Here is a 60,873-nt window from a genome sequence, read left to right on the forward strand (position 1 = left end):
AGGCACGACGGGGTCCAAAGCTCCAGTGGCCGCCCTTTCCCAGGCAGCCACCAGCTCTTCAGTCGAGTCGTATGTTAGAGTCTCAGGAAACGGCCCAAGCTCCGTCAGGAACCTTTCAGGATCCATCAGGCGCCTGGGACGGAACCATATGTCTTGCACCCTGCTGTCTTTCTGTAATACACACATGTATACCTTCCAAATTATCAAAGAACACGTATCAAGGGCTGTGCTTACTGATTGGGCTCGTTTCCTGACAGATGTCTCATTGCCGGACTACGTAACATCATCAGTGCTGTGAAGGAGGATTTGTTCCCTGTTTGTTTTCTGGGGTCTTTCCCGCCCAGAATTGATGAGGATGGTGTTGGTGGTTCTTTGGTTGGTTCTTTGGTTGGGCTGGAATAATTATCCAGTGTATGAAAGGATTCCTGAATGATTAGAGTTGAAAGGATTAGAGCATACACAGAGTGTAACCTAATTCAGCTTTTGTTAATTGCTGCTGAGCAGAACTCCATTGTAACCTAACGTGCCAACTGCATAGATAAAACTTCTAGGTGAATTGCCAAGCTTAGCCTAGCAAAGTAACTTCTTGTGAAAAGCAAAATGTGGATTCTGCCAAGTAGCCTTGCTTGTAACTTAAAATGTGTGTTCAGCATTCCCTAACAAAGCTCTAACTTATACAGCAGAAAATGTATTTCTTTCCCCTTCTAAAGTCCTTTGTTTTCAAAGTGCTGAGAAAAATGGTGAGGTTTGCATGATGTGAAATTATGTTTCTATAGCAATGACATTCTGTACAAGCTGTGTGAGTTATAAGATGTTTGGGGAAAAAAATTTTTGTGTGTGTGTGCATGCATGCTTTTCTCTCTGCCTGCTGTTAAGGTGGGAGACTAAAAAGGGTTACCCAGTTTTTCCTTTCTAGCTAGAAATAAAAGCTGATTATCAGTACCCTAGTGTTCAGAGTTTCATTGGAATTATCAGATTCTGAACTGCATTCAAAAACCTTACAATCCAGGACTTCCGATGGCACCGCAGGCATTTGGAAGACATTCCCTTGGGAGCGCCAGCCCCGTGATCACATTAAAACCGTCAGGACAGCGCAAATCAGCTTTCTAGTGGTTTGGATACTTTCCCCTCGGAAAAAGGGGGGAAGGTGAGCAGCTGGGTGAAGGTAGAGTTCCCCAAGACCCCCAGGAATAATTCTGGGGCTCGAAGGGTGAGAGCTCCCTGGAAGCCTGACAGGGCTCCGGATCCAGGACGCTTCTGCTTTAGGCAGAACAAGACGCCGCGACCACCCCTGCAAACAACTTTTTAAAAAACATCGGATCCAAAAGCAGGCAGAGCAAAGGCAGGAGTGATTATTATTGCAAGTACTAAACTTTAACTCTGATTGAGCATTACTTCCTTCTGAGATCATTAAGAGGGGGAAAAAAGGGAAAGGAAGATGGTGCCAGAACTTTAAAGGGGTGTGGAAAAGTGAAAGTTAAGAGGAAAGTGCTTGTTAGCGTTGACAGCCCCGTTCAAAATTAATGGACCTTATTTTAAAAGAATTAAGATTTCAAGACTAAAGAATATGGTATTGATTTTTAACAAATCATAATATTTACTAAGGATTGGGAATTTATTGGACTTACTAATTTGGCTGTTGAAAAAGTGCAATTTGAAAATCAGAAAATGGCCTCAAAACAAATAAAAATTGGTGTTTCTAAAAGTGCTGGGGGATCACCAGCTCAATCATCTAAAATGCAGTCTTTGTCAGCCCCGGTGGATACACAAATACTGACACTCGAAGCCCTTCAGGAGGCTTTAAAGGTGCAAGCTTCTGTTTTAGAAGGAAAAATCACATCCGTTTTTGAGGAAAAAATTAAAGACGTGTCTGAGGAGATGGCTGAAATTAAGGAAGTAATTCAAATTCGAAATAAATAAGAGAAGACATTGTTTTGGCGCTTCAGCATCTGGCAGGCCATATCGAATCGTTGGAGGGAAGGGTGGAAGAAATCAATCAGTCCAATGTGAATTTGGAGAATAAAATGGGCGAGGTTCAAACTAAGATGAAAAAGGCAGACGCAGAAGTCACAATGATACAATATAGAGTGATGGAGTTTGCCCTGACAGTAAGAGGTCTGAGAGAAAACAATCAAGAGAACTTGAGAGAAATTTTTGCAGAGGCTTTTGCACAGCTAACTGGAGATTCAAAGGCAGAGTTTGAATGGCAAATAGATAAAATTTATCGTGTTAACTCATGGGTTGCCAAACAGAGACAACTACCAAGAGATATTGTAATCTACTTTACTACAAGGAGGACACGAAATGAAATTATACAAGCTTCTTATAAAAATAAACTCCAAGTGGCAGGACAGGAGGTTTTTTTTTTTTTTTTTTTTTTTTTTTTATTGAAAAGGTTTTCAAATACAAATTTTTCCCCCTTTCCCCCCCCCTCCCCCCCCTCCCTAACCCCCCCTCCCCACCCTTCCCCCCCTGTGACTTCTTCGTAACAAAAAAAAACCCTAATTCATAACAGATTACTTACTCCCTCCTCAAAATACTGACCTTTACTTACTAAAAGTATTATAAATCCCCCTTTATCCATACATTTCAGAAAAGAAGAAGAGAAAAAAAAAACAAAAAAAACAAACACATTATACTATAACTATTATAAAATAACTTCTAATTTAGCATAATAGTGTTTTATATCTATGCATTATTGCAACAATTCAAAACCACCTTCCACTTTAAAACTATACAATAAGTCCTACTTTAATAACATTTCAAAGCGGGCTCCCCATAAAATCTAATTTAACATTTATTCCACTCTATCCATTTCCTCCACTCCCCTAAATGTATCACTTAAAAATCCCTTTTCTTAAACTAATCAGTCTGTAGCTAGCTTATTCACCCACTGTCTTACAAATTTACCATACACAACAATTCTTGATATCTTTAATTCACTGCCCACACTACTTAAATATATATATATATATATATTCCATTATATCTAAATAAAAAAAGAAAAGACAATAACTTTAAATTTATAGTCCATATAATATCTTCTTGAAGTCTTTCCACTGGATTGTTAAAACCAACATCCATAATAGGGTGACATAGCTTGCAGATGCAACAGTTTATTCAAGATCTCCAATCATATCTGCCCCCATCAGTAGTAAACATCTTCTTATATATATAAAAGTAAAAACAACCACCCGAGTGACATTATAATTGTATTCCATATAATAATAATTGTGGGTTTCATCAGGATTATTAATTTCCATCATCGTATTGGGTAACAACCCGATCTTCTGCATGTCCCAATGTGATTCTCTTGCCTTATAATTCAAGATAATTATAATATATTTATCAACACAAAAAGAAGTTTCAAAGTAGATAATTCAAAACCATCAATTTGAGGCTCTTTCCATGTCCCAAAATTACGGCAATGCAGAGATCTGCCACTATCCTCAGGATGATATTGACCAATATGTCGCCTCCTCTATGTTTTCACATAATCATTCATATTTTAAAATCACTGGCTTCACTGTTGCTTGGGTTAGAAATTTCTATTTTTGTACAACCTATTTCTTTTTTTGTTTTCTTTTTGTGGGTTTGACCTCCATCCTAATTTTTTGTGTCTCGCATTTCTTTTTTATCCCTTGTATATCCTCTAATTGGTTTCCATGCTTGTCCTTGCCTTGATAAGTCATCACATTAAAATCAGATGGCACTTCTCTCAAATTTGTAGATAATCCAGCTGGGGTATCCGATAAATCCAAAGGCAATTTATCTGGTACAGTCTCTGTCTTTAGTTCCAGCTCCTTCTGCTTATCCTGTATTATATCTGAAGACGTTAAATTCATTTTCAACCTATTTTGATAAAATTCTTCCGCTCTTTCAACAGTATTTAACTGGTATCTTTCTCCTTGATATCTCAATATAATACCAACTGGGACGTCCCACCGGAATTGAATATTTCTCCTTTTTAACTCAGACACCAGAAAGCCAAATTTCTTCCTTTCCATTAATATCTTAGGTGGGAGTTCCTTGTAAATCCAAATCTTTCTTCCATACAATTGCAAATTAGAATTGAAGGAATTTTGCACAATTTTATTCCTAATTTCTTTATCTGAAAAATAGATTACCACATCTCTAGGCAATTGCCTTTGCTTGGCAGTCCAGGAGTTTATTCGATAAGCTCTGTCAATCCTACAAAACACTTCCTCAGGTTGAATCTTTAAAATCCCAGCTAGAAATTCAGAAGATATTTTCCTTAAGTCATCTCTGTTATTTTCCTGCAAACCTCTAAGTCTTATTGCATATTCTGTGAAATTATATTGTATCTTTAGAACCTCTTTTTGAATCCTCTGTTGCAGATATTCTACATTACCAGACTTTTGGTCAACATCCATTTTAAATTTTTCTTCTGAACTATAATCCTGAATATTTAACAAATCATTTTCAATTTTTTGAATTCTATTGTCCAATTTATCTTGAATTTCATCCATTTTTGACTCTAGTAAATTAGTATTTGTATCCAACCGAATCATGAATTCTGACAATTTTAAAATTTTTTGCTGCAAAAAGTCAAACTTGGATTTCACCAATTCCTTAGTTTCCTGCTTAAATTTTTCAAGTTGCTGATTCACAATCTCATCCCTTCTTTCAATCTCCTCTAAGAGAAATTCTATTATATTAAAATCAGGTTTCTGGGACTGAAGAGTTAAAACTTGTTCCTTTAAATTCTTGGTGGGGGAATCCCCCCCACCTATTTGTTTGTCTGACTTCACAAGCCTCAGTGCCATGTTTCCGCCTAAGCAGGCTTTGTTAGAAGAAGAAGAAAAAAAAAAACAAGACAAAAGACTTCCAGCCAGCAACACTCAAGCCTCCAGGGAAAAAAGAGAAAAACAAAAACAGGAGCGGAGTTTTGTCTACAAATGTAGCCAGTGGTATTTATTCCGCTACATTGTAATAATAAAAAACGGAAGAACTTTCCCTCTCAAACTCTTCTCCAGCCGCGGCAGACGCCATTTTAAAAAGAAACTTTTTTCCTCTTTCTCTTCCTCTATTCTCTTAAGTAATTTTTAAAAGATAAGTAAAATACTTGCGCTTCAGTATTACAGGTCCAGCTCACATTTTCTTTGAGTAATCTGTCAAATTCGCAGGCTTGCTTTTGACGCCTGGCTCTGCATTAGCAGAGGTCTCCCAAAGCCCGGAGCAGCGGCTGGGGATATGGGGCATCTCATCCGCTCCATCCCAAAAGTAAAAGAAAAACTTTTGGGACTCTGCAGAGAGTTCTACCCACCCCTGCCGGCTCTATCTCCGTTTCCTCATGGGAACGGAGTTTTTTCGAGCCGCCGTTCCGTTGTGAAGGCGGCTCTGACAGGCAGTGGAAGCTGACGATCCCAAAGGAACGTCTGGCGGCGGCCAGCAGCAAACAGGAAGTCCGGGAGGTTTTAGTACTGAAAGAAATTCCCCCAAAAATGTTGAGAACTAGAAAGGATTATGTATTTCTGGTTGAAGAACTCAGAAATCGCCACATGCAGTACAGATGGGAGGTTCCAGCTGGACTAGTGGTGAACTACTTAGGAGAAATATATCGTCTCAATACAGTTTGGAAGGCAAGAGATTTTTACATCAATGTACTAAAGGCTGGATGCCCACCATCTCCAGAAGCCAGAAGAAGAAAAGAAGCAGAGGAGGCAAGAAAGGGGGAGAAACAGTTTAAAAATGATGTAATTTGTTTGCAAGAAACACATATCAGAACAAGAGACCAAAAATATTTGATAAATGCAAGATTGGGAACACACTTTGTTGCATCTGCTCCAGAGAAGAAAAATGGTATAGTTACATACTTAAAGAAAGACTTAATGGCTAAATTAATTGAAGTAGATGTTCAAGGAAGATATATAGCAATCGAACTTTTAATAGAAGGGAAGAAAATACTTTTAATTGGAGTATATGCACCTAATCAACAACAAGAAAAATTTTATAAGCTTTTGCATACCAAATTAATACAATGGGATTATAAATCGTGTATATTATTGGGTGACTGGAATGGAGTATTGAATACCCAAAAAGACAAAAAAGGGCTCTTGCAAAACATCCAAACGCGTGCTAGGCTGCCTAAATCCTTTTTTGACATGATGGATGATATGGAACTGAGAGATATCTGGCGAGAATGGAATGTTGAAGAACAAGATTTTACATTTTTCTCTGACAGGCACCAATCCTTTTCTAGAATTGATTTCATATTAATTACTAATGATTTTCTTTCTAGGGTGAAGAAGACGAAGATATGCCCAAGAATTTTAACAGATCATAGCCTGGTTTGGATGGAATTGGAATATGGAAAGGGTCTCAGGAGGTCTTGGCGATTAAATGAAAATCTATTTAGAAATGAAGAAATGTGAAAGAATGTAAAAAATTAATGAAAGAATTTTTTTTTATGAATATGCATAAGGGCACATCCATGGAAATGGTTTGGGATGCAAGCAAAGCATACATGAGAGGTGTTTTAATATATTTGAACAATACATATAGACGCAGACAGGGAAAAAAATGGATGGAATTAGAAGAGGAAATAAAAAAGAAAGAGCAGGCATTAATATTGAATTCAGCAGATAAGAAAATAAAAGAAGCAATTATTTTATTGCGAGGGCAGTTTAATATGTTGATGGCAGATCAGGTTGCAACTAATTTGCAATATGCTAAACATAATACCTTTTGCAATGCGAACAAACCAGGTAGATGGTTAGCATATTTGTTAAGGAAAAAACAAAAGTTTCGTACTATAGAGAAAATAAAATATAAAGATAAAGAGGTGTATCAACAAAATATGATTAAAAAAGCATTTCTAAAATTTTATACGTTGTATGCTAGTGATAAAATTCAAGGTATAGATATAGATAGATACCTACAGAAGGAGAATATCCCTATAGTTACAGATGAGCAAAGGGAAAGATTGAATCAACCGATAACTTCTGAGAAAATTTTCTCGGCAATTAAGCAGTTAAAAGTTGGTAAGGCTCCCAGAACAGATGGATTGACAGCCGTTTATTATAAAAATTTGCAGTTAGAAATGGTGGAACCACTTAAGGAATTATTTAGTAAAATACAATTTGGAGGAGATGTACCCCCATCTTGGAGAACAGCCTTTATTTCTTTGATCCCGAAGGAGGACCAAGACCATAGTCAGCCAAAAAACTATAGGCCTATATTGCTACTTAACACAGACTATAAGATTTTTGCTAAAATATTAGCAAATAGGTTAATGTTAGTTATGCAACAAATGATTCATAATGATCAATCTGGATTTATGGGAGACAAATGAAAAGCAATGTAAGGCAAATTGTTAATATATTGGAGTATTTGGGGAGGAATAACCAAGTCCCTGCATGTTGTGGCCCCGCCCTCCAAGCCTATTTCATCGGAGGAAGAAGGCTCCGAACATGAAGAAGAGGAGTCAGCCAGGCCTCCCTCTCCAGGCCCCTCCCCTCTGGCACTGCCTCAAGTGCCGGCCGAGGAAGAGGTGATTAGCCAGGAGCCAGGTGTCTCCGATGAGAGCGAGGGAGGTGATCTGTCGTTCCTGGATCCACGCCAACGAAGGCATGATAAACGGTTGCAGCAGTTAAGGAGGCGTGCCAGGGATTATAACTGACTCACTGGACCACACCTCAGAGACTATATAAGAGAGTGTGGTGGCCATTTAAGACTCTGTGATGAACAAAAACTAACTCTGGCTAGTCACTTGAACAACGCCTAAATCTGCCGAAGATTCCTTGTTTTGAACTGGACTAATTGCAATTTGTATGTATTTTCTGTTTATCTCATGAAGTAAAGCCCTTGGCAGTCGATGCTCGTATAGCTGCCAACTTTTAGATAACAACCTGTGTGCGTGCCAAGTGCTTCCTTAACCCTTGGCTGGCTGTGTTTGTGTGTGTGTGGAGACGGGGACAGAACACCTGCAGTGCTTATATTTTTGGATGCGGAGAAAGCATTTGATCGATTGAATTGGCATTTTTTACTGAAAATAATACAAAAGATGCAGTTTGGAGAGTATTTCAGACAATCTATGAAGGCAATATACCAGAAACAAACAGCACAAATAATAATTAATGGTAGCTTAACAGAAACCTTTAAAATTGAAAAAGGAACAAGACAAGGGTGTCCCCTGTCCCCCTTACTGTTTATTTTGACTTCGGAATTTTTGCTGAAAAAAATACGTGAGTCAGATAAAATAAAGGGAATTAAAATCAGGCATTATGATTACAGATTACGAGCATTTGCAGATGACCTGGTTGTAACTTTAACCCAACCAGTGCAATTAGCTATAGGTTTAATGGATATAATTAATCAATATGGACAAGTATCTGGATTCAAAATAAATACATGGAAAACAAAGATAATAACTAAAATATGACTATAAATAAAAAAGAAGAACTAGAAAGAGTAACAGGATTTGAAATAGTAAAAAAGGTTAAATACTTAGGGGTTTATATTACAACTTCAAATGTGAAATTATATAAGTATAATTATGAACCATTATGGCAAAAAATACAGAAAGAGATGGACAACTGGAAAAAATTACAATTGTCTTTGTTGGGAAGAATAGCAGTAGTAAAAATGAATGTTTTGCCTAAGTTTTTATTTCTTTTTCAAATGATACCAATACTCAAAAAGGATGCAAATTTGGGGGAATGGCAGAAGGGTATTAATAATTTTGTTCGGGCAGGGAAAAGACCGAGAATAAAATTAAAAATAATGCAAGATATACGTGAAAGAGGAGGTCTCAAAATGCCCAATTTAAGACTATATTATGAAGCAGCTGCCCTATCAGCAATCAGTGATTGGATCAATTTAACAGAAGAAAGAATATTGAATATTGAGGGATATGACTTGATATATGGTTGGCATGCCTACTTATTATATGACAAGAAGGTGGACAAGACTTTTAAAAGTCATATATTAAGGAATGCTTTATTCCGTGTCTGGAAAAAGTATCTATATAAATTAAACGATGAGATACCTATATGGGCAGTACCCAGACATGTGATAGAGAATATAAGTGTAGAACAAAAACATGATGTGATTTCATATAAAGAGCTTGTTAATATGGAAAGAGGTACATTACAGTTAAAGTCTTTGAATGTATTAAAAGAAGAAAGGATAATTCAAACTTGGTTTCAGTACGGACAGCTACAAGCTAGATGGAAAGAGGATCAGAAAATTGGTATCACACAAAATGAGGAAAACTTGGTAAAACAAATCAGAGACCAGAGTCAAATGCATATAAAAAGGTTCTATAATACATTGATAGAAATAGATTCAGAAACGGAGTTAGTTAAAGACTGTATGATAAAATGGACACAAAATATTGAGGAACCAATAATGATGGAAACGTGGGAAAAAATATGGGTTAGAAATGTAAAATTTACGCAAGGCCAAAATTTGAGAGAAAATCTTTATAAAATGTTTTATATCTAGATCCTAAAAAGTTAGCTGGTATGTATCCAAGTTTGCAACTCAAGTGTTGGAGATGTGAGAGTGATGATGCCACATATTATCATATATGGTGGACATGCAAAAAAATAAAGCATTTTGGATAAAAATATGGTGGATCATGCAAAATATTCTTAAAAAGAAGATAAAGTTTACTCCGCAGCTGTTCTTGCTGGGTATAATTACAGTGTCAGGATTTGGTGTCGTCTCAAATAAACCGCATTTCAAACAAATTGTATGGTTATAGAGACTAATCTGATTTTAAATTTAATAACCGCAGCAAGACTTTTGGTGGCGTAGTATTGGAAGAAGGAAGACTTGCCTACTATTGAAGAATGGACACTAAAAGTAGCAAATTTAGCAGAGATGGCCAAAATTTCAGCATATTTGAAGGACCACTCAAATGAAAGATATATTTTGGAATGGAGAAGATGGATTGATTATATTCAAAGCAAATATCGGATTAAAAAGTTCCAAATAGCTTACGAATGAATAGAGATTTTAGAAAAGTATTTAAATTTAGTCATGTAAAAGGGGAGTTAAAGTACAAGAGGGAGATAGGAGTCTATAGATAGTTAGCACATGTTAGCATATGATTGTTAAATGCTATACCCTGTATTTTGCTCTAGGAAGTAGGGGAAGGGGAGGGTTGGGGAGGGAGGGGGGAGGGGGGATGGGAAAACATTTATAAAACTTTCTAAAACTTTTTAATAATAATAAAAAAAACCTTACAATCCAGTGGAACAACTTGCCTCCAGAAATTGTGGATGCTCCAGCACTGGAGGTTTTCAACAAGAGATTGGACAACTGTTTGTCTGAAAAGGTATAGAGTTTCCTGCTTGTTCAGGGGGTTGGACTGGAGGACCTGCAAGGTCCCTTCTGACCCTGTTATTTTGTTATTCTGCTTCTAAATCTCTGAAAAGGAAGTTAAAAGCCTTACATCTATTATTGAAATCTAGCCTGATTGTGAGTTAGGCAGCCATATAAGTCGATTAACTAAATAAATTAGGTCAAGCTTTTCTTTTCTCTAAAAAATGCAAGTACGTGTTGACACTAGTCATCTTTTTCTATTTAGTTTTAAATTCATTATAACTCTGAGTTATTCCCACAATATTTAATTAAAGTTACAACATTTCATGTGTTTAAAAATGTTTCTGATTTGGCCCACAGTCAAATTAGATGATTTTCAAATTGGGTCCCTGTCAAATTGTTGGAATACGTTTTTGGAATGTATAATTTGCAACAACTACAACAGTATTCAACCAGTAGATGGCAGTGTTTTTAAATTTGCTAGGTATAATCTAGGCTATATACTCTATGGTCTTTTTGTTCTAAGGATAGTTTTCTGTTACAGTTAAACAGTTAAGCAGCAAGGACCATGGGGACAAGCAAGGCACTTCTTTGTTCTTGTAGGGCTATATAAACAGAATTTTGAACACAAATCAAATTAATTTCTATATCACAAACTAAGACCCAAGACAAATATTGTTCATCAGTGAACATCTTTATAAACATAATTGTTCTTCACAGGGGCTGTTTTAAAAATGATGGTATATTCCCAATCTTAACCAATATATACAGTTGTATAATTCTGTGGAACAAAGAGACAACAGTGTGATCCAAAATGTTTGCTTTCTTCATTTTCCATCTTTTCCTCCCTTATCTCGACAGGGACCTCGCACGAATAACGTCCTGATTGTATGCAGCCTTTCCAGGGGCTCACATGGAGGCCGGTCAGAAAAGTCCAGAAGGAATGTTACAGATGGACATCCTGATGTGGCTGTTTTGAAAATGATGGTATTTTGCCAATGGCTGCTCCTCATCTTGACCAATATTTATCCATTTATCAACCCTTTAACCTGCTTTCATATACCATTCATATCCATAAACAACAACTGAACACTACCGGTAGGACAAGAATTTGAAGGAAACTGTTGGAGTTGGAAATTTCATATTTAATAGCCAAGCGATGGAAGCTGGGCCCCATTACCCAAGAGCAGGTTCTATGTGCACGCAGAAAGGAACCAGCAGGCCAATCAAGTGTCCCTTGTGTGAGATTGACAGCTTCGCCTGCGGCATAAGACAGGCACATGGTGAATGCAATGCTGTAATTTTGGAATGCAATATATAGCCTATCTCATCAATGTGTAAAAAAAAAGGTGCTTCCTGTTAGGCAATCAACCTACTAACCTCAGAAGTGATCTGCATTTTAAACATTTGAAGCAGCTGAGTCAGGCAACAGGTTTTTCTCTCACGCAAAGCAATGTAAGCCAATTCTCTAAAGCCTAGGAAAACCAGAGACAATTATCTTTTTTATATAGATGTTATGGGTAATTATCTTGTTATTTTTTCACTTTCTTTTTTAAAAAAAATACTTATAATTAAGGAAAATTATAATCCTTATAATTAAAATATTATTTTTATTTCATGAAGGATTTTTTATTTGTATTTTATTTCTTATTCACAGGCTGCAATAATTTTGTTCTTGTTGCTTTTCTTTTTGAAAGCGCAAAATTTACTTCTTTCAAAATTTCAAGTTGTTGTTATGTAAAATCTGCCCAGCAACTAGTGAGAAACAAAAGAAGGATTTCTAATGGATATAATAGGATAGAAATAAAAAGGAAAGCAGATTGAAATAAACTGAGATATTGTGCAAAATTCTGGCTTTAGCTTCACATATTATATGAATGCAACTATTATACTGCATAAACCACGATTTATGATTTGGCAGGATAATGCAGACTTTTTTACATTTTATATGCCAGTATATTGTATTCTTTGATTTATTTGAAAACGTCTATGAATACTTAATCATATATCAATAATAGAAAAATTACATTGATCTTATCAGTAATTTAGAATTGTTACTCTAGAAAGAAGCCAGTTCTCTAAGCTTTTTAAATTTAAATTTATTTTTTAAATTTTCTCTAGTATGTTTTCAAAATAACCACAACTAGAATAATGCTGATTAACATAGGAACAGTGGATTATAAGTGTTTATATGTTATTACAAACTGTTCATTCATGCCGTGATTATTCTGTTCAGGCGGTGCCTCATCCATCTGCCACTCTCAAAGATTCCTGAGAATTTGAGAATTTGCCTTGCAAGTGATGGAGCAACACCTCTGTAACAAAGGAGTATGGAAGCAAAAAAAAGGTAGTTACATAAAAAGAAATAGGAAATTAGTTGATTATGTTTCAGGACCAAATTCCTTAGAGTGTTAGAAACATCAAAGAAAAGGGGAATACAAATAGTCTATAAATGATTTATCCAAACTGGGGAAATGGAGATATTTAAGTGGTAAATTCACTGTTGGGTAGCATAAAGCAATACGTATTTGGAACAAAAAATCCACTGTGGGCTGTCAGTTGATGGTAACTGATCAAGAAAGAAATCTGGGTTGCATTGGACAACCCAAACAAACCTTTACAGCAGACAGTGAACTGGAAAAAGCAAAGGGGTGTTGGTCCTACCTGAACGCCTTTTCTCAGTGGCTGTGGAATAGTCCAGGAATGGCTTGCTACAGTCAGATCTGCCTAGAGACTGAGTCATAGTTTTTTGGCCACGCCTCCCCGCCTCTCTCTCAGGCCCAGTTTTTGGCGATGTCACAGCTGAAAGAGAAGCTCTGCCAGAAGATTAGTGCAAGTCCGGCTCCAGGCCCACGAGTACAAGGGTGGGACTGAACTATTTTCCAGCCACTGAGAAAAGGCATTCAGTTAGGACCAACACCCCTTCTCCAGTGTAGCTGCGGAATAGTCCAGGAATGGGACATACCAAAGCCTGGCTGCCCTAAGGGCAGGTAGCCATTGGGTCTGGAGCCCTCAAGGCCAAATGCACCTGTTGTAAGACCCTCCTTCCAAAGGAAGCCTCTGTGGATGCGAAGACATCCACCTTATAATACCTGATGAAAGGTGAAGGAGGAGTCCAGGTAGCCGCCAAGCAAATCTCAAGGGAGGTTTGTGTGGCCAACGCAGCAGTGGTGGCTGCACTTCTTGTGGAGTGCGCAGTGATGCGCATGGGTACAGGCAATGATTGTGTCTCATAAGTCCTGGCAATACACACTTTTATCCAATGACCAATAGTCGAGGAAGACACCTTGGTGCCCAAAGATGTTGGCTGAAAGGAGACAAAGAGAGCCTCCGGTTTCCTGGTGGGCACTGTCCTCTTAATGTAGATCCTGAGGGCCCTCCTTACATCCAAGATATGTCACTTCTTCTCCATGGCATGGGATGGCCTTGGACAGAAGTTTGGCAATATAACCTTCTGGGCCCCGTGGAACCAGGAGTTGACCTTGGGATGAAGGAGGAGTCGAGCCTCAGGATCACCTTATCCAGAATGCAGAGGTCTGCTCTGAGGGATAGGGCTGCCATCTTGGATATGCACCATGCTGAAGTAACAGCAACCAGAAAGACTACTTTAAGAGTCAAATATCTGAGGCTCGTTGTCTGCAGGGGCTCAGAGGGTGTCTCAGTCAGAGACCGCAGCACCTTTGGCAAATCCCAGGTGGGATAGCGGTAAATAGTCGGAGGCTGCAGATTACTTGCGCCACACAGAAACCTGCGGATGATGGGGTGGTGCGCTAAAGGCTCACTTTCGGTACCTGATAAAACAGTAGACAAGGCTGCCATGTGTTGTCGAATAGTGCTGTGAGCCAACCCCTTGTCCAGGCCCTCCTGCAGGAAATCGAGCACCTGTGGAATAGAAGCTGAGAAAGGGTCAATATGGCACGTGGCACACCATCTGGTAAATATCACCCATGTGGTGTTATAAATCCTGATGGTAGATTGTTTTCTGGCTGCCTGGATAGTCCGAATGACTTTTTCAGAGTAATTATCCAGTGGTGGGATTCAATTTTTTTAACAACTGGTTCTGTGGGTTATTTGGGTGGATGTGGCTTATTTGGGTGGATGTGGCTTGATGGTCATGTGACCGGGTGGGCATGGCTATGTGTATAGGGACTATTCAGAGGGCTGAAAAAAGTCATTTCTGACCAATCCTCCCACTTATGACCATCCTCACATTTATGCCCATTGCAGTATTCTTAACAACCATGTCACTCAATTCAGAACTGCTTCTCTTCACCATGGTGACAAGATAGGGCACAAAACGTAAAATGTGAGGACAGTCATAAGCGCGAAGATTGGTCAAAAATAACTTTTTCAGCCCTCTGAGTAGTCCATATGCACATGGGAATACCCAGAGGGCTGAAAAAAGTGGTTTCTGACCGGTCCTCACACTTTTGACCGGTCCTCACACTTATGACTGCTCATCATTTATGCCCGTTACAGCATTCTTAACAACCATGTCACTCATTTCACAACTGCAGTGCTTCATGTGACCGGGTGTGGCCAGGTGGTCATGGGGCATCGCTTCTTTGCCCTAATGACAATTTGCTGCAATGGTCATAAGTGTGAAAAACGGTCGTAAGTCACTTTTCCAGTGCCATTGTAACTGTTGTAAATCAAGGATTATCTGTACAAAAATACAAAAAGTTTCTTTGCTTGCAAAAAGCTGCCCTAAATACCAATCGTTAGATTAGAAATACCTGCAAACTGGAGTTACAAATCAGGGAGGGTGCCAGAGGACCTTGAGGAATTAAAATAGTTAAAACGCAATGATAACTATCAGCAGCCAAGTGAAACCCTTTAGCAGAGAGGTCATTTAAGCTCTCCAGAATGAAGCAAAGGAGCAAACAGAGTATCTGTTGCTTGTTAAACCAATTACCAGAACAAATAGACACAGAACTAGTCAGATTTCTGAAGCTGCTTCTTTTTAGGAACAGAGATTAACATTTTTCCTTCCAAACAAAGCTGAATAGGAAAAATTATCTCATCACTAAACACAGGATTAAACATCACCAAGCACAGAATTAAACTTCACCAAAAACCAGTTTTAGACCAAAAGTCAGAAAGGGTATGTAAACTCATGTTTGAATGTCAATCTTTCTAGCTAGCCAAGAAGTCTTGCTGAATGTCACTCATCTTAGTTCCTTGTCATTAAAAGCTTCTGCTTCGTTATTCAATTATTTCTTAAAAGTGCTGATCATTGCATCCTGGCTGAAAGAACTCCAACAGGGGAGTATTTTCTCCCAACAGCGGTGTAAAAAGCTTAAAACAACTCTTCCCCTTTAAGAAAGTCAAGCAAAAAAAAAAGAAAAAAAGAAAAACCTCCGAGAACCTCTGGAACTGGAAGCGACTGTAAGTCTAGGCATACTGCTGGAGAGGCAGTTTCTGTAAGCAGGGCAATAAAGATTAGGCTAGGAAACAACACCAAATGTTGTAATTCCTTACAGGATTAATCCTGTAAAGTGGGAAAAAACAAAAGATTTCTTTTAACAACCGGTTCTCCGAACTGCTTAACTACTTAACAATCGGTTCTACCAAACCGGTGCAAACCGGTAGAATCCCATCACTGTAATTATCCCTCCTCAGGAGGACTCCTTCAAGTGCCAGGCATTCAGTTGGGACCACTGAGGCTCCAGATGTACCAGGACTCCCTGGCTGAGAGAGATCCTCTCTGGGGGAATTCTCCAAGGTCTCGATGTGGACAGGCTGACCAAGTCCGTGAGTCACAGTCGTCGGGGACAGTGAGGAGCCACCAGGAGAACCTCTGCGTCCTCTGAAATGACCTTCCGGATTACCCCCGGTATCAGGAGAAGAGGTGGAAACACATAGAGAAGACCAGGAGGCCAGGCAAAGCAGAGATTGATCCCCTCCGCTCCCTGGGTTGGAAACTTCGTGAAGTAACAAAGTTGAGTGTTTAGGCGAGAGGCAAACAGTCCACTATCGGCTTTCCAAACCTGTCGCATATGTCCTGAAAGATGTCTGGGTGGAGACGCTATTCGGCGTTGTCCACCATAGTCCTGCTCAGGTAGTCTGCCTGAGTGTTCAATATCCCAGCAATGTGCCCCGCCTTGAGGGAGGGGATGTTCTTTTCCACCCACCTTCCTAGCCGCAAGGATTCCTCCATGAGGCGTTTGGAGCAGGTCCCTCCCTGGCAGTTAATATGAGCTTTTGCTGCTACATTGTCAGTTAATATTAGGACATGATGCCCTTGCAGTGATTGTTGAAAATGTTGAAGGGCCAGATGAATCAATTGTCTGTTGTTGTTTCTGCCCACTGGTCTGCAAAGAGATTCAATCGGCCTCCAATGTGGGGGGGGGCTGACCTTTGAGTCATTTGTGTCTACAGAATTGGCGGTTGCCAGTTCGACGAAATGGCCGCTTATGAGGAATGAATTGCCATGGCCTGTCATGAAAGGAACCCTTATCAGATTGGCGGGGCTGGCCCTGCGGATAAAATCTCTGCTGTGATGGCCCTTCTTGAGCGTTATAGTGAAAGGACAGCTTCCTATAAAAGGGAATGGATCGCCTGTCCGCCATTCTTGCAGAGGAAGGTAGAACCTACCTCTTCTCCCTGTCTTCAATAAGGAGCGGATCCAGAGATTTGCCAAACAACATACCTCCTTTGTAGGGGGCTGCTGCCAGCCTCCATTTTGCTTGTAAATCAGCTGGTCACTGGCATAGCCACAGTAGCCTCCTGGAGGTTACTGATGAAGCCAGAGTTCTAGAGGCATATTTGGCAGTGTTTAACATCACATCATCTGAGAACTGGGTGGCTGCAACTATTTTATTGAGGTCTTGATGTAATCGTGCCTCATTGGGATCCAGCCTAGACTGCATTTGTTGGAACCACAAAAGGGAGGTATGGTTGAAAAAGGATGCCCAAGTGGCCGCCTAGTGGGTTTTTCGGAATGACAATTCAAATTTTTTGTCTTCAGGCTTCAGACCCTCAGATATGTCCCCTGTCAGATATGGTGTGGGGGACGACAGAGCAGCAACAGGGCTGTCCACCGATTGAACCTGTAATATCAGAGTGAAATTCGGTGCCATGCCGTAATATCTCCTGTCATTCCCACTGGGGGTGGGGATTGATGCTGGCCCGGCCCATTGCTTTTGGACTATGTCCATAAAGAGTTTGGGAGTTGGAATAAATTGTTGCTCTGCCAATGGCTCAGAAAAGAGGCAATTACTGTGGCCCTGAGAATGCACTTGCAGCTCAGTGGTTGTTTCATTCTCCTTTAGACAAGCTGTGGCCCTCGCCTGGTGTAATAAGGATTTGAACAGGCCTGGAAGGAAAAGCCCCATGAATGCCAGAATATCAAGGGGAATCTCCTCATCATCAGAAAGTCAGGGACTCTCCAAGCCTCTTCCCCCCCCCAAAAAAATAATCGCTATCTCTTGAATGAGAAGGCGAGTGATGTGGGAGTTCAGTCAGGCTAGCTGAAGCGAAGCACGTAGCTGGCGTGAGAATGAGTCTGAGGCAAGTGAAGCTGAATGCTGCTGTTGTAGGCCCGATGCAATGCCCTTAGTTATTGCCTGTGAAATCAGGATCTGAATATTCTCGGGCAAATCAGACAATTGGTCCACAGTGGACCTTGATGCAGCTGCAGAGGTGTCCTGAGAGGTCTCTGACGTATTGGCCCTGATGTGATCGGGCCTAGATGCCACTTCTGCTATTTGGCAGGTAAAAGGATCTCTAATTTGTTCCCTACCCTCCATTGAGGCTGGAGCTGGGGATAGTTCACCAGCACCCTCTGGTGACCAGGCCTGTGGTGAGTGAGCTTACTGCTCTTGCAAAAAAGGGCAGGAAACAGAATGCTCACTATATAGTGATTGTTTTTCCATCTCAGCCTGCTTCTTCTCTGCCTTGGAGACCTGCTTTTCCAGAGCCCTTTGTCTCCTGTCCAGGTTTTTAAACTCTGCCTTGGAGAGCTGCTTGCCCTTGCTACCCTTGTGGGATTTGCAAAATGCCATCCTGTTCACTGAGGCCTCAGCCTCCTTCCTATCCTTAGATCATTCTGCCATTTTAAATGTGGCAACGGTCAGGCACTGTGACTAGGCCGTTCTTCAAGGCCAGTTAATGTCTAAGCAATGGAGCAGGGGCTGGCTTGTGAATGAGATTTAGCGGTGGCAGCTGTGCCAGTCACACCGGATTAACCAACGCACACGTGAGGAGGCCTGGGCTGCTCAAACAGGCAGCGTGCCTAGGGCAAACCTAGGGCTTGCCAGCTTCTGCGCACCCCATCTGAGCCTAGGGGACCAAGCGCAAGCAAAACAGCCAAAAAAGGCCCTCCGTGGAATGACAAGCGCTAACGGCTCACTTTACAGTGGCAGGGCGTTGATTGATGAAAGTCCACGCTACAGCTGACGGGTGGGATCCTCTGAAGAAGCCACACTTACAGTGAAAAATGCAGTGCCATGCTACCGCTGTCCCCTTGCCTGGTGTGGGATGCCCGCTAAAGTGCCAGCCAGAGAGTTCGGATGTGTGGGAGGGTACCAATAATGGCGATCAGCCTCACAGTGCGAAAATCAGGGCCGCTTTACAGATGACCTCATTAGAGATGCTTGAAGGCACCAGCTGCGTTGTCAGCCGAAGCTGAGCTAGCCGCATGAGAATGCCTGCCATTGGAAGGGTGGGTAGACTGAACGGATCAAAAAAACCTGACTCCAAGAAGTCCAGTAATGGGTTGAAATGCAGCAACTGCCAATATGTCTCTTCTCAGGTCGACTGAGTCGAAAACTGGGCCTGAGAGAGAGGCTAGGAGGCGTGGCCAAAAAACTATGACTCAGTCTCTAGACTGTAGCAACCCATTCCTGGACTATTCCGCAGCTACATTGGAGAATTTTATATTACGAGTTGCTAGATATCTCATACAGAAGATTGGACTGTCCTCATGTCACCTTTGTGTTTTCCCAACCTATACAGGTAGTCCTCGACTTATGATTCCAATTGAACCCCAAAATTCTGTTGCTAAGTGAAACGTTAAGTGAATTTTGCCTCAATTTTGTGAATCAGTGCAGTTGTTAAGCTAGTAAAATGGTTGTTAAGTGGCTTCCCCATTGACTTTGTTTGTCAGAGGTTGCAAAAGGTTATTACATGATTGCAGGACACTGCAACTGTCATAATTTCAGTCAGTAAACAAACTGTTATTAGTCAAGGGCTACCTATATGAATTTTATTTGCTACTGCAAGAATACCTGTTTATTCAAATGGGCCTAGGACCTAGTCCAGCATGGCTCTCTTTGATTCTGCTATATTGTTCTATGTTTGAAAAGTTATTGTTGCTACTGATCTCTTAACCATCTCAAAATAATGGTAGTGATATAAGTCCTGAGTTTCATTTGGGGTCTTTTATAGTTGCCAAGAGATGGGTGGCCTATAAATTTATTAAATAAATAAATACTTTCCATGCACATGCAAATGCATTATTAAATTCCATTATAACAGACAAGGAATATTTGTCACAGTATTTTTACTCCCCCATCCCTGAAGTTGTGGTCTTTAAAAACAAGAGAAATATTTAATATCTACTACCACCCTGCCGATTAATTTGTCTGCAAACTCTGCCTCACGTTCTAAGGAATCACAGGGTTGAGGCTTCATGAGACTGAAGATCCAGTATCCACCATTGTTCAGCCACTGTATGTGTATCAGGTTTTACCTGTCCTCCTGCAAGTTTTCCAGTGGTACTTCTAAATAATTTCCTTATTGTTAGCAACCAAAGAAATAAGTCTTCTTCTCTTGGATTTTCAACTCATGATCTTCATCTGCTGTTTTCTTATGGCTCTTTAACCTTTCCGGGGGGCTTTTAATCCTCAAACTGATGTCACCAGAAGCTTTTGAAATTTCATAATGAAGATAATAAAAACAAAATACATCTTTACATGTAGAGATTCACTTCATACTAAGGTTGTTCTTCCTGCTGGAAAAGCAAAGGAAACAATTAAATCCTTGTTAATTCCTCCATGAAAGTTCCTCTTTCTACAGATGCTGTGTAGAAGCTGATGCTGGCATCAATGGGAAGACCACAGCATCCAGCACTGATGAGGGAGAAATACACACTGCTATCTCATTAATGACACTGTTATCTCATTAATACAATGAGAGAAATATTTAATATCTACTACCAACCTGTCCTGTTAATTTGACTGCAGACTCTGCCTGATGTTCTAAGAAATTACAGGGGTGGAGCTTCATGAGGCTGAAGATACATAAATCCGGTATCCCAAGTTTCTTTTCCTTTTGTAGATCCTCATAGGTCCTAGCAGAAAAGGACAAGTTTGTCTGTTAGTTTGGAACCATATGCATTTAGAAACAAAGGGATCTGATAAAGAAAGATAAAATACACATCACAGTATCATCTGCAAATCTATTGCTTAACTAGGAACTTGCAGGGTCACCCTGCGTATTTCACTCTCTCTTGTCCCTCTCATGGACTTCCATGTTTGGGAATTGAGCAGAATTATTTAGCCCTCTGCATGGTTTCTGTTCTCCGTTGTCGGCAGAGCTAGCTCAGATTTCAAAAGGCAGAAGTAAGCTGACAGGGAGGGGACGGTTCTCTGCTTTGCCCAGAACTCAGGGTGGAATCAGGTGGGGTGATTCTAGATGGGGTGGAATCAGGTGCAAAGCAGGTCCAGTATCTTTAGGCACTTGGTAGGGCAGGATGTGGGAAGGAACAGATAGGTGGGTGTGCTGCATGGTCCTAAGGGCAAGTAACCATATCGGCTCTGCAGAATTTGTAACTTTGCCACAGGGTCGTATGTGTCTTTTTGGGGGGAGGGGACTGTCTCTGTAACTTAAAACTGCCATTAAGTGACCTGTTGTACCTTGAGGACTATCTGTGTTAGGTCCTTATAAGGACACCTGCCGGGGATTGGCTAATCCTCTGGCGGGAAATTCAAAATGCTGTCTCTGGGTGGTGCAACTTGCCGGGAGCGCTTAAAAGGAGAGCTCCGGCAGCACAGCCGCCAGTCTTATTCTCACTCAATAAAAGTGCTGAATGGACCACACTGGTCGTGTCTTCTTTTCCTGTGCCTGATCTAACACTGGCAACGAAGGATTCAAAAGAACCGCAGCGACAACCTCGTGGCACACTGCCACCAAACTAAGAGCTGAACTCAAGCTGAAGTCACAAAGACAAAGCCACCGAAGCCATGGTGACATCGCAAGCCACACTTGTTTCACTAGCAGCCTTCAACCCCGGGAAGGAGAAGTGGAGGCCCAAAGTCCTACAGAGTGGAGCTGGAAGATGGACAGGTCTGTAGACGTCACATCAACCAGCTCCGGAAAAGGTGGAGGGAAGTAGGACAAAACCAATCTGACAAGGTAGACCTGCAACACCCCGGCGAGGTAGACCTGCAACACCCCGGCAAGGTAGATCTGCAACACCCCGGCAAGGTAGACCTGCAACAACCCGGCGAGGTAGGGCGACAACACCCCGACGAGGTAGGCCTGCATTACCCCACCGAGGCAAGCCTGCGACACCCCATCGAGGTGGGCTGGCAGCAATTCAGCCAACCCAGTCGGTGGCGTTCCCAAGGAGTAGACCGGCAACTTCCTGAAGGGGGTGACCTTCAGATCAGTCAATCACTCTCAGCATGGTTCCAGCTTGCTCCGACCCATCGTTGAGAGGCGCGAAGCAAGTGCTAGCAAGGCCGAGAGGAATGCTAGAAAATAGCTGCAGTTCCTTCCAAGCAGCCGAGAACAAGGAGAGGCGGCTGTCAGCAAGACGCTCCTATTGTAGCCCCGCCCCTGTCATCAAAATTGCGCTGGGACACTCCAGTCCGGTAGCGCAGCCTCAGTGCTGTTGCCGGGCAGAAAAGCCCGTCCATTACTGTCAAGGGGCCTGTCAAGGGGCCAGTTTCGGCAGGGCTACCGAAACTGCGATGGAGAGGCAATTGGCCTAGCAGAAGACCAGAGCAAAAAAGGACAGTCTCAGTGGCTCAACTGAGTGAATAAAACTGACTCAGATGAGCAAGTGGGCATGTCTGAAGAATTTTAAAGGAACACACTCAGTTTTCTGGCTACTAGACTATTGAATAACCCAAAGCTTTGGATTCTCCAAGCAGTGCACTGGAAAATAATTGTTCAGCAGTGCATTTTTGTGTACTTGAAGTATTTTGTTTACCTGCTTCTCAGCTAAATAGATAGTTCTGTGTCCAGAGATCCTATCATGCCCATTAGATTTTGACTCCACACTATTGTACAACTGATCCAGAGGCAAACAGTTGCTTGTTGCAAATTACCATCTGAGGTGCTGCTATAATCGCTTTTTTTTCCCAAAAAAGTTTTTTATTTTTTAAACATAAACAACATAAAAAACATCAACTTTCCAAATGCTTACAGACAGTATTTCGATCGGTGAAAATCATTTTGTGCTCTCAAAATTTTCAAACTCTCATATGACAGATATTCTTATTTCTATCAGAAAAAACAACAACAAGTGCTTAACCATTTTATCCAAATTTCATTTCATGTATAATATTTCATCTCCGTGCTTTATTATCTATCCATTGATAAAATAGTTCCCATATCAAATAATATTGTTTATCTTCCTGTTCTCTTATTTCAAATGTCAATCTACTCATTTCAGCACAGTTCAACATTTTCCTAATAATTTCTTCACCAGTAATCATCTTCTCTCCTTTCCAGTTTTCTGCAAATACAATTCTAGCCACTGTTAATATATTCACAATCAAATATTGTAATTCTTTGTTAAATGTCTCTGGTAAGATCCCTAATAAAAATATCTCTGGTTTAAGGTCAATATGTCTCTTTGTCATTTTTTCCAACCATGTGTGTATCTTAGTCCAAAATCTCTTTGCTTCTACACATGTCCACCACATATGGTAATAGGATCCTGGGGTCTGATGGCACTTCCAGCACTTCTCCGATTTGTTCTTGAACATTCTGGCTATCCTCGTCGGGGGTAAGTGCCACCTGTAAAACATCTCATACAAATTCTCCTTATATGCTGTAGACATTGTCATTTTATAATTATGTGACCACAATTTTTGCCATTTCTCTAAATCAATACTATAACCAGAATTCCCTGCTCCTATTTGTTTTGACATGCAATGATCTACAGTGCTGTTGGAAGAAATATTCATCTTGTTCAGTTCCAATCTGGGAGAAAGACACTGGAAACATGGAGGCTGATTGGAAAGATGGTTTATTGATGAAGCAGAGCCACATCAGGAATGGGTTCTACTTACCTTTACTACCGGTTCGCAGCTTTCCTTCTGACCTTTGCAAAATATAGTTATATAGGCTGGTTGCAATTGTTCATTCTGCAGCCCTAACTATCCACTGGAGTCTGTACCCGTGCTGCTTGGTTGTTGTACCAAACCATACAGTTCTAGAAGTGCAAATGACAGACTCAATAATTCCTCTGTAGAACTGTATCAACAACTCTTGGGACAGTCTGAACTTCTTGAGTTGACACAGGAAGCACATTCTTTGTTGTGCCTTTTTAATGATGGTTCTAATATTGTATATCTGTTTCAAGTCCTAATTTGAAGGATTGCTGATATGGTACTATTGAATACAGTAAGAGGTGGTAGAATACAGGGTTCTTCCTAAAACTCATTGTCATGTCTACAGTTTTAAGCATGCTCAGCTCCAGATTGTTCCAGCTGCACCACAGGGCCAGTTGTTCAACCTCTTGTCTATATGCAGACTCATCACTGTCTCAAATTAGGCCAATATACAAAAAAATGTGAATACATGTGGTCTTTCCAATTTCCTACAGCTGCAATGTTTATTGAACTATACTATAAACCCAGATAGCAAGGCAGACACCGCGCTTTAGCATGTGACTTTAGATCAATAGCTCAATTTTTAAAAGAACAGCAACACCTCAGGAACAAATAAGGTTCCACTTTGATTTCATTGGAGTTTTTCATGCCATTGACCCTTCTGTATTCTGAACAGACTATACAAATTGTATGCTGGAGGTGAAGCTTGAACTACATATATTCTTGCTTGGATGGGTAGTTTCAAATAGTGGTAGTAACAGAGTCCGATTAAGAATTTCCTTCTTTTTTCCATGTTAACTTTGATATTTCAAACAATCTCTGGATGAGAGAGATCCAGAAATACCACAAAGGATAGATGACTTTGAGTTTATTTTTTTTCTCAACAAACATAAAAAACGATGTGGTAATGGATAGAATAAAATGTTTAGGAAATTTGAAACCATTAACCATAGTTAACTTGAATACTGGTGTGCATATGTGTTTAAAGTATTCATCCAGTTCTGAATGGGGTTATCAGAGAGCTTCCTGATCCAATGTTGTCCCTAAAAACTTGAGCAGACTCTCTGACAAGAAATAAACATTCTTCATCAGTTTTGGCTGATAAACTAGTTGTTGTCACTTTTCCTGCAGGTGATATCCTATCTACCCTTCATCCTGCTGTGGTCATCTTCCATAGTGCATTGTTTTCCAAGAGCCTTGAAATTTCAGTGGGCCAAATAAATTTTCCATGCTACTCCACTGATTTATTAGCTGCACAGGATGTTTCTGGGCTCATCTAGTGCTCTTTTCACTTGGGACCAAGATTTTAGAAAGAGTTTATACTCATACATCTCTCAATTTGAACCATGAAAGCTTTTTCAAAGGTTGTTTTATTCTATTTCCTTGCTCCTGACATGTGAAGTGAGGAAAATAGAATATTTTCCCTGCAAAGGAGAATAGTCTTATACAGCTAATTTTGTTATTTGGCCATTAAGTGAATATTGTTTTATTCCTCAGCCTTTTTAATATCCGTTTCATTTTCATTTTGTACTGTAAATGTTGTTGATTCTTAGTCACATTGCAAGTCTTCTTTCACTCCGTGCTATTTTTATTGTGGTGTTGTTGTTGTTGTTGTTACAGTTTATGGTTACAGATATAAAAAGACCTGATACTGTATTCCACATTTGGGAACCTGGAAACATTATTGAAGATTTTATAGAGATGCAATAAATAAATGAATACATACATACTAGGGTAATCCTGCTGCTACACAAACGCAATGTGAATGATCTACACATTTGTAAAACATCATTCTGGAACCAGGAAACCTATATAGATTTTATCATTGGTAGCCATTAGGGCCATGAGTAATATGAACCTTAGCTCAATCCAATTGCAGTTGCTCCAAATGGGAGAATAGCTATTCTGAAATGTTTTTCAGCCTCGGGATAAGGATAACAATGAGAAGATGCATGGAGAAATGTATTTAATAATAAAATATATAGCAATACATAAGTAGGATTAGTCTTCTTCATCCTCATCTCCTTCTTCTGAACTTCTGTAGATATAAAAGGAATAAAAGATGATATCACGATGTGGTTATAAAACTACATATTCTTCTAATCAGTCTATTCAACTTTTGTCAAGCTATTATTCTCATAATAGATCCAGTATCCTTATTCTCAGTTGCTTCTAAAGTAATATCCATATACTGAGGTAACATTATTTTTTTGAGAAGAGCAAGAATTTCAGTATTTCTGCACTGCATTTCAACAACACTATCACAGCCAGTTGCTTTAAGAGAAAAGGCCCTGGTAACCACCCAATCTTCTCACAATAGCTACTTTGGGTCGCGTCACTTTCTATCTACATTAAGGGAGAAGTGAAGCCATAAGGTGAGCAGTAAGTTTCCAGAGGCCTCGTATTGGCCTTCCAGCAAGACTGAGGAAAGAAATATTAGGTTCCGGCTTCTCTTTTTTGACATGTTTGAATGAAATTAATCAATAAATGTTAAATAAACGTTATAAGCCACCTGGAATTACGTATATGTGAGTTGGGCAATTATATACATTTGTTTAATAAATAAATGAAATGCATGACTATTTCTATCTCCCTATAAACAAACATCTGTGCTAAATAAAATATTTCAATAGGAGGAATACAATGAGTGCAACTAAAAAAACAGGGTACCGCTTATTCCTAGTAAACCAGTTTTTGGGAGATTTCTTATTGTGGCATCCAAATGTAAATGTACTTAGGTGTAAAACACACTATATCCTCTGGGGTCCATCTGTGAATTGGTTATACAGATCAGGATGCATATTCTTGTATCAAAATGAGAATTGTAACAGGCAGAACACAATATTATCTTGCCTACTGAGATATTTTAACATGTCCTTTGAGTTTCTGTTTGTTTTTCACTTCTCAACAATCCTGGAATCTTTTCCTCTAGTTTGCCAACTCAGCTTCATCCTGCACATTGCAGTACTTTCTGTCCTGAGTAGTACAGCTAATTACTAGTATGCAGTATCGCAGGCTAACTCTTTCCACAATCAAAAGTTATACCCTGGCTGGCACAAGGTTGGTATATCTTGCCCTTCCAAGGTTGGTATTGCCGCCATTTTGTTGAGGGCATTATTCTGACACTATAAACAGCTCAGAGAGTGCTGTAAACCACTGTGGGGTTGTATACAAGTCTAAGTGCTATTGCTTTTGCTAATTCTGTTGTAAGATACTAACTTCTTTGACAGAAAGCAATGATTGACTTCTAAATCTGCATTTCCAGTTTCTATTAAACTGAGCTAATATGAAAATGTCATTATATATTTTAACATACATTGGAAAATATGATCCCCCAAACTGAATATATTAAGAAAATCTGGAATGTCAGGTATTGATGTGCAAATTCCTATATTCTCTCCATGAATTGCAATGTTGCTAGGCTAGATTTTTTCAGAAAGGACATACATTTTCTCTGAGGAAATCTAAACAAACATAGGAAAATCACCTAAAAATAATTGAAGCTTGAACCTATTTTTATATCCACTAAACATACCTTTGCTTTGTATGTCCTGTATTCTAGCAAAGATGTCTCACACACAGACACAGACACAGACACAGACACAGACACACACACACACACACACACACACACACACACACCTTCTAGGGGAAAAAATCCCATTCCTTCTTTATATTTTTAGGGAGGAATAATAGTTTTATTGTGTAATGTTTTATTTTAGATTTCATGCTATTTTAATTATATAATGCTCTAGCAGTGGGCTTATTAATTTACCAAGCATTTCCATTTCTAAAAAGAGCCATTTGTCCAAAAGTTACTGCAGGTTTTCTGACTATTCTTCAAAGAGTAAATATAGGATCCAATTTAAATACAAATGCAAAAACAAAACTGAAAAATCTGTTAGAATCAGATAGATAGAAAAATGATAGGAAATTACACCCACATGTAGCAACAGAAACATACAATGAATATACAGTGAAAGGCAATCTGCTCCTTTTTGTAATAGGGGTTCGGTACTCCAGAACGGGAAAAGGTAAAAAGTTGTTGCTCTTTTGTAGTTTTTCTCCTTCCTTTTCCTATTTCCTACTAGAAATTTTTGTTTCTATTGTTGAAGAATAAAATAAGATGATGAGATGATGAGATGTTTGAGACATTACGTATCTTATAATGCATTCTGAACTTCAAAAATTCCTAAAGAGAAATACTCCTGACTTGCATACTGAAGCTACTTACGTTTTCTTTGACGTAGCTTCAGTTCCTTCTTCTTCTGAAGCCCTGGTTAAAAGAAAAATTAAAAGCAGAATTTAAGTATTGTTCGGGCAGCAGTTGAATATTTTATCTTCACCTGGTCAGCTTGCCCTAGTCATTTATCTGTTTATTTATTCAATTTAATTGCCACTCATCTTCTTCCTAAGCAAGCCTGGGAGGGTTACAGCATAAAAGATAAACATTTCTAAGATTATAAAAGCAGTTATATCAAAGACAAAGTTAATAAATAAAAGATAACTAAAAGATAAAAGATGGGGAAGAAGGAAGCAGGATACTCAGTGGAGGGGAGGAGGTGGGATTGCCTCTTAATTCACCAGCCACTTCCAATGTGAAGCTTTTGGGGCCCCAAGCCATCTGACCGAGTCAGGTCTTCAGGTCTAACCTTATAGAAGGTCTGAAGGGTGGGAGATGATCTCATCTCAAGGGTAAGTTGCCCAAGGGCAGGAGCCACAGCAGAGAGGGTCCTTCTCCTGGACCCTAGCAGCCACAATTCCTTGATTGATGGAGCCCGAAGCTTGCCTCCTCTGCTGATGGGAGTGGGGTGGGCAAGCCTCAATGCGCAAGACTGTTCCTCAAGTAACCTAGATCTATACCATGCAGGGCTTTAAGGATAATAACCAATTCTTTGAATTGCACCCAGAAGCAAACCAGCAACTAGCACAGCTCTTAGAGCAGTGATGTAACATGGGCCACTCCAGGAGCCTCAAGAACTGCCTGTGTTGCAGCAGTTCTCTGCATCAATTATTGCTTGTATGTAAGCTTGCTTTTTGTATGGGTTCCCCACGTGCTAGAGCTATCATTTGAGTCCTTTCTTTCCAAATACTACTGGTTATGACTTGCTTTTCTTTGTCTCTCCAAATTCAGTGGTGAGGATTTTATTTTATTCATAAGAAGGTTCTCTTTCATCTCACATTGTGGTCTCTTCTGTTGGGTCTAGAGGACAGTCAACCCCATATTTAAGTCTTCTTTTATCTAACTTCCAGTCAGGTTGGAACAGAGTTTTCAGGTAAATGAATTTGTGGCAGAAGAGGTCAATCCACAAAAGCATTGTGCAAGGTACTTCTCCATCCCTATTATACCAGCAAACAAATCAGTTTTGTAGCATCATTACCTCCATTTACTTACACTAAAGAGAGTGAGAAGATTTCATAAAACCTTCCTTAATGTGCACCAAAATAAATTAAGCCTCCCTGGGAGAGAGGCACTCTCTGCTGCTCAAATTTGGGCAGCAAATTATTTTGGCCAGTTTCCTGCACTTAGCTAGAAACTCTCATTTGGGTTTGGGGAGAGGGGCACTCTGGAAAGAATGCTGCTTTTTGCCTTGTAGTTTCAACCAGGTACTAGTGAGTGCTAGAACTAGGAGGCATCCTCTGCTTCCCAGTTCAGCTTCCCCCAATTTAAATTTTTAATTCAGAATGCTCTTAGAATCTGAAATGTGTTCAGCTACTAAAAAATGGACCCCTTATTGTTCCAGATTATTTCATATTATTACACTACAAGAGGAATTAGGTGTTACAATTCTGCATGCAGTGTATTTTATATTTAGTTTATATATGCAAAGGTTTTTAGGTGTGTAAAATTGTTGATTTTAATAATGATGAAACTGCCATAGTAACAGTACAAATTATATGTTGTTTTAAACAAACACATTACTTAGAAATAAGTTGGAGAAAAAAGTTATAAATTAAAGAACAGCCCTTAACAGACTATAGTACTCACTCAGTCTTTGTAGTGGTTTCAGTAGTGGGCGTCTCTTTTTCAGACCTGACAAAGAACAGGAAAACATTTTAACAAACAGAAGTTAAAAAGAATTCTGCTGCAGCTAAGATTGTCTCCTTCCCAATAAAACAATTTATATTATTTTATTTGTTCCTAGTATAATTTGAGTGCTTATTAGTAACCTATGACTATCAGTGTTGTATTTTATGATTCTTGATGAATGTATTCTATTTTATTTTTCTTTATGTACACTGAGAGCATATGCACCCAAGATAAATTCCTTATGTATCCAATCACACTTGGCCAATAAAGAATTCTATTCTATTCTATTCTATTCTATTCTATTCTATTCTATTCTATTCTATTCTATTCTATTCCCAGGAAATGTCTTGGAGGAAAAAGGTTATAAGTTAAATAACAATCTTTGAGAGACTCTACTACTCACTCAGTCGTTGGTGAGGTTTCACTAGTGGTTGTCTCTTTTTCAGACCTGAAAAGGAGAGAAAGGTGTTTTAACATAACAGAAGTTAAAAAGAACTCTGCTACAACTGAGATTGCATCCTTCCTACGGACACATTATCCTGGGTAGGATAATGGCTCATTTCTTTTCAAACTTCTTAAAATGCAAGGAAGTTTTAGACTGGATTTTCTCAACCTCAGGAACTTTAAGATGTTAATATTAAGCATGGCTGGCTAGGGAATTTTGGGAGTTGACATCCACTCATCTTAAAGGTTCTGTGATTGAGAAAACATGCTGTAGATGAATTGTCCTCTGGAATGTGGCTACCATGAGCTCCAATCTATTGGAGAATTTTGTTCTCCTGAGCAAATTAAACCAAATATTGCTCCATCCCAATTTGCTTGCCTATAGATAGGGCTAGGAATTTTGAGTGGCCTCTCCTCTTAGTATAGCAACTATGAAACACAATCAGTTTATATAAATATGATTAAGAAATTCAATAGCAATAGCACTAAGACTTATATACTGCTTCACAGTGCTTTACAGAGTCAAGTTTACAGAGTCAGCATATTGCACCCAACAATCTGAATCCTCATTTTAATGACACTGGAAGGGTGGAAGGCTGAGTCAATCTTGAGCCAGTCAGGATTGAACTCCTAGCAGTGAACAGTTGAGTTAGCCTGCAATACTGCATTCTAACCACTGTGCCAGCATGGCTCTTTTATAAACTGAATGAATTAGAATCTATGGATCTACCTTTAAGTAAAGAAATACTATCCGACACATGTAAGTCTACAGATACTCACAGTTTCTTTGAACTGGCCTTTTTAACAGGCTCTGGAGCTGGAGCTGGAGCTGGAGCCGGAGCCGGAGCTGGAGCCGGAACTGGAGCCGGAGCCGGAGCCGGAGCTGGAGCCGGAGCCGGAGCCGGAGCCGGAGGTTCAGCTGATGGGGGTGGTGGTGGGGGTGCTGGCATTATCTCCCTAGGTAGATAAAGTAGAAACAGAGATTAATCCAAGTTTAAATGGTTAATAAAGAACAAAGTTGTGATCTTTTATTTCCTTATGTGAACCCAGCATTTCACAATTTCTCTAAAGGTAGCAACAATTGTGTTATTTGCTCATAATAATCCTAAAATGGTTTTGCTGCAAAACCCAGGGCCTCACCTTTGTTGAATTGGAAGTTTAGCTTTTCCAAAACGTCTAAGCAGACTCTTCTAGCTTTTTTCAAGCCTTTGATTCTTATATACATTTATTTTATGTATTCTGATTCTGCTTCAGCTTGTTGATTTGTAGTTCAGAGTGTGACTTAAAGGATAACTGGGTTAAACTGTTGGACCAGGTGTGGGGAGACCCAAGTTCAAATCTCCACAAATGTCATAGAGCCCTCTGAGTAATTTGGAGCCAGTCACCTCCTGAGATAAATCTACTCACAGGTTTGTTGCTGTTGAGATAAAATGAGTGGGAACTCCCCTATATGCTATCTTGAGTCCACAGGAAAAGAAATGGTAAAACATATATCCAACAAATAAGAACATAAACAAATATGTCTCTAACTTTGGTACTAGAAATGGATTAGCTTTCTGGAAACACCAATGGTTCATGTCTCCTCTATGCCTCGAGAAACAATCCTACAGGATAGGATGCAATAGAATAACAAATTCATTTTAGTCAATGTAAAAATTGTATGTGTCCTTGAACAAAATAGAATCTGATCCCAACATAAAGGACTTCTATTGCAGTTCTTTTAAAGCCTTAAAGCTCTAAGGCTTTAAAGGCACCTTTAAAGGCACATCTTAAAGGCACAGTTGTTTGTTTAATTGGTTCTGCACCCAGATGGCATTCTTGCTCTAAATTGACCACTTTTGAGGGATTTACATAAAGATTTTTTGTGGATTTATTTATTTAACTATCATTGTTTGTGTGCATGCCTTTATATCAATGTTGACTTCTGGCAAATGTCTGGCCTATCCCTGCAGTTTTCTTGGAAAGATTTCAGAAGCGGTTTGCCATTGCCTCCTTCTTAGGGCTGAGAGAGTGACTGACCCAAGGTCACCCTCCTGGCTTAATGCCCAAGGTGAGACTAGAACTCACCATTTCCTGGTTTCTAGCCTGGTACCTAAACCACTGCAACAACTGGGTCTTTATCAATTGTAGCTGTTTCTAAAATATTAATTGAATTAAATCTCCATTTTTGGATGGAGGAAACCTATGAGGAAAATGTGGTTATATTTGAAAAATAAAATACATTATTGCAAAGGATAATATAGATATAGATATAGATATAGATATAGATATAGATATAGATATAGATATAGATATAGATAGAAAATTTAAAAATTCAGTGAAATACCATTAGTATTCTCCAATGTTTTGAACTCTGCTCAGTTACTCAATTGTGTTGGAAACAGCACTCTAAAGTTTTCTAATAATTTCATTTCAATAAAACTGCAGAAGAATTGCTGTGGTACTCTAAATTTTAAACAGGAAAAAAACATTAGTAATAGTTTTATAGTATATGTAGTAACTCACGTTATTTCCACAGGAAAAGGCTCAGATATTTCTGGAGATCTGATAAAGAGCAGAAATTACAGAGTTTGTTGTTCAACAATAACATCTATGATTTTTTTTGCAACTTGTATGGTTTGTTCTTCATGTACAGTTTTTGTACATGATGGTTGTAACAAACCTATTTTCATAACAATATTACACACATGGGTTCTGCAGTATGCCCATGTTTAGAGAAAATAGCCATTGCCAGAAAAGCTAAGTGGTGTCCGCAGCAAACTACAGAAGCAGTATAAGAAGAGAACATCCAAATTTTGCAGTCAACAAGGGCAACATCTGCAATTGCGTACATTTTTCATTCTTGCAGATATGTTGTGGCTCTTTTCAATGGAATAAAAAATAAGCATTTCTATGGAATGCCAGACTTTTAGCTCCATAAGAAATATTTGTATGGCTATCCATCTTAAACAAAATTCTGGGTAGTAATAACAGTAAAATTAATAAACCATAAAATAAAACTATTAAACCATAAAATGAAAACAAAAACCAGGCTCCACAGTCATTCCTTTGGGATGTTTCACCACCAGCTTCAGATATTCTTTTTCCATACCTGCACCTGGTTTTACTGAATCTTTTTGGTGGGGGGAGAGTGTTCCATAAGATAGGGACAGCCACAGAAAAAGGCACACCTCCGAGCCCCCACTAGATGGGAAGAGTTCAGGAAAGGACCTGGAGTGTACCTACCCTATCCAATCTGGTAGGAAGGGCAGATACTGTTAGAGAGAAGCAATCCTGCAAATATCCTGATCCTTGCCATGTAGGGATTTAAAGATGACAGCCAGACGCTTGAATTACACTCAGAAGAAAACTGGGAGCCAACACAGCTCGTACCACAGAGGTGTAGGATTGGCAAACCTAGGGCTGCATGTGCCACTGGTTTTGAGGCCAGTTGTAGCTTCTGAGTTGCCTTCAAGGGCAGTTGAAGTGAACTTTAAGGGCAGCCCCATGTAAAGCGAATTGCAGCAGTGGTGAAATCCAATTTTTTTTTACTACCGGTTCTGTGGGCATGGCTTGGTGGGTGTGGTGTGGCTTGGTGGGCATAGCATGGGAAGGACACTGCAAAATCTCCATTCCCACCCCGCTCTGGGCCAGCCAGAGGTGGTATTTGCCATTTCTCCGAACTGCTCAAAATTTCAGTTACCGGTTCTCCAGAACCTGTCAGAACCTGCTGGATTTCACCCCTGCATTGCAGTGATCTCATTTTGGACAAATCCAAATCTGTTCCAAGAATTTTGTAATGAAAAATATAAAGATGTTCTCTAAGTTGCAGAATGGGATGATTCCCGCTCTAGTTTTACTTTGGTCATGTCACACAGGGGAATTTACTGGAGAATGCAATTACATTTGGAAGAGTCAGTGGTTAAAGGAAGCCAGGCTGTCAAAGAACATGGTGGCTGGATACTATCAAAGCCTGACATCAACCAGAGCAGACAAAAACTCAAGGAAGTAGTGCAAGATAGGAAGATGTGGGGAGACCTGGTCCATAGAATTGCCAAGAGTTGGGCAGATTAAATGCATCCTCCTCCTCCTCCTCACGTTCCTTTATGAATTTTTTTCTTGTAATATGTGCCAAAGGGGAAAAAAGAAAAGTTAAATACCTTGTGCTTTCACGATTGAATGTCTCTTCTTCTCCAGAGGATTCTTCATTAACAGATTTATCACTGCTGTATTTTTTGCCTACTTTATCAAGAGATTCATACATATCCTTAAGCCAAGGAGGCTTGTCGAAAGAAGATGCTGAAATCTAAGCATGAGGAAAGGATGTGAAAAAATGATAATAAAACTTCAGTCTGAGATTTTAATGTTTGTGTTGCATTATCATTTTCTTTATATCTCAGATTAAAATTCCAGATCCTGGAATGGAGGTTCTTCCTGAAGAAATATGTGGCTAGCAAATTAGAGCAAACTTAACTGTGAACTCCTAATTAGGACACAGGTTTTAGCTCCCTCTTTATCTATGATAGACAATTCTGGAATGTATTTTGTACTTCTGCTAATTAGTGTTAGTAGCCAGTAACATTAGTAGTTAGCTGCAGTTTAAAAATTTCTTTCAGTATTAGCATTCCTAAACTTTGCAAGTGTTGTTATCTTTAATATATGTTATTTAATTTGAGCTTAATTATGATGTATGAAATAAATGTGTGCCTTAATGTTGTATGGAAATAAGATTTTTATCAATTCATCTGGTCATAACAACTCTGATTTTAGTGAATTGTTACTATTATTCTTTTAGGATTGTTTCAAAAGATCTATCTTGCTTCATGCATGCTATCTCCCACATTAATGGGTTTGACAGAATTGGATAAGATACAGTAGTTGCAAAATCTTCCAAAGTCATGTTTGTTCATCTTGGTATATTTAATAAGTCACAAATGGTTGTAGCAAAATTTTCTCCTGAAAAAAATGCCATAGTAATAGTGATACACAAAATACATAAAACGTTAAGATATGGTTTATACATCTGACTCAATACACTTCACACATTAAGTCAAATTTTCCCTTCAAGTTTTGTGAATCCAGCCATTGTGATTTATTCCATAAATAATTTTCTGATTATCCACAGTTTGGCGCAGTGTGGGAACTATATCATAAAAATGCCTATCAAAATAATTCAAAATATTGTTTTTTCCCTAAATACTGTAGTATATATTTGGACATTTCAAATTGTGAGTTATCTAGAAATTACAGGTATAGGACAGGCTGGGCTCCAGACCATTGGCTATTACAACAGCCTTCTCATTCTACAGAGTGAAGCTAGAGTGATTCTGAATTACTTCTACTTGAGCAGAAAATAAAGATGCCTCCTGTTCCTGAAGGCAACTGATTGGCTTACAGGATCCAGAAGAAATGGTGAGAAGCCAGGGAAACTGGCAAATTCAGGAGGAATGGCTGGGAAGCTGCCATCTTTATCCATAGTACTGTCAATATGGAGCAATTATCCTACCTGGCTTAAATGACTTTAAAACTCAATGAGTGACTTTAAAACAGGAAAGCTACATTTAGATGGATGCCTAGAGACTTCAGTAACCAAGTAAAAGCCAACCTATGTTAAACACTGCACCCAATCCTGAAGCATATTTACTCAGAAGTAAGTCTCGTTGAATTTAATATACCATATTTTTCGGAGTATAAGATGCACCGGAGTATAAGACACACCTTAGTTTTTGGGGAGGAAAGTAAGAAAAAAACTGATTGATGGGTGGTTTGGCCTCCTGGAATACTCCCAATCAACTGCTCTGTGCCTTGCTTTTTTTTTCTGCCTCTGAAATTTCTGAAACTCTGTTTCAGAAAAAAAAAAAATTCCTGTCTCTGAAAGCCTCAGAAACAGAGCTTCAGAAAAAAAGCCTTTTTTTCTGAAGCTTCTTTCAGAGGCTTTTTTTCTGAAGTTTCTTTCAGAAGTTTTTATTCTGAAGGACTATCTGTACTCTGTTAAATCTCCTTTCTTTGGTATTGGTATGTAGATTAACCTCTCCTGATCTGTTGGTTATTGTGTCATTCTCCAGATTTGTTAGCATAGTTTGGTTAGAACCTTTACTGATTCTTCTTTTGTTACTTGTCATATTATTTTAAATAAAAACCTTTTACAGGCTTTTTTTCTGAAGCTTTTTTTCTGAAGCTTCTTTCAGAGGCTTCTTTCAGCCTCTGAAATCTCCATTTGCGAGGCTGGGTGGGGCTACATTCAGAGTATAAGAGGCACCCCAATTTTCACCCTCTTTTGGGGGGGGAAAGGTGCGTCTTATACTCTGAAAAATATGGTACTCCCAAAATGACAGGATGATATTTATTTATTTATTTAAACAAATTTAAATAACTATACAACAGCTGCTATTACTATTACTATTTATCATTTTATTCATTCAACATGAAACTCAGTCAACGGAACATTTTAAAATGTATCACAAATACATTTACTGGCTCTGATGGTTAATACGGGTTGTTGCCGGCATCCTAGGTATCGACCAAGTATCTTCTTAAAATGTACCGTATTTTTCAGAGTATAAGATGCAGCTTAGTTTTTGGGGAGGAAAATAGGGGGGAGAATCTGCCTATCAGGTATTCATCTGGCTAGCATCCTCTTTCTGGTCAGCTTCAGCATATTAGTTTGCTGGGTTTTATCTCCTGCTTCAGGATAAAAAACAGCTTCTAAAGCACAACTGAACTTTGGAGAGAGAAGCAATGATAAAAGCAGGCAAACCACGGAGATCGCTTCACTCGCTAGCATGTTAGGGCTGAAAAAAAGCTTCACAGCTGATAGTTGGAGGGAGCAAGCAAAGCATGGAAGATTGCTTCACTGAAAAAAAGCTTCTAAAGCACAACTGAGAGTTGGAGTGAGCAGGCAAAGATCGCTTCACCCGCTAGCACCTCATTAGGGCTGAAAAAAAGCTTTGAAAAAGCTGCATTCGGAGTATAAGACGCACCCAAATTTTCAGCTTTTTTAGGCGGGAAAAAAGTGCATCTTATACTCCGAAAAATACAGTATGTTGTTCCGAGTAGCGCAGCCTTTTGTAGTTCCACTACTGTTATTGCAGGAAGCTGCAATTTCTTGATGTACTGTGTAAAATTCTTGAACATGGTGCCATGTGCCCTGATGACAATGGGCATCACTGTCATGTTTCATCCATATTCGTGTAGTTTCAATGGCCAGTTCACGATATTTTGTGATTTTTGCAGTTCTTTTTCTTCAACTCTGGCGTCTCCTGGTACAGCGATATCAATAAATTATACATTCTGTTTTCAACAACTGTGATATCTGACATGTCGTGTTCCAAATAATGGTTCGTTTGTATTCAAAAGTCCCACAAGATCTTAACCTTCTTATTTTCAACTTTATGTTCCCATGATTTTTCGGATACAGGTAAGTCGTATTTTTTACATAATGACCAGTGGATTAAATTAGCAACTCAGTCATGTCTAGCTTTGTAATCAGTTTGTGCAATTTTGCTGCATTTCCATATTAAATATGAAACAGTCAACTTTGTCATTGCAAAGTGGGCAGTTTGGATTGTCGGGATTTTTGTATCTTCACTTTCATGGCTTTAGTTTGTAGTGCTTGTTCTTGAGCAGCAAGTAGTAAACCTTTTGTTTATTTCTTGATGGTTCCCATCTTAAGCCATGCCTATGTCAAGTGGTTATCACATTTTCCTTCAAGGTTTTTCAAGTGCTTTCTATGCAAAACTTTGGTTTGCCATCTATTTAATCTGTCATCTATCTGTTTTTCATTATATTCTTTGTTTCTGTTGTTTTAATAATGTTCTCCATTTCTACAGCCTGCAGCAATTTTTCTGTCCTTTGGTTCACATAGTCATTCAAACTTTTTCTTCTTCTACAGTTTGATGGATTTATAATAGCGCTCTGCCCCCTATTCTTCTTGGCAGGTACAACCTGTTGATGTCAGTTCATGGGTGTAAAGCATGGTACATATTCAATAGTTTACATGTTTTCTGGTCCCAGTTTTCCAGTTCAACCATTGTCCAGTTGATTATTCCAGCTGAGTAGCGTATCACTGGAACTGCCCATGTATTAATGCCTTTAATTATGTTTCCAGCATTCAGTTTTGATTTTAATATTTTGCAGATATATTATTATTATTATATACACAAAATGACAGTATACACAGCAAATGAGATAACCATGCTGGGTTTCGTATCACAAATCACTAGTCGAACACTTCCCAAGCATTTAAGACTGCGTGATGTATCGGCGGATTATGCAAGCAGATCCCAGTAAGGTGGCCTTCTGCAACTGAGCAATGGTGATCTTCTCAGTGCCAATTGTTTTTAAATGCTTGCCTAGGTCTTTAGGCACAAATCCTGATATCTGGTGACTTTTCCAAGTTGTTTCTCGTCAATTCTGCTGTCACCAGGTATGGCAATGTCGACGATCCACACTTTTTTCTTCTCCACAATCGTGATATCTGGGGTATTGTGTTCCAAAACTTTGTCAGTCTGTATTCAGAAGTCCCATAGTAGTTTTGCATGCTCATTTTCAATGACTTTTTCAGGCTTATGATCCCACCAGTTCTTTGCTATAGGCAGATGGTAGTTGTGATGCTGTTGTTGTTGTTGTTGTTGTTGTTGTTGTTGTTGTTGTTAAATTCAGGCTTGCCTAAACCACATCTATAATACTTATGGAAATGTGGAGACATGATGTTAACATCCAATAACAAAATTGAAGATCACAAGTAGTTGCTTCTGCATTTACATACCTGTTTTTCAGGTTTATCTTCCTTCTTTCTACCCAGAAATGTCCTTAAAGAAACAATTAAAAAGAAAAATAGTGAGATCTTGGAATGGATAAAGCCCTTTTAACAATGTTCAAACCAAATATGGCAACCATTTCTGTACTTGAGGAGTATACAAACTCTTTATCATTTAATGAAAGATGTATATATTTCTGTTTCTCAAAATGGACTTAAAAGGCTTTTCAGTCACAAGACTCTTCTGTGCATGTACAAACTATAACCAAGCAGCAGAAGCCTTAATTGCCTCTTATGCTGAAACACATACCTGCAATTGTCTCCAAAGTTTTAAGAGTACATTTTGCAGGTAACCACCTAGCTGTTTTGGGTTTTACATATTTTTGGCTTCGTTAGCATGCATGTTGTCCTGGAAATCTAAACTTTCATCTTTGTTCAGCACTGAAAATAATTGAAAGTTGCCAAGAGGAGAGGGGAAAAAGGATATGTGACCAATTGAGGAATGTAGCAAGAAGCCAGTGCTAAACATACAGATTCAGCCAGCAAAAAATCAGATTATTTGGTGATGTTTTCAGTGTTTTCAACTTTTAGATGCAGCATCTTGTGAACTAAAATTTGCTTTTTAAGATTGAAACTTATAAGTGCATTGCCACCTAATTTTGAGACTGTTCCTCATAAACAGGATTTTCACAGTAGAGAGTTGCAAATAAATATCTCCAGGGAAGAGTTACCGTTTTACAGGAGGGGTTCCTTCTGTTCCTTTGGCAGTTTTATGAGAACAGATCTGTTAAATCCAAAAAGAGAGGTGTGGTTGTGAGGGATAAATGTAAAGATTTTTCACACTGAGGAAAAAGAATCAATGACTGTCACAGAGAACAATGTTTTTTTCTCTCTGCTTCTCAATAAGAAACTTTTCTTTTTCTCCATCTTCTGCTTATAAAAAGGTGAGGGGTCTCCAACATGACTTTGGTAAACCTCATAAGAAGGTCTTATGGAGCAAATCAAGCCAACCAGCCATCTTCAGAATTGAAGATGGAATGAATCCAAGCTTAATAAACCCATTTAGTCATGATTTGTCCCCCTCACCAATAATTTTACAAAAATCAATCCTACCCTTTTTTTGAGGTGAAAACATATTATATTAAATCCTGGCGGCAGTAATGTGGTCTCTGAGTTATGGTGTTCAAGGAAATGCTGGCTCTTCACAAAACAGCATATTGAGAGTTTCGAGAAATTTATTGGACTTTGAAATATAGTGGGTAAATAAATTAATATAAGGATCTCTAGAAAATATTTTAGCTTACCTCAATCAAACAAATTATTACAATAATAACCACCATCACAGTTGTCACAGAAACAGCCAACCACCATTTGAGGCCATTCCCATATTGTAGAATTCCCTGCTTTGGTATCTGCAAAGAGAAGTAAAGTGAAAGATGGGCCTTTGCGTATTTTAACATAAAAGCTCTTTTCCCCAGAAAAAAAGTATATCCAGGCCCATCTACCCTTTAAAGGCAATAACGGTTTTACCAATTCAGTTTTAGTAAAATAATCATATCTGAAATTTCTGATTTAATTCTAATGAACCTCATTTGGTTTTCCCTTGTTTTCACATTTCAGTTACTTTATCTTATATGTTGCTTATCCTTGTATATAGAGATGGGAATCAGGCAGAGAAGTGGTCATGGCACACACACATTACTATAAACAATCTAGCAAGGCTTTTACTCAAAAACAGTAACTGTCTTTGCAGAAATGAATGAGCAATTTACAACAATTGGGTCTTCTGGTGGGGGGGAGAAGAGACATCTAGGTAACCATATCTTGTAATACTCCTATTAATGCACCTGTTAGGATTGTTTATGTAAGTTGCTTTTACCTCAGGTTTCTCCATTTTTCTGGAGCTTGGTATATTCATATTGGTTTCATTTTTAGTCAGCAACAAATCAGATTTCAACAGAGCAGATGCTTCCTGGATGGTTTTTCTGTTATTGAAGAGTTTCATTACAAGCCCAATTCTAGAGATGAGAAAATCACAAGACGTCTGGGTAGTCGGTTCTCTGCAATTCACATTTATCATACGGATCAAGTGGGCAGTTAGGTTCCTCCTAGGCTCATTAAGGATCAGGTGTGCCAACTGTTTTTGCACCTCAACTTCAAAGATATCTCCCTGAAGAAAATAGTTATCAGCGCTTGACAAAAAGTCAAATAAAAGGGGAGTAGAGGTGCTTTGTTCCTGATAATCCCAATGCGCTTCATTCTCTGCGATTTGTTCATTCTGAGTATTTTTCTCTTTTGCCTGTTCGCTGGTTACAAGGTGTTTTACATGGCTGGGCCTTGCTGATCTGTTGCCAGATTTCAGAATAAAGACCACTTTATCAGGCTGTTCCTCACCACTATCAACCACTACAAAAGAAGAAGTCAAAGGAGGCAGCTGAGTTGGAAGGTGTAAAATGGAGCGCTTCTGTAAGGAGTGAGCCGATGCTTGAGGAAGCCTCTTAAGGGAAGCAACCTGCTGAGGATTTAGTAGCGCTACAGGCTTCCCTATTTTTTCAGCCACGGAATGTGAAGCAAGAGCTTCTGAAATTTCTGTAGCCACTTCCTTCTGTATCTCCAATTCATGAGTTTTCTTTTTGTTTCCTCTTATTTTTTCTTTGAGAGTCACCTTCGGCCCTGTATTAAACTTCAGAGCTTCTGAAATGTCTGTACCCACTTTCTTTTGAATCTCCAACTCATGAATTTTCTCTTTGTTTTCTGTTATTTTTTCTTTCAGAGTTACCTTTGGCCATGTATTAATCTTCGGAGCTTCTGACATTTCTGCAGCCATTTCCTTTTGAATCTCTAACTCTTGAATTTTCTCTTTGTTTCCTATTATTTTTGCTTTGAGGGTCACTTTCGACTCCTTATTAATCTTCAGAGCTTCTGAAATTTCTTTAGACACTTCCTTTTGAATCTCCAACTCATCAATTTCCTTTGTGTTTTCTTTTATTATTTCTCTGAGAATCACCGTCAGACCCTTAATAATCTCCAGAGCTTCTGAAATTCCTCTAATCAGTTCCTTCTGCATCCCCAACTCATGGATTTTCTCTTTCTTTCCTCTTAGTTTTTCTCTGAGAGTCACCTTCAGTCCCGTAATAATCTTCAGAGCTTCTGAAATTCCTCTAGTCACTTCCTTCTGAATCTCCAACTCATGAATTTTCTCTTTCTTTCTTATTTTTTCTCTGAGAGTCATCTTTGGTCCCATATTTATCTTCAGAGCTTCTGAAATTTCTGTAGGCATTTCTTTTGGAATATCCAACTCATGAATTTTCTCTTTGTTTTCTGTTATTATTTCTTTGAGAGTCACCTTCGGCTCCATATTAACCTTCAGACCTTCTGAAATTTCTTTAGTCATTTCCTTCTGCATCTCCAACTCATGAGTTTTCTCTTTGTTCCCTATTATTTTTGCTTTGAGAGTCACCTTTGACCCCATATTAACCTTCAGAGCTTCTGAAATTTCTGTAGGCACTTCCTTTGGAATATCCAACTCATGAATTTTCTCTTTGTTTTCTGTTATTTTTTCTCTGAGAATCACCTTCGGCCACCTCTTAAGCTTAAGAGCTTCCAAAATTTCTCTAGTCACTTCCTTCTGCATCTCCAACTCATGAGTTTTCTCTTTGTTTCGTCTCATTTTTTCTTTGAGAGTTAACCCTTCTAGATAGATTTTAGTCCTCAGGCTGATGTCCCTAGAAACTTCCAACATTCCTGTAGTTAAATCCTTTTGGACTTCCAACTCTTGAGTCTCTTCCTTTTTGGTTATTTTTGCTTTGGGTGCCACTTGTAGGACAGTGGATGATTTGTACAGCTTTTTCAGCAGATTTTCATGAGATCCTGTTTCATCCAAATATTCATGAGGATTTGATTTAGTTAATCTACTCCATAATTTTAAAATTGATGATCTAAGAAATTCAATGAAGTTACCAATTGTCTCCTGAATATTCACATTGTCATAACTAGGAGAATTGGTATTCCTTTTGCAATTAATATTTGAGGATGGGCATGGAAGTATGAATCCATCCAAACTTTCACAACAGAACAATAGAATTCCAGCCAGGAAAATTTGGGTTGCAAAGGGAGCAACACATCTCATGATGCCCTTCCCCTCTTGCTTGTTTAGCCAAATGAAGGATGTCTTGGACTACTGCAGCTAACAATTGAGGTGATTCTATGTAGTTACCAAGCAACCACATGTCATTCCATACGGAGGCTGCAGGATAATGCCATTGCTGTTTAGTTTACAATGATTCCTGACATCATAGAATTGCCAAAACCATGGCAACAATATAGGTAGTAGCCTCTTATATAAATAATGAGTTGATTTTATGAGATCACTCAGATATTTGTGATTAATGTTTTTGGGTCAGAGTCACAGTAGGGAATACCAATCTGTTTCCACTGAAAACTCAGATTGTAAACCTGGCTATCATTCTCCAGCTACTAAAAAAAATTACTGCACATTATTATAGCTAGAAAGAAGTGGGATAAGAAGTTGAGGAAGGAAAGTAGTAGGACTTTAACTTATATACCTCCCTATAGTGCTTCACAGCATTCTCTGGGCAGTTTACAATGTCAGCATATTGCCTCTAACAGTCTGGGTCCTCATTTTACCAATCTCGAAAAGATGGAAAGCTGAAGCAACCTTGAGCCGGTCATGATCAAATTCCAACTGTGGGCAGAGTTAGCCTGTGATAGTGCACGTAAGATAATCATCCACAGAAGAAAGAGCAGAGAAATGATAAACAGAAATTCCTGTGAAACACACAGCTGTCTTCCTTCACCCAAAGTTTATTTATTGTATTTATGTCACATTTCAAGCAACCCAAATCCTGGGAGTTTATATGATGAGTACCATCTGTGGGACAATTTAAAATACTCATGGTAAATCTAAAAACATAAAATCAACCTTGAGAATATTGAAAATGACAACTTGGGGGGGAAGCAGTAATAGCAAAAGTGACTCCGAAATAGTAAAATGTTTTCCAGAACAGCTTGATCTTTAACATCTGCCTGAATACAATCCTGGACATCAGCCTGATTTCCAAAGGAAGACTTAAAAAAAAATTAAAAAAGTTAAACTGAAAAGCAATCCCTCCTGGCTTCACATTTATCACACTTGGGGATGATAAAGACTAGGGATATTTGTGGGGAGGAGGGATGATGCTGATGGTATCTGCATTTAAGTTCCATGGCAAACAGAAACATCCTTGTATCAAATGTCCTAACAAGTAAATTGATTGCTGGTGGCTTTTGGGTGATTAAATCACCACATGCTGCTTATTTTGCTATAACTGCTGTTGATATACATATCCTCCCCAGAATCTACATTTGAAGAAAAGGAAGAGCCAGCCCAAAAATAAATAATTAAGGACTTAACAACTAATTTAAATTATTTGCCTGCATAATAGATTGCCTCCATTTATAACATTGACTGATCTCTATCTATGTCCCCTGATAATACTTACATACCGAAACTTCTCTCACACATGCAAACACAGGCACAGAGACCCTGGAACCTGCTACAGTTGTTCCTTAGTCCTGACAAGAAAAAGAGGACAATAGAGTGAGATGGGGAGCTGGACTGGAGAGAAAGGTGAGGGAAAAACTTGAGCATGGAAAGGAAAAAATAACTGGAAAGGGAGAAAAAATGCTACAAAAGAGGAGATTTCAGCCCAATTACCAAGCCTGATCTCAAGGGCATCCATTCTTTTCAACAGCAGTATTTGCCAGTATTTGCATCTCTTGCACCTTCCTTTCTTTTCAATGGTTTCTACTATTCTTAGCTGCCCATTCCCTCAATTCACAATGATCTGGGGGGGGGCAAAAATCACTCTTTTCTATTAGTAAATCATTTATTAGAAAAATATAAAAATAATACTGTCTTTTCAATCATCATTAATTATAAATAGGCAATTAGTCTTTTCTTGGAAGAGTGCTACTTTCTATTGGTAGCTTGCATTTGGAGCTTCATCACTCAAATGCTCTAAAAACAAGGAGAACCAATTTCCAAGCCAGATAATGTGCTTAGGAGAGAAGAAGATACCTTTCTAGATCAGCAAGAAGGAAACAGAATCTTTGTCAATAATCTGCTATTTTCTCTCCATGTTAAAATCACACAAGAGCTCCTTTCTCCTAGAGCAGGGATGTCAAATTCACATTGTCACTACAGCATTACGTGACATATTGGGACTTCCCCCCTCGCTAAACCTGGTGTGGGTGTGGCCAGCATGTGACACATCCGGCCTGCAGGCTGGGAGTTTGACAGATCTGTCCTAGAAGGTCTAGCTGTGAAAATGACAATTCAGTTACCTAGGAAAAGAGGGAAGAAAATCTTAATAATTTATTTTGCAAAGGCTGAATTCTTCAATTCTTACAGATTTTTAATACAGTACATTTTGAAACATTCCAATCTCTTATTGCTTTCTGTAGAATTTAACAGAAGTCCCAAATCGCACGAATGGGCTGCTTCCAAGTACAATTTCATTCATTTACAATCAACTGTTTTTCCTTTAAATTTTCACATAGATTTCTTGGATTGACATAGGATGTTACCGATTGTTGAAAGAAAAATCCATCTGGTTCAGTTTCAAGCTAGGAGAGAGGCGCTGGAAAGAAAATGGAGGCTAGCTGCTTAGGAAAGAAGGTCTGTTTATTGATGAGCAGAGCCAACAGCATGTGGTTCTGGGACAACTGACCAACTGGTTGAATGAGTGAATGGATCTTTATAGGTTTCTGTGATGCTGCTGGGGGTTGTGCAATGTCTGAAATGCCCCTAGGGGTTGTGCAATGTAGTGAGCTCTATGTCTTTTGCTATTCTAATGGTGGTGGGTTAATCCTATTATGTCCTAAAGGTCATGTCCTGTTTTTAGAATTTGGGTAGAGAAGGAAGAAAATTTTAATTCCATCGCTGGGGGTAAAGGTAGTTTGTTTGTGAATAGGCACTTTAAGAAACACTGGGGCTGCTTTCTGCCTCTAAGGACATGTTTCTCCATTTCTCCTTTGGGGAAATATAATGTTCTGCATCTTAATATTCCCAAAAATATTTCATTCTCTAGGAGGAGGGGAGGGTTTCCCACACTATGAATCACAAATTCTCTATCAGATAAAGTCTGGTTAAGATATACAAAGCATATGTAATTATTTTAGTATGTTAATCAAGCCATCATAGTTTATAAACCGTAGCAGATGCAGTTACTGAGCCCAACTAACTGTAGTTAAATCAACAACTACAATTTAGTGCAATCCACAAACACTATCTAAAAAGTCCTGATTTAACAATGAAAACACATTCTAAAAGAAACCAACTGATTGTTCAAATGCAGATTAGCTGCATTAATTATGCAGATTAGCTCCAACAAATCCCACAATATCTGGACAATAAGTATGCAATGAAGCCAATCTCCTCTTTGGAAGTAGGAGTACAATGTATGCTGATCCACTGGGCACATTTGAAAAAAAAAAAGCTAGATCAGATAAAAGAATAGTACCATCTTTGAAAAAGAATAAGAATAGCCTTATTCAGATCAAAGGTGTACCTAATTATAGAGACTTTCATGAGAAGCTGGACAGATGCTTTTAAGAAGCTAAGAAGAATTGATAAGGATCAATCTTCTCTGCTTTTGTTAAACTTCAGTTCTTACTTTATTAGAATTGTATTCTTGTACATCTGGAGGATTGTAGGTTGAAGAACACTAATGGTGATGATTGTTCTCATTTCCCTCCAGCATATGTTGCTTATTGATATTTTTCTTCTAAATATGCAAGGTCCATACTTAACTTTATGATTTTGCTTAAGATGTCTTTTGCCAACTAGACAGCTTACAGATAACTTGGGCTGCAGTTTCCAGAATTTCCAATCTTCAGCTCTGTAGATTTTCTAAGAGGACTGCCAATGTCACTTTGGAGTGATTGCAGCTTCTCTAGAGCTTTTCCATATCCTCACTATTTGAAATGAATATGGACCCTGTGCACAAGAGAGGCCAAAAACACTTGAGAGATTGCAGAGGTCGATAAATTTCTTAGCATTCTTGGAAAATAAATTGCAAATATTTTATCAAGAAGCATTCCTTCTATTCTGTCCTATTCATTGTAACAGAGGTGGTGGAGAGGAGCCCATAGATGAGATGCTTGCCTCCTGTGCTTCTAAGGATGAAAATTAAACTAGAAACAATCCTGCTCAAAATTTTACCACTCACAAACTGGAAAATCAACTCTGCTGGAATCTCAATCTGAGTTGCTAAGAAGAGATGATGGATGATCTGTTATATACTGTAGCATCTTTAGTGTCTGGCTCTCTTGTCTCCCATCATTTTTGGTCCAAGTCTGATAAACTGATATAAATGTCTCAGCAACAATTGCATTCTGAATTCTAAAATGCTTAGGAGGATTAATCACTTCTATTCATTCCTTGCAGCTACGCACATTTATGATGCCAAGAGATGATATTGCTAATTCAAAGCAATTTGAGGATATCTGGATGCATTAAAAAGGGGCTTCTGTTCACCTGAATGAGACCTCTGAGTTCCTCTTTGGAAACATGAAACATTTGTGAAATTTATTTAGGATTTTATAGATTCTCAATATAGGATTTTTGAACTAAAATTAACAGTACTGTCTTATTGTTTCTAAAGTGAGTGTTTATAATCAATGACTATAATCTGTTTATAATTGGGTTGAAAGTAAGATTTAGAGTTAATTTAGATGTGATATGAGAGAATCTCCTGAATTATGCTAAAGTTGGTTCTCAGCAACAGTCAACACTAATGTGCCCCAAAAACGGGACATTCAGTGATGGAAAAAGTCAACTGGAAAATATTGGTGTGAGGGTGAATATCAGCAATGTAAATATGCCAACAAAATGAACCAGGAGTTCCAGTGATGCAGGAAACACCAGAAAAAATGAGGAGCCAGGGATAAAGTCATTTTGTGATTTATGATGCGATTAAAAACAAAGTTTCTACAAAGGCAAATAGATAACAAGGTCCAGAGACAGGGTATGTGGAAGCAGAAAACTAAATGCATGGGGAAGAAAAAGAGCAGATAAATGTATTCACAATAAAGAGAAGAATATATATATATATATATATATATATATATATATATATATATATATATATATATATATATATGTGTGTGTGTGTGTGTGTGTGTGTGTGTGTGTGTGTGTGTGTGTGTGTGTGTGTGTAGTTAATATTTCGGGTTTCTTCCCGTGTAATGAATCTGCTGCTTCATATGTACAGAACTCATACCATTTCATACAAATAATAAAAAAGCAACACATAAAAGAAAGTGACCTTCTTGTAAGCTTTGATGTTGTATCACTATTCACACAAATACCTGTCAAAGAAGCCTTGTCATCAATTAAAAACAAATATCAACTACCAAAACATATCACAAACTTAACAGAACATTGTTTATCCAACACATATTTCATACACAGAGGACAGAGATATAAACAAGTAGAAGGTGCACCAATGGGATCACCATTATCACCAGTCATCGCTAATCTTTTCATGGAAGAATTCGAATCCAATGCCTTAGAAAAAACTGTTAACAAACCAAAATTATGGCTCAGATACGTTGATGACACCTTTGTGATCTGGCCACATGGAAGAGATAAATTGGAAAACTTCTTAGTACATTTGAACAGCCTCCATCCCAAAATAAAGTTCACCATGGAGATAGAATCAGAAAACCAGTTACCTTTCCTCGATGTATTAATTTATAAAAAATCTGATGGCACCTTAGGACATACCATCTATCAAAAGAAGACACATACGAACCGCTATCTCAACGCCAAATCACACCACCATCCAGCACAAATAAACTCTGTTGCCAAAACATTAACCACAAGAACTAAACGTCTGGCTGATGAAGCACATTTACAAACTGAATTATATACACTAACTAATGTACTGACATCAAATGGGTTCTGTAGAAATAAAGTCATCAATATGATCAAACATACAACACCAAGACAGAATAAAAAACAACAAGAGGAACAAAACAATGGGAAAGCCATCTTGCCCTATATAAGGGGAACAACAGATAAAATTAGCAAAGTACTACAAAAACACAACATCAAAACCATATTTTGCACAGATAGAAAGATATCGTCCATTCTGAGAAACCCCAAAGACAAAATAGAATTAGAAGATCAAGGCATATATGAAATCCCATGTGCTTCCTGCCCATCAACATACATTGGACAGACCAACAGAAGAATGAGTGTGCGCATCGAGGAACACAAAAACTCAATACAAAAGCAAGAACACACATCATCATTAGTTCAACATATAAATACAACAGGACACAACATTAATTTTAATAAAACAAAAACAGTTGCAAAAATAGAACATCTCAATGGCAGGATAATCAGAGAAGCAATAGAAATGGAAAAAAGACCATATTGCATGAATAAACGGGATGACACCTCACGTCTGCCTACTATTTGGAAACCTGCTCTCATAGATAGACGAATCTTGACACCATATGTGGAACATGGACCAAACATTGCACAAAAAATCCCAACCAAATCATATTCAAACCAGCCACAAAGATAAAGCCCTGCCACCTAGTGGAGAAAAACCGACCATACACCCGAAGCCAAGCCAATAAACACATACTGGGACTCCCAACCAATCAGAATGAAAAGGTGGAGCCATCCCAGAATACCAGCACCAGATTTGAAATTCCAACGTCAGTTAGTGCAAAATGACTACTGGCATAAGCCTGATGATGGCATACATACCCGTGAAAACTTACATAAACATATATATATATATATATATATATATATATATATATATATATATATATATATATATATATATAAAAATTGAAATTCCAATATTTAAAAACACAATTCAATAATACAACACAAAAAGAAAAAAATGAAAAAACATAGAAAAACAACATAACCAAAATTTTCCACAAATAACAGTTTTTCTATATCAGTATCTCTATCATAATGTACATATTTAAAAAATTTCTAATTCTATATATCTCTATCTTAAATTACATCCTTATTTATATTTACAATTATTTCTATTCAATTTCATATCCTTTCATTTTATTTCTTCAACAATTTTACCTTCTACATATTATATTTAACAAGTTATCTCTTATTTTTTCTGTCTCCTCTAAAGTCAGGAATACCATCTGTTCCAAATTTGATAGTACTCAGTTTTCTCCCTCTCCTTCATTTCCATGGACAATCTCTCCATTTCTGTACAATCATAAATTTTTTAAATTATAATTTGGTCTGGAGGAATATCTGGTTGTTTCCAGTTCTGTGCTAGGACAATTCTACTTGCAGTTAATATGTGTATTATTATATACTGTAATTTTTTCTCCATTTTCCCTTCAAGAATGCCCAAGAGAAAAAGTTCTGGCTTCAACTCTATTTTCTGTTCTGTTATCCCCTCCAGCTACTTTCTTATCTTACACCAGTATTTTCGGATTTTAGGGCAGGTCCACCACATGTGGTAGAACGTTCCTTGTTTATGACTGCACCTCCAGCATTCCGGGGACCTGTTCAAGAACATCATGGCCAATCTGGTGGCAGATGCCATCGGTAAAACATTTTATAGAGGTTCTCCTTGTAAGCAGCTGACATCGTTAGTTTGTAGTTTCTCTCCCACAATCTATCCCATTGCTCTAATTGAATATTATGACCAAAATTTCTCACCCAACTATTGTCTCTTTCACCGTTTCTTCTTCCATTTTGAATTTTAACAAAAAATTATTCATTTTTGTAATCATTTTTTCCCTTGTTCCTAATAATATCTTATCAAGTTCCAATTGTTCTGTATATATACCATATTGTTCCCGGTCTTTTTTGTATTTTGTTCTAATTTGCAGGTATGGCCACCAATCAATTTTTATCCCCTGATTTCTTAAGTCCTGCTCTGATTTTAAGTTTCCAAATTCATCTAAAAGTTCCGAGTATCTCACTATTTTGTTTATGACCAACACATTGGGATAGATTTTGGCTTCCATTGTTGAAATCCAAACTGGAACTTTCATATAGTGATTTTTCCTTATATTGTCTCAAATATTTAACAAAGCACTTCGCACTAGATGTCTCTGGAAGTATGTGTGGGTCTCGTTTTTTCCTTCCCATAAAAATGCGTGCCATCCCAATTGAGATCGTGGCCTTCCAATGTTAATACTCTCCTGTTTCTTAGGTGAATCTAATCTTTTAGCCACGTTATTGCCGCTGCTTGATACTGTAATATACTTCCCAATCGGGTAGGCCAATGCCTCCTTTGATTCTGGAGTTCTGAAGAAGTTTGCATTTTATTTGGGCTTTTTTTCCCAACCAAATAAATTTATCTATTATTCTATTCAATTGATCGAAAAATACTTTTCCTAATCTTATTAGGATTGTTTTAAATAAAGAGCAATTTTGGTAGTATATTCATTTTCATTACCGCAATTCTACCAATTAAAGATATCTGTAATTTTGCCCAAATGTCTAAATCTTTTTGTATTTGTTGTACCAATTTATAATAATTATCCTCTTTTAATGTAGAACATTTTGCCGTTAGCCAAATTCCCAGATATTTTACCTTTTTAATAATTTGAATCCCCAATTTCTCTTCCAATTCCTCATCTTGCCTTTTGGTACAATTCTTGGTTAATATCTTAGTTTTTTTTTAAATCCAGCCACTTTACCAAATTCTTCCACTTCATGAATCAAGATGGTTCCCGTCTCCAAAGGATCTTCTATAATAAAAACCAGATCATCTGTGAAAGCTTGAACTTTATATTCCTCCTGTTTAATTTTCAACCCTTTTATCATTTGGTTTTGTCTAATTTGTATTAATAATATTTCCAGTGATAGTATAAATAAGAGGGGTGACAAGGGACATCCCTGTCTTACCCCCTTAGTTATACTAATCCTCTCCATTGTTTCCCCATTTATTATTATTTTAGCCAATTGTTTCGAATAAATTGCTCTAATCATATTTGTAAATTTCTCCCCAAAATTCATAATTTCCAATTTATTAATGAAAGTTCCAGTTTAGATTGTCAAATGCTTTTTGAACATCCACAAACATTAATGCCAGCTGCTTATTCGGTTGAGCCTCATAGTATTTTAATGAATTCATGATCATTCTTGAATTGTTCCTTATACATCTGTTTGGCAAAGATCCATTCTGGTCCGAATCAATAATTTCATTTAATATATTTTTGTTTGTTCTTTCAGTAATTATAGTTACGAATATTTTGTAGTCCACATTAAGTAACTAGATTGGCCTATAGTTCTTGATTTGCTGTGTATTTGTGGGGTCTTTTGGGATGAGTGATATCAGCGCCTCCATCCTTGTCTTTGGTAGTTTGGATTGCCCTAAAGCTTCATTTTATATGTTCAAGAGTAGCATTTCTACAGGTCCCTGTATCTCTTTGTAGAACTCAGAGGGGATACCATCAGGTCCTATTTTGCTATTTTTTTGCTTCTGAATAGCCACCTTCATCTCCATCATTGTAATTTTGCTATTTAACATCTCATTCATTTCATCTGTTATTATCAGGAGATTTCTATCCCTTGAATACTTCTTTATTTCTTCCTCTTCTATTCTCTCTTTACAATATAGTTTTCCAAAATAATTTTGGGCTATTCTCTTTTTTTTGTCCATTTGATGATGGATGTTCCCCTCTTCGTCCTACAGATGTGTTATTAATCTTTTTTTTTTTTTTTGGTCTTTTTAAAATTTATACGCCAGTCATCTCCCTGGTTTATTGGCATGCTCAAAATGTACCTGTTTCGCTGCTGTAAGCTTTTGGGCCATTTTCTCCTGGACAAGCAAATTTATTTTATGTTTGACCAAATCTTTTTCCTCGCTAATTTTCTTATCTTGGGAATCTTGCATCTTATGCTCTAATTCTTCCAATTTCTCTAGTAATTCCAATTGCTTTTTTCTTTGTTTCTCTTCACCCCATATGCTATTGTTAGACCTCTAATATAGGCCTTAGTTATGTCCCAAAGATTCTGCAAAGTCATATCTTCATTTGAGTTTTTCTTCAAGAAGAAGTCCAGTTCTTTTTCCATCCATTGTATATACTTTTTCTCTTTTATCACCCTTTGATTCATGGTCCATCTTCCCCTTGTTTTTGCTCTCCCTTTCCACTTTAATATCAATGGGCTATGATCTACCCATGAATTAGGTGCTCTTTCTATCTCCTCTATATTTTTGCTTAATTCTAAATCCATCCAAATCATATCTATCCTGGACCATGAATCATGTGGGTTAGAATAAAAAGTATACTGTTTGTTATGTGGATTTCGTTCTCTCCAGATATCTTTTATATTCAACTCTTGCATCATGTCAAAGAAAGTAACCAGTAGTATCTTCCTCTTTTTCTTATTCCCCCCCCCCCGATAGATAGTCTTGTTTTGAATCTACGACCACATTAAAATCTCCCAGTAAATACACATTTTCGCTCTCCAATTCTATTAATTTTTTATGTAAATTATGATAAAATTCCCCTTGTTTGATATTCAGTGCATAAATAGCTGCCAATAAAATCTTTTTTGACTTATTTTTATTTCAATCAATAAAATTCTTCCTTCCTCATCAGCAAAAATTTGTCTTAGTTTTAACCAATCTTTGATATAAACTACTACTCCTCTCTTTGTGATGCAAGAGCTGAATAAAATTTTCCTAGTTTGGGGGCTTCTAATAGGTATCCTTGTTCTCTTTTAATGTGAACATCTTGCAAACATACAATGTCCATCTTGTATTTTTGAAGTCTAGATAGTACCTGCCTCCTTTTGGCCGGAGAATTTAAACCATTTATGTTGATTGAAATTAGTTTGATTTCTTCTTCCATTTTATCTTCTATTGGTGGCCCTAGTTCCTTTCCTTAGTCTCATTTCTCTTTGTGTCTTCGATCTCACCCCTGTTCTTTCTTGTTGTTCTCTTTCAACCCTCTCCTGTAATTTAATTTCCAATTCCTTTTCTTCTTCCTGACTTTTCTCTTTATTTCCTCCCCACTCTCCCTCTCCTCATCTGTTGCTATACATTGATCATAGAATTCCTGAGCCTTATCTGGTGTATCCAACCTATTTTTTTTGTCTTGCTACATCACCAGCAAGCCTTCTGGGATAAGCCAGCAGAACATTATTTTATATTTCACCAGTTGAGAGGAGAGGAAGTGGTAGTCTCGCCTTTGCTCCCTTACCCTCCTAGGTATTTGTTTGAGTGTCAGTATCTCTTTCCCTTTATATATCAGTGATGTGTCCCATGTTCTCCTATAAATTTCATCCCTAATTGTTTTTGTGTGTGTGTGTGAATTGTACGTGTACCTCAGGTGGCAACTTATGTCACCGTGCATAGTTCGTATGCACTCTGTATAATTCATCAGTACCATTTTGCAAATCAACGCTATCCATTCTCAAATTATCATCCAACAACTCAATCATAAGATTCAGGAGGTGGTCTTCTTTGTTTTCTAAGACATTTTGGAATCTTAAGTAGAATGTGGATTTATCCATTTCTAGATACATTATCACCTCTTCAAGCTCTCAGTTCGTTGCCAGCAATTTTTTTTCTGTCTCCTTTAGTTTTTTTTGTCTGTTCTATTCTTACATCCACATTTTTTATTCTTTACTCACTCTTGGCAATTGTCTCTTGTATTTCTCCCATTCTGTCATCTAGTTTCCTAATGTCCTCTTTTACTTCCCCCATGTTGTTCTTTAGTTCTTCATGATTTTTTCCAATCGATTCTTGGGTTTTCAGCATCACCTCCTGAATCATATTTAGAGTTGTCTACATACTTTGTAAGTTTATTGCCGGCCCTGCCTTTTCACCTCCCAGCATGTCTCCTATCAATTTCTGCCCTGGCAGTCATTTGCATGATTTTCTTTGCAGTTTTTGTAGTTGTCATTGTACTTGTCATATCCAGTTTCCCCCAAAAAAATTTCCACAACACCATAAAATATCTAATTCCTTTCTCCTCCAGAAGTTACCTTTCCAATAACAATTCTTAAGTATTTCTTACTTCTATATCCTTATTCACCTAGTTTACCATCAGTTAACTTTTAAAGTTAATTAAATAAAATAGTCAAATTGTTAAATAATGTAATTAATTATATAGTTGATTCTACTGTTCTATTCAACCAATAATTTCACTCTTAAGTTTATTTAACAATACCTAAAGAGACTAAAATATAATACCTCAGAGACAAAAAGAGAAAAAGAAAATCACAGTATAAATTAATTAACACTATTTAAAACTAACTTTTATCAATCAAATTCAAGACAATAAAATTAAGCTCTATATTTTATAGATTTAATAGATTAATCTGTTTATCTATTTATACTAAATCAATCAATTAGATATTGAATTATGACAATAAAAATAATGAAAGGAAAAAAGTCTAAGTATGCATCTTACTATTAGATAATCAAGATAAATAATATACACATCTGGCTTCTAGTCCTCCCAATTCAAACTCTTCTGTTGGTTTTGAGCAATTCATTCATTTTCCTATTTCATTCCACTGTCCACTGCTCTTCCGTTTATTACTTTCCCAGTCTTAAATCCAATATGTCCATTCCTGCTAATATGCATTGTCACTCTCACTTTCACTTTACTTTGTTATCTAGACCTTGTCCTTTCAGTTTTAATGTCCACAGTCTACAGACATTCACTCCCAGTCACTACGGGTTCAAATACAACCTTTCTTTCTCACCAATTACAATGTTCTTTCTTTCCTTTCAACTCTTCAATCTTTCCTCTTATCAGCCTTCTTCCCAAACTTTTGCTTCACCACCAAAGCACCACTTTCTTGCTTTCTAGAGCCTTAATTGACAATCAGTTTGTAAATTCCAACAGATTGGGAAAGCAGCCCAGTAACTCACTCTACCCTGTCTCTAGCCACAGATACTTCTTGCTGCTTTTCACTCCTTGCTTCCTTCATCATTCAGGTAAGCCGCCATGACTCAGGATCCGGCCATTACAGCTGGTCTCTTTCGCGCCAAAATTCAAGGGGTTCCTCTTTCCATAGCGGGATATTGTGCATCTCCCCGCTACTCCAAGAATGTCCCCTCTACAGAGCCGACCCCTCCAAGGTCTGGTCTCACCTCCACCAGCTACCAAGCACGAAAATTCACTCCAGGAGAATGGGACTCCATTTTCCTGAACCGTAACAGCATGGCATCACCCCGGAAGTCCCGAGAAGAATATATTAATTCAGACCATTCAACTTGTACTCTCCAACTTGTCAATAGCAGCTACCTGGAATAATGGAAACTCTGGTCCAACTCATCTGGAGGTTGAAAGTGCTACTTTAGGTGACATGAACAATATCTCAGGCAGATGAAAAAGTTTTAGAGAAAATGTGTATAAAATAAATTTAAAAACTGCTTCAACACAATCTTGGATGGTAAATAAGAATACAATCAGTCTTGGCTTTGCACATTCTTGCTTCTCTTTCTTATTACAGCAAGGCTTTCAAAAACACTTCATGGGAAAACAGTTCCATTTTTATTCATTTGCAATTTGTTGTTGTTCAAACTGATAAGAGGATCACAAATTACACTAAGCCATGATCCCTATAAACATTATCTATTGAACAAGTCAAACTGAATTTCTGCAATATGTTAAGCTTCAGAAAAACCACATAAAAGCTTAGAGCAAAGTAAAACTTCCTGGAAATGTGCTTAAGATTTCAAACTAAGCAACATTAAAAAAAAAAAAGAAGAAGAAGAAGGTCTGGTTTAGAGCCAAGAGATAGTTTGGTTTGCATATTTGATGATAGGAATATTCAATCATTTCCCTGATGGAAGATGGAGGGAACTATGGAAAAAGGAATTAAAAGGAAGGTTGCTGGGTTTGCCTCAGATTATGAACAATACTTTCTGAAATGCATCCAAGAGTTCCTATTGCACTGCAAACCTCTGAGTGTTGTGGGTAGCCTTGAGAAACTCTGAAAGACAGAAATCCAAAATAACACATTGATCCAAGATTTCTTGATAGCTCAGGCACTGCTGACTATATCTGATATACTTCAATGTGAATTCAAACCGATTGAAGTACAGGGCCCATCACATCTACTTCGGGGAAAGTTTGCAGGAGGTTCTTAATGCCTCTAGATTTTTGTCATCAGTCCATACTTTAAAAGGTATTTTTCTGCCCTCTAAGAACTCTCTTCATGTCAGCAGCATCCACCGCACCATGAGGGGGCCGCGGTGGCTTGTGTGGTAAGATGCTGGGCCTGCGCACCACTGAGGTCGGTGGTTTGATTCCTGTGAGCGAATAAACTGGTAGGGACAAGAAAGGAGTCTCCTCCAATTGTCTATCGACATTCAGGTGTCTTGCAGGTAAAGATAACACTGCCTGAAAAAAATTCCTTTCACAGAGGCAGCCAGCCACCTTGATGATCCCTGGCTAACATGTATCATAAGCTAAAAAAAAAAAAAAAACCCACACCACAAAGGCATCTTTCTCGCACACCACCCAAAGTCTCTCCATCTTGTTCTGTTTTCGGGATGTGTAGGCGCATGGTTGCAGTTTCCCCTATTTTGGAGAACTGCCCCCACTGCCATATCACTGGCATCTGCTTGGATCACAAATGGTTCCTCGGGTTGGGGTGCTTTAGGACCAGCTCATCCGCAAACAGTCTCTTAGGTTTCTCAAAGGCCACTTGGAATTCCACTGTTCAGTTTAGTAGCTGGCTGGGCTGGGGTTTCTCCTCCACCCTCCCCCAATCTTTAGTAGTTCTATGATTAGTAAGGCACAGTGAGGGGATGTATTGCCTATAGAAATTTGTGAAGCCCAGGAAACTTTATAATTGTTTGTGGATCTGTGGGCTTGCCACTCTAAAATGGCTTTCACCGTCCATCTCCAACCTCTCACAGGGCACTCTATATTCTAGGTAGACTGGGCTGGTCTTATGGAATTTGTATTTTTAACAGTTTAGCTCTTAGGAAGTTTTCCATTACTTTACATACTAGGTTCACATGTTCATCCATCGTCTCCAAATAGATGAGCATGTCAATCAGATACACTAGGATCTGTTTGTATAGGTGCTCATGCAGCACTTCATTCATCAGCTGCATGAATCTAGCTCGGGCTACCTGTAATCCAAAGGGCATTACCCTAAACTGGTAGCATCCTAACGGGCAATTGAAGGGGGACTTCCATTCATCATCTTCTTTGAATCTTACTTGGTAGTATGCCTCTCTGAGATCCAGTTTGTTGAACACCTTCCCTTTGGCTAAATATCCCAGTATATCTTTCATGAGGGTGAGTGGGTACATGGTTTGTACACACACACCATTTATCTCCCTAAAATATATGCGTAATCTCAATGATCCACCTTTTTTTCCCCATGAACAGCACAGGGGCTTTTACTCAGGATTTTGCAGGCTGGATGAAGCCCTTGGCCAGGTTTTTATCCATGTAGTCTCTCAACTCCCCCATCTCCTTTGGGGTCATTGACTACATCTTGGGCTTCTGGAGTTTCACTTCTTGTAGGATCTCAATTGCACAGTCCATGTGATGATGGGGTGTGGAGGGGGGATAGGACATCACATTCCTTTTCATTGAATGCGCCCGCTAAGTCCTGGTATTCTTTGGGGATGATTTGCACTTTTGGCGTCAGTTCAGATGCCACTTTTGTGCACTCGAGTCTTCCCCTCTCTTTCTTCTGCTGGTTGGGCTCACCCTGCTTCCTTTTCAGGAGTTTTGGCCCCTCCCCGTCATTGCTACACATCTTTTTTCATTTCCCCAATACACAATGGGTTTCCATTTGGTAAGCTAGACTAACCCAATATCATAGCTTCTGCCATCTTTGGGGTGACTACAAACCAAACTGTCTCTTTTTCCCCTGTGTTTTTTTTTTAATAAAAATGTTTTTTTTTAATGAATTTATTAATTTAAAAACAAAAACAATAAAAACATATACACAGGAAAAGGAAAGAAAAAAAACATACCTACAGGTACAAATAAAACATACACAACATATATAACATTTAAACGTGATGATTTATTTTTTAAGACAGTACATCAGTAAGGTATATTTCTCAATATATTACCCCATCTCTCACCTTATATAACGATATTATTTTTATTAAGGTTTCGTTTACTCTGTTGTGTCTCATTTGGTACAGGATTTGGTTCAAGTCTTTTAGGATCATCTTTTTGTTTGGTTTTCCTTTTCTCCAGCCACTGATACCACTTTTGCCAAACCAGGTAGTAGTCTGATTCTTCCTTTCCTTCCTTCCTAATTTTCTATAACTGGCAAAAATTGTAAAGTACAAAGACATCTTAAATGAACAAGAGGACTTAAAATCAAAACAGAAACTAAAAAATCAAGGAATTGATCTGAATTGGTGGCCACATATTCAAATACAAACAAGACACAAGAAAGATGAAGAAATCGGACGTTGACTTACCTAAACCTTCCTTCTAGGCGCGCTGCTAGAGAATCCAAAGCATGGGTTATTCTTCATCTGTTTGCTAGAGACTGAGTGTATATTTCTTTAAGAGCTTCCTTGACCATGCCTCCTTCACTCGGCTGAGCTCGTTTGTTCATGAAGGCATAGAGAAATTCAAGGTAGAGAAGGAACCACCTGGCTCAAAGGACCGCAGCCGAAGGATGGGTTGGATTCTCCAGCACCTAGTTCAGGTACCTAGTTCAGGTAAGTCAACATCCGTTCTCCAGCGCGCTGCTTGGAGAATCCAAAGCATGGGATATACCCAAGCTAGAGAGATATACCCAAGCTAGAGAGATGACGGGAGGGCGGCCGCATGGTCCCGGGTGGCAGAAGAGGAATGTATTGACTGCAGCACACACCGTCCAAATGATGCCTCAGCTGAGGCAAATGAGTCAATTTTGTAATGTCGGATAAACGGTGTCAAGGAAGTCCAGGTTGCAGCTCTGCAGATGTCTGCAATGGAAGCCTGGGTGGCCCAGGCAGTGGTGATGGCTGCACTTCTCGTTGAATGAGGCAAAATTCTCCCCGGCACGGGCTTCTTGTGGAGTGTATAGGCCATTGCAATGCATGCTTTAAGCCAGCGTCTGATGGTGGAAGATGAAACCTTCTTGCCCAACGATGATGGATGGAAGGAAAGGAACCATCGACCATGGTATCATGCTGCACCGGTTGGAAGAGTTGGGGGTGGGAGGCACCGTATTATGGTGGTTCTCCTCCTTTCTCTCCGACCGGTTGCAGTCTGTGTTGACGGGGGGGGCAGAGGTCAGCCCCGAGGCCCCTTATATGTGGGGTGCCACAAGGATTGGTCCTCTCACCCCTTTTGTTCAACATTTATGTAAAGCCGCTGGGCGAGATCATCCGTGGTTTCGGGGTGGAGTACCATCAGTACGCTGACGACACCCAGCTGTACATCTCCACCCCAGACCACCCCAACGATGCCCTTGAAGTGATGTCCCAGTGCCTGGAGGCCGTACAGATTTGGATGGGGAGAAACAGGCTCAGGCTCAACCCATCCAAGACCGAGTGGCTGTGGTTTCCGACGTCCCGATATAGTCAGCTGGTGCCATCGCTGACTATTGGGGGCGAATCATTGGCCCCCACAGAAAGGGCTCGCAACTTGGGTGTCCTCCTGGATTCACGGCTGTCTTTAGAAGAGCACTTGACGGCCGTGACCGGGAGGATTTTTCATCAGGTTCGCCTGATTCTCCAGTTACGTCCCTTTCTAGATCAGGACTCCTTAGCACGGTCACTCATGCCCTCGTCACCTCCCGTCTGGACTATTGTAACGTTCTCTACATGGGGCTCCCCTTGAGGAACACTCGGAGGCTCCAACTGGTGCAGAGTGTGGCCGCGCGGGTGGTGACGGAAGCGACGTGGTGCTCCCATGTAACACCTCTCCTGCGTGAGCTGCACTGGCTCCCAGTGGTCTTCCGAGTGCGCTTCAAGGTTTTGGTTATCACCTTTAGAGCGCTCCATGGCTTAGGACCTGGTTATTTACGGGACTGCCTGCTACCACCAATAGCCTCCCACCGACCTGTACGCTCCCATAAAGAGGGGCTCCTCCGGGTGCCGTCGGCCAAACAATGTCGACTG

General features: G+C 38.7%; 1 protein-coding gene and 1 long non-coding RNA gene across 2 annotated transcripts; one reads left to right on the forward strand and one right to left on the reverse strand.

The window, feature by feature from the left end:
- Positions 1–10,843: 10,843 nt before the first annotated feature.
- LOC148114108 (uncharacterized) lies at positions 10,844–12,667 on the forward strand. The gene is made up of 3 exons (XR_015733849.1): positions 10,844–10,892; positions 11,155–11,748; positions 12,530–12,667. It is a non-coding gene; the product is annotated as an uncharacterized LOC148114108 (long non-coding RNA).
- Positions 12,668–25,530: 12,863 nt separating this feature from the next.
- Positions 25,531–43,002, reverse strand: LOC117664740 (uncharacterized). The gene is made up of 11 exons (XM_034416001.3): positions 40,674–43,002; positions 40,099–40,206; positions 39,526–39,578; positions 38,804–38,846; positions 34,197–34,342; positions 32,563–32,601; positions 30,838–31,014; positions 30,017–30,061; positions 29,572–29,616; positions 27,817–27,858; positions 25,531–25,620 (listed from the first exon to the last, which is right to left on the reverse strand). The coding sequence occupies exons 1-11, from the start codon at positions 42,921–42,923 to the stop codon at positions 25,584–25,586; spliced, it is 2,985 nt and encodes a 994-aa protein (XP_034271892.1). The 5' UTR covers positions 42,924–43,002; the 3' UTR covers positions 25,531–25,583.
- Between the last annotated feature and the right edge of the window lie 17,871 nt (positions 43,003–60,873).

Source organism: Pantherophis guttatus, chromosome 4, assembly GCF_059756535.1.
Source record: "Pantherophis guttatus breed Tessera chromosome 4, ASM5975653v1, whole genome shotgun sequence".
Taxonomy (NCBI): domain Eukaryota; kingdom Metazoa; phylum Chordata; class Lepidosauria; order Squamata; family Colubridae; genus Pantherophis; species Pantherophis guttatus.

Coding starts and splice junctions, on each gene's coding strand:
- LOC117664740 (XM_034416001.3), bottom strand. CDS start 42,923: ATGAGATGTGTTGCTCCCTTTGCAACCCAAATTTTCCTGGCTGGAATT. Junction 38,847..39,525: donor GGAACCCCTCCTGTAAAACG/GTAACTCTTCCC, acceptor TGTTTCTTTAAG/GACATTTCTGGGTAGAAAGA. Junction 30,062..30,837: donor AAGGCCAGTTCAAAGAAACT/GTGAGTATCTGT, acceptor TCTCCTTTTCAG/GTCTGAAAAAGAGACAACCA.